The sequence below is a fragment of the Tachypleus tridentatus genome, unplaced genomic scaffold (assembly GCF_004210375.1).
Source record: "Tachypleus tridentatus isolate NWPU-2018 unplaced genomic scaffold, ASM421037v1 Hic_cluster_2, whole genome shotgun sequence".
Lineage (NCBI taxonomy): Eukaryota > Metazoa > Arthropoda > Merostomata > Xiphosura > Limulidae > Tachypleus > Tachypleus tridentatus.
In genome coordinates this window covers 66,191,510-66,256,509 of record NW_027467782.1, presented here as the reverse complement: position 1 = coordinate 66,256,509, position 65,000 = coordinate 66,191,510, and the positions used below count along the sequence as shown (strand labels likewise).

The window sequence follows — 65,000 nt, the reverse complement described above, 5'->3', positions numbered from 1 at the left end:
TGTATAATCAATGCTAAAATGTTTACCACATTTATATTTATATGTCTGGAACATTTTCTAATGTTGGGTGACACACAATTAAAGGGCAATGATAATGCAGTAGAGTTTACAAGAATAAGCAATATTTTGGTCAACTAGTCAGTTTAGTTAAAATAACAATTTTAGGTAGGACTAATTTAGACTGAGTATTTATGTTATAATTATATTAGTTAACAATGTGGTCACAAGGATGAAACTAGAATTGAATGCTGTAAGTCAGTCAACTTAGCTTGAAATTTTGGACATGTTCACACTGAACAATTTGTCTTCGTTCCACTTGTTTAGTACGTCGGTTTAATCAACTCTGGTTTCCACGATTCTATGGTTAGTACAGTACACTTTGAACTTTTCCAGTAAAATTATGTTCTGTTGATGTTTTGTTCGAAATTCTTGACCCAACTTTTGTTCTACGAAACATGCTCACCCTTTATGATACGTGACTGGGCGGTTCATTGTTACAAGCAATCCCACAGTTCCTCTGTGAAACAGTGGTTGGTGAGTGGTGATCACTTGGTACCTATCCTCTTTTCTTTCACTGCTAAATTATCGACGGCTATAGCAGATAGCCCTCGTGCAGTATAGAGCCAAATTCAAACACACCGATACTCTCTTCAGACAAATATGATAAGATAATGAATTTTTCAAAGTTTTGCTCACTAAAATGGAGAAACTTTGGAATGATGTATCGAAGTTTGCATTCTGAAAGGAAGCACATTTCAAGATTTTCCTTTTTAACTTTAATTTTCAGAGTCACAGCATACAGACAACAGTTCGTTCACATATGGTCATATCAATATATTAGCAATCATTGTATCGAACGAAAATGATGTTTGACGATTAATTGTATAACTGTATTGAAGATGAAGAAATACTTTGATACAATAGAAGGGGACAGAGGTAAAGTTTTCAATATTTTACATATTCCATCTTCAGTATACAGAGCAAAATAGAAAGACGTAATTTCTAACTAACTAAATAAAATATATTGCTGAAATTACGATAATGTGAAACTAAAATACACGGAAAGTAAATTACTGACAATAAAACATGCTGTAAATATTTTAAAATGTGCTATTTGAATGAAGACTACATGATATTCGGTGTAGATTAAAGTTGTTTAATGTGGATGGTTTCTTTAAGTGCTAATTCCAGATCAGTGTTATCCATACAAACGATACTTATATTTTAATGTTCGTGTCCTGTTTCTTCACAGTTTTGCTTTATAAATGAAACCCATGACACGGGTCGTACGTCTAGGCGCAGCCGTTGCGAAAAGTGCACGAAAGGTTGGCGGCGGGACCTTCGATTCGTCGTCCCTAGAGGATACGGTCGGCATTTCGAACACCTGCTCCCGCCGAGTACACGCATTGGCCTCGGTACAAGTCGAACAGAGTCTCAGAGCATGTGCCAGCGATTGGGAAATTTAAACACCCGCGCCCGCCGCCTACCGACGGGGGAACCGATTTTCTCGATCTGTTTCGCGCGTGCGTGGTCCAACAGCAGCTTGCTCCAACGGGTCGGACGTCTAGACGCAGCCGTTGCGAAAAGTGCCCGAAAGGTTGGCGGCGGGACCTTCGATTCTTCGTCCCTAGAGGATACGGTCGGCATTTCGAACACCTGCTCCCGCCGAGTACACGCATTGGCCTCGGTACAAGTCGAACAGAGTCTCAGAGCATGTGCCAGCGATTGGGAAATTTAAACACCCGCGCCCGCCGCCTACCGACGGGGGAACCGATTTTCTCGGTCTGTTTCGCGCGTGCGTGTTCTAACAGCCGCTTGCTCCAACGGGTCGGACGTCTAGACGCAGCCGTTGCGAAAAGTGCCCGAAAGGTTGGCGGCGGGACCTTCGATTCGTCGTCCCTAGAGGATACGGTCGGCATTTCGAACACCTGCTCCCGCCGAGTACACGCATTGGCCTCGGTACAAGTCGAACAGAGTCTCAGAGCATGTGCCAGTTGAGCGGGAAATTTAAACACCCGCACCCGCCGCCTACCGACGGGGGAACCCATTTTCTCGGCCTCTTTCGCGCGTGCGTGGTCGAACAGCAGCTTGCTCCAACGGGTCGGACGTCTAGACGCAGCCGTTGCAAAAAGTGCCCGAAAGGTTGGCGGCGGGTCCTTCGATTCGTCGTCCCTAGAGGATGTGGACGGCATTTCGATCACCTGCTCCCGCCGAGTACACGCATTGGCCTCGGTACAAGTCGAACAGAGTCTCAGAGCATGTGCCAGCGATTGGGAAATTTAAACACCCGCGCCCGCCGCCTACCGACGGGGGAACCGATTTTCTCGGTCTGTTTCGCGCGTGCGTGGTCCAACAGCAGCTTGCTCCAACGGGTCGGACGTCTAGACGCAGCCGTTGCGAAAAGTGCCCGAAAGGTTGGCGGCGGGTCCTTCGATTCGTCGTCCCTAGAGGATACGGTCGGCAATTCGAACACCTGCTCCCGCCGAGTACACGCATTGGCCTCGGTACAAGTCGAACAGAGTCTCAGAGCATGTGACAGCGATTGGGAAATTTAAACACCCGCGCCCGCCGCCTACCGACGGGGGAACCGATTTTCTCGGTCTGTTTCGCGCGTGCGTGGTCCAACAGCAGCTTGCTCCAACGGGTCGGACGTCTAGACGCAGCCGTTGCGAAAAGTGCCCGAAAGGTTGGCGGCGGGTCCTTCGATTCGTTGTCCCTAGAGGATACGGTCGGCATTTCGAACACCTGCTCCCGCCGAGTACACGCATTGGCCTCGGTACAAGTCGAACAGAGTCTCAGAGCATGTGCCAGCGAGCGGGAAATTTAAACACCCGCGCCCGCCGCCTACCGACGGGGGAACCGATTTTCTCGGCCTGTTTCGCGCGTGCGTGGTCGAACAGCAGCTTGCTCCAACGGGTCGGACGTCTAGACGCAGCCGTTGCAAAAAGTGCCCGAAAGGTTGGCGGCGGGTCCTTCGATTCGTCGTCCCTAGAGGATGTGGGCGGCATTTCGAACACCTGCTCCCGCCGAGTACACGCATTGGCCTCGGTACAAGTCGAACAGAGTCTCAGAGCATGTGCCAGCGATTGGGAAATTTAAACATCCGCGCCCGCCGCCTACCGACGGGGGAACCGATTTTCTCGGTCTGTTTCGCGCGTGCGTGGTCCAACAGCAGCTTGCTCCAACGGGTCGGACGTCTAGACGCAGCCGTTGCGAAAAGTGCCCGAAAGGTTGGCGGCGGGACCTTCGATTCGTCGTCCCTAGAGGATACGGTCGGCATTTCGAACACCTGCTCCCGCCGAGTACACGCATTGGCCTCGGTACAAGTCGAACAGAGTCTCAGAGCATGTGCCAGCGATTGGGAAATTTAAACACCCGCGCCCGCCGCCTACCGACGGGGGAACCGATTTTCTCGGTCTGTTTCGCGCGTGCGTGGTCTAACAGCCGCTTGCTCCAACGGGTCGGACGTCTAGACGCAGCCGTTGCGAAAAGTGCCCGAAAGGTTGGCGGCGGGACCTTCGATTCGTCGTCCCTAGAGGATACGGTCGGCATTTCGAACACCTGCTCCCGCCGAGTACACGCATTGGCCTCGGTACAAGTCGAACAGAGTCTCAGAGCATGTGCCAGCGAGCGGGAAATTTAAACACCCGCGCCCGCCGCCTACCGACGGGGGAACCCATTTTCTCGGCCTCTATCGCGCGTGCGTGGTCGAACAGCAGCTTGCTCCAACGGGTCGGACGTCTAGACGCAGCCGTTGCAAAAAGTGCCCGAAAGGTTGGCGGCGGGTCCTTCGATTCGTCGTCCCTAGAGGATGTGGACGGCATTTCGATCACCTGCTCCCGCCGAGTACACGCATTGGCCTCGGTACAAGTCGAACAGAGTCTCAGAGCATGTGCCAGCGATTGGGAAATTTAAACACCCGCGCCCGCCGCCTACCGACGGGGGAATCCATTTTCTCGGGCTGTTTCGCGCGTGCGTGGTCAAACAGCAGCTTTCTCCAACGGGACGCGTCGTCTAGGCTCAGCCGTTGCGAAAAGTGCCCAAAAGGTTGGCGGCGGTTCCTTCGATTCGTCGTCCCTAGAGGATATCGCCGGTATTTCGATCACCTGCTCCCGCCGAGTGCCCGCAGTTTCTTTGTGCCCTTCGGACAGATACCCGGTGGAACACGCTACGACGAGATCGACGGTACTTAGGGTAGCCACGCGGAACTCTCCCGCATAAGCTCTCGCCTTTACCGCACATAGAAAGGCCGTACTATTGAGTAGTGATGGCATTAAATGTAGTTTCCTTCTATATATATAGGGGACTGGTGAGGCTTGACTGTCATCGACGATGGACGTAGCGTAAGCGTTATCGGCATGTCACCGAACAGAGGGTAGCCACGCGGAACTCTCCCGCATAAGCTTTCGCCTTTTACCGCACATAGAAAAGCCGTACTTTTGAGTAGTGATGGCATTAAATGTAGTTTCCTTCTATATATAGGGGACTGGTGAGGCTTGACTGGAATCGACGATGGACGTAGCGTAAGCGTTATCGGCATGTCAGCAGGCTGTTGGCGGCAGGACTGTCGATTCGACTACCGGCACCCGCCGCCTACCGAGGTTATCGTCGGCATTTCGATTACCGGCTCCCGCCGAGTTCCCGCAGTTTCTTTCTGCCCTTCGGACAGATTGGCCGTGGAACACGCTACGACGAGTTCGACGGTACTTCGGGTACCCACGCGGAACTCTCCCGCATAAGCTCTCGCCTTTTGCCGCACATAGAAAAGCCGTACTTTTGAGTAGTGATGGCATTAAATGTAGTTTCCTTCTATATATAGGGGACTGGTGAGCTTGACTGGAATCGACGATGGACGTAGCGTAAGCGTTATCGGCATGTCAGCAGGCTGTTGGCGGCAGGACTGTCGATTCGACTACCGGCACCCGCCGCCTACCGAGGTTATCGTCGGCATTTCGATTACCGGCTCCCGCCGAGTTCCCGCAGTTTCTTTCTGCCCTTCGGACAGATTGGCCGTGGAACACGCTACGACGAGTTCGACGGTACTTAGGGTAGCCACGCGGAACTCTCCCGCATAAGCTCTCGCCTTTACCGCACATAGAAAAGCCGTACTTTTGAGTAGTGATGGCATTAAATGTAGTTTCCTTCTATATATATAGGGACTGGTGAGCTTGACTGGAATCGACGATGGACGTGGCGTAAGCGTTATCGGCATGTCAGCAGGCTGTTGGCGGCAGGACTGGCGATTCGACTACCGGCACCCGCCGCCTACCGAGGTTATCGTCGGCATTTCGATTACCTGCTCCCGCCGAGTTCCCGCAGTTTCTTTCTGCCCTTCGGACAGATAGGCGGTGGAACACGCTACGACGAGTTCGACGGTACTTCGGGTACCCACGCGGAACTCTCCCGCATAAGCTCTCGCCTTTACCGCACATAGAAAAGCCGTACTTTTGAGTAGTGATGGCATTAAATGTAGTTTCCTTCTATATATAGGGGACTGGTGAGGCTTGACTGGAATCGACGATGGACGTGGCGTAAGCGTTATCGGCATGTCAGCAGGCTGTTGGCGGCAGGACTGGCGATTCGACTACCGGCACCCGCCGCCTACCGAGGTTATCGTCGGCATTTCGATTACCTGCTCCCGCCGAGTTCCCGCAGTTTCTTTCTGCCCTTCGGACAGATAGGCGGTGGAACACGCTACGACGAGTTCGACGGCACTTAGGGTAGCCACGCGGAACTCTCCCGCATAAGCTCTCGCCTTTACCGCACATAGAAAAGCCGTACTTTTGAGTAGTGATGGCATTAAATGTAGTTTCCTTCTATATATAGGGGACTGGTGAGGCTTGACTGGAATCGACGATGGACGTGGCGTAAGCGTTATCGGCATGTCAGCAGGCTGTTGGCGGCAGGACTGTCGATTCGACTACCGGCACCCGCCGCCTACCGAGGTTATCGTCGGCATTTCGATTACCGGCTCCCGCCGAGTTCCCGCAGTTTCTTTCTGCCCTTCGGACAGATAGGCGGTGGAACACGCTACGACGAGTTCGACGGTACTTCGGGTACCCACGCGGAACTCTCCCGCATAAGCTCTCGCCTTTACCGCACATAGAAAAGCCGTACTTTTGAGTAGTGATGGCATTAAATGTAGTTTCCTTCTATATATAGGGGACTGGTGAGGCTTGACTGGAATCGACGATGGACGTGGCGTAAGCGTTATCGGCATGTCAGCAGGCTGTTGGCGGCAGGACTGTCGATTCGACTACCGGCACCCGCCGCCTACCGAGGTTATCGTCGGCATTTCGATTACCGGCTCCCGCCGAGTTCCCGCAGTTTCTTTCTGCCCTTCGGACAGATTGGCGGTGGAACACGCTACGACGAGTTCGACGGTACTTCGGGTACCCACGCGGAACTCTCCCGCATAAGCTCTCGCCTTTACCGCACATAGAAAAGCCGTACTTTTGAGTAGTGATGGCATTAAATGTAGTTTCCTTCTATATATAGGGGACTGGTGAGCTTGACTGGAATCGACGATGGACGTGGCGTAAGCGTTATCGGCATGTCAGCAGGCTGTTGGCGGCAGGACTGTCGATTCGACTACCGGCACCCGCCGCCTACCGAGGTTATCGTCGGCATTTCGATTACCGGCTCCCGCCGAGTTCCCGCAGTTTCTTTCTGCCCTTCGGACAGATTGGCCGTGGAACACGCTACGACGAGTTCGACGGCACTTAGGGTAGCCACGCGGAACTCTCCCGCATAAGCTCTCGCCTTTACCGCACATAGAAAAGCCGTACTTTTGAGTAGTGATGGCATTAAATGTAGTTTCCTTCTATATATATAGGGGACTGGTGAGGCTTGACTGGAATCGACGATGGACGTGGCGTAAGCGTTATCGGCATGACACCAGTCTGTTGGCGGCAGGACTGTCGATTCGACTACCGGCACCCGCCGCCTACCGAGGTTATCGTCGGCATTTCGATTACCGGCTCCCGCCGAGTTCCCGCAGTTTCTTTCTGCCCTTCGGACAGATAGGCGGTGGAACACGCTACGACGAGTTCGACGGCACTTAGGGTAGCCACGCGGAACTCTCCCGCATAAGCTCTCGCCTTTACCGCACATAGAAAAGCCGTACTTTTGAGTAGTGATGGCATTAAATGTAGTTTCCTTCTATATATATAGGGGACTGGTGAGGCTTGACTGGAATCGACGATGGACGTGGCGTAAGCGTTATCGGCATGTCAGCAGGCTGTTGGCGGCAGGACTGTCGATTCGACTACCGGCACCCGCCGCCTACCGAGGTTATCGTCGGCATTTCGATTACCGGCTCCCGCCGAGTTCCCGCAGTTTCTTTCTGCCCTTCGGACAGATAGGCGGTGGAACACGCTACGACGAGTTCGACGGCACTTAGGGTAGCCACGCGGAACTCTCCCGCATAAGCTCTCGCCTTTACCGCACATAGAAAAGCCGTACTTTTGAGTAGTGATGGCATTAAATGTAGTTTCCTTCTATATATATAGGGACTGGTGAGGCTTGACTGGAATCGACGATGGACGTGGCGTAAGCGTTATCGGCATGTCAGCAGGCTGTTGGCGGCAGGACTGTCGATTCGACTACCGGCACCCGCCGCCTACCGAGGTTATCGTCGGCATTTCGATTACCGGCTCCCGCCGAGTTCCCGCAGTTTCTTTCTGCCCTTCGGACAGATTGGCCGTGGAACACGCTACGACGAGTTCGACGGTACTTCGGGTACCCACGCGGAACTCTCCCGCATAAGCTCTCGCCTTTACCGCACATAGAAAAGCCGTACTTTTGAGTAGTGATGGCATTAAATGTAGTTTCCTTCTATATATATAGGGGACTGGTGAGCTTGACTGGAATCGACGATGGACGTGGCGTAAGCGTTATCGGCATGTCAGCAGGCTGTTGGCGGCAGGACTGTCGATTCGACTACCGGCACCCGCCGCCTACCGAGGTTATCGTCGGCATTTCGATTACCGGCTCCCGCCGAGTTCCCGCAGTTTCTTTCTGCCCTTCGGACAGATTGGCGGTGGAACACGCTACGACGAGTTCGACGGTACTTCGGGTACCCACGCGGAACTCTCCCGCATAAGCTCTCGCCTTTACCGCACATAGAAAAGCCGTACTTTTGAGTAGTGATGGCATTAAATGTAGTTTCCTTCTATATATAGGGGACTGGTGAGCTTGACTGGAATCGACGATGGACGTGGCGTAAGCGTTATCGGCATGTCAGCAGGCTGTTGGCGGCAGGACTGTCGATTCGACTACCGGCACCCGCCGCCTACCGAGGTTATCGTCGGCATTTCGATTACCGGCTCCCGCCGAGTTCCCGCAGTTTCTTTCTGCCCTTCGGACAGATTGGCGGTGGAACACGCTACGACGAGTTCGACGGTACTTCGGGTACCCACGCGGAACTCTCCCGCATAAGCTCTCGCCTTTACCGCACATAGAAAAGCCGTACTTTTGAGTAGTGATGGCATTAAATGTAGTTTCCTTCTATATATAGGGGACTGGTGGTGAGCTTGACTGGAATCGACGATGGACGTGGCGTAAGCGTTATCGGCATGTCAGCAGGCTGTTGGCGGCAGGACTGTCGATTCGACTACCGGCACCCGCCGCCTACCGAGGTTATCGTCGGCATTTCGATTACCGGCTCCCGCCGAGTTCCCGCAGTTTCTTTCTGCCCTTCGGACAGATAGGCGGTGGAACACGCTACGACGAGTTCGACGGTACTTCGGGTACCCACGCGGAACTCTCCCGCATAAGCTCTCGCCTTTACCGCACATAGAAAAGCCGTACTTTTGAGTAGTGATGGCATTAAATGTAGTTTCCTTCTATATATAGGGGACTGGTGAGGCTTGACTGGAATCGACGATGGACGTAGCGTAAGCGTTATCGGCATGTCAGCAGGCTGTTGGCGGCAGGACTGTCGATTCGACTACCGGCACCCGCCGCCTACCGAGGTTATCGTCGGCATTTCGATTACCGGCTCCCGCCGAGTTCCCGCAGTTTCTTTCTGCCCTTCGGACAGATTGGCTGTGGAACACGCTACGACGAGTTCGACGGTACTTCGGGTACCCACGCGGAACTCTCCCGCATAAGCTCTCGCCTTTTACCGCACATAGAAAAGCCGTACTTTTGAGTAGTGATGGCATTAAATGTAGTTTCCTTCTATATATAGGGGACTGGTGAGGCTTGACTGGAATCGACGATGGACGTGGCGTAAGCGTTATCGGCATGTCAGCAGGCTGTTGGCGGCAGGACTGTCGATTCGACTACCGGCACCCGCCGCCTACCGAGGTTATCGTCGGCATTTCGATTACCGGCTCCCGCCGAGTTCCCGCAGTTTCTTTCTGCCCTTCGGACAGATTGGCGGTGGAACACGCTACGACGAGTTCGACGGTACTTCGGGTACCCACGCGGAACTCTCCCGCATAAGCTCTCGCCTTTACCGCACATAGAAAAGCCGTACTTTTGAGTAGTGATGGCATTAAATGTAGTTTCCTTCTATATATATAGGGGACTGGTGAGGCTTGACTGGAATCGACGATGGACGTGGCGTAAGCGTTATCGGCATGTCAGCAGGCTGTTGGCGGCAGGACTGTCGATTCGACTACCGGCACCCGCCGCCTACCGAGGTTATCGTCGGCATTTCGATTACCGGCTCCCGCCGAGTTCCCGCAGTTTCTTTCTGCCCTTCGGACAGATAGGCGTGGAACACGCTACGACGAGTTCGACGGTACTTCGGGTACCCACGCGGAACTCTCCCGCATAAGCTCTCGCCTTTACCGCACATAGAAAAGCCGTACTTTTGAGTAGTGATGGCATTAAATGTAGTTTCCTTCTATATATAGGGGACTGGTGAGGCTTGACTGGAATCGACGATGGACGTGGCGTAAGCGTTATCGGCATGTCAGCAGGCTGTTGGCGGCAGGACTGTCGATTCGACTACCGGCACCCGCCGCCTACCGAGGTTATCGTCGGCATTTCGATTACCGGCTCCCGCCGAGTTCCCGCAGTTTCTTTCTGCCCTTCGGACAGATAGGCGGTGGAACACGCTACGACGAGTTCGACGGTACTTCGGGTACCCACGCGGAACTCTCCCGCATAAGCTCTCGCCTTTACCGCACATAGAAAAGCCGTACTTTTGAGTAGTGATGGCATTAAATGTAGTTTCCTTCTATATATAGGGGACTGGTGAGGCTTGACTGGAATCGACGATGGACGTGGCGTAAGCGTTATCGGCATGACAGCAGTCTGTTGGCGGCAGGACTGTCGATTCGACTACCGGCACCCGCCGCCTACCGAGGTTATCGTCGGCATTTCGATTACCGGCTCCCGCCGAGTTCCCGCAGTTTCTTTCTGCCCTTCGGACAGATAGGCGGTGGAACACGCTACGACGAGTTCGACGGCACTTAGGGTAGCCACGCGGAACTCTCCCGCATAAGCTCTCGCCTTTACCGCACATAGAAAAGCCGTACTTTTGAGTAGTGATGGCATTAAATGTAGTTTCCTTCTATATATAGGGGACTGGTGAGGCTTGACTGGAATCGACGATGGACGTGGCGTAAGCGTTATCGGCATGACACCAGTCTGTTGGCGGCAGGACTGTCGATTCGACTACCGGCACCCGCCGCCTACCGAGGTTATCGTCGGCATTTCGATTACCGGCTCCCGCCGAGTTCCCGCAGTTTCTTTCTGCCCTTCGGACAGATAGGCGGTGGAACACGCTACGACGAGTTCGACGGCACTTAGGGTAGCCACGCGGAACTCTCCCGCATAAGCTCTCGCCTTTACCGCACATAGAAAAGCCGTACTTTTGAGTAGTGATGGCATTAAATGTAGTTTCCTTCTATATATATAGGGGACTGGTGAGGCTTGACTGGAATCGACGATGGACGTGGCGTAAGCGTTATCGGCATGTCAGCAGGCTGTTGGCGGCAGGACTGTCGATTCGACTACCGGCACCCGCCGCCTACCGAGGTTATCGTCGGCATTTCGATTACCGGCTCCCGCCGAGTTCCCGCAGTTTCTTTCTGCCCTTCGGACAGATTGGCCGTGGAACACGCTACGACGAGTTCGACGGTACTTCGGGTACCCACGCGGAACTCTCCCGCATAAGCTCTCGCCTTTACCGCACATAGAAAAGCCGTACTTTTGAGTAGTGATGGCATTAAATGTAGTTTCCTTCTATATATAGGGGACTGGTGAGCTTGACTGGAATCGACGATGGACGTAGCGTAAGCGTTATCGGCATGTCAGCAGGCTGTTGGCGGCAGGACTGTCGATTCGACTACCGGCACCCGCCGCCTACCGAGGTTATCGTCGGCATTTCGATTACCGGCTCCCGCCGAGTTCCCGCAGTTTCTTTCTGCCCTTCGGACAGATTGGCCGTGGAACACGCTACGACGAGTTCGACGGCACTTAGGGTACCCACGCGGAACTCTCCCGCATAAGCTCTCGCCTTTACCGCACATAGAAAAGCCGTACTTTTGAGTAGTGATGGCATTAAATGTAGTTTCCTTCTATATATATAGGGGACTGGTGAGGCTTGACTGGAATCGACGATGGACGTAGCGTAAGCGTTATCGGCATGTCAGCAGGCTGTTGGCGGCAGGACTGTCGATTCGACTACCGGCACCCGCCGCCTACCGAGGTTATCGTCGGCATTTCGATTACCGGCTCCCGCCGAGTTCCCGCAGTTTCTTTCTGCCCTTCGGACAGATAGGCGGTGGAACACGCTACGACGAGTTCGACGGTACTTCGGGTACCCACGCGGAACTCTCCCGCATAAGCTCTCGCCTTTACCGCACATAGAAAAGCCGTACTTTTGAGTAGTGATGGCATTAAATGTAGTTTCCTTCTATATATATAGGGGACTGGTGAGGCTTGACTGGAATCGACGATGGACGTGGCGTAAGCGTTATCGGCATGACAGCAGTCTGTTGGCGGCAGGACTGTCGATTCGACTACCGGCACCCGCCGCCTACCGAGGTTATCGTCGGCATTTCGATTACCGGCTCCCGCCGAGTTCCCGCAGTTTCTTTCTGCCCTTCGGACAGATAGGCGGTGGAACACGCTACGACGAGTTCGACGGCACTTAGGGTAGCCACGCGGAACTCTCCCGCATAAGCTCTCGCCTTTACCGCACATAGAAAAGCCGTACTTTTGAGTAGTGATGGCATTAAATGTAGTTTCCTTCTATATATAGGGGACTGGTGAGGCTTGACTGGAATCGACGATGGACGTGGCGTAAGCGTTATCGGCATGACACCAGTCTGTTGGCGGCAGGACTGTCGATTCGACTACCGGCACCCGCCGCCTACCGAGGTTATCGTCGGCATTTCGATTACCGGCTCCCGCCGAGTTCCCGCAGTTTCTTTCTGCCCTTCGGACAGATAGGCGGTGGAACACGCTACGACGAGTTCGACGGCACTTAGGGTAGCCACGCGGAACTCTCCCGCATAAGCTCTCGCCTTTACCGCACATAGAAAAGCCGTACTTTTGAGTAGTGATGGCATTAAATGTAGTTTCCTTCTATATATAGGGGACTGGTGAGGCTTGACTGGAATCGACGATGGACGTGGCGTAAGCGTTATCGGCATGTCAGCAGGCTGTTGGCGGCAGGACTGTCGATTCGACTACCGGCACCCGCCGCCTACCGAGGTTATCGTCGGCATTTCGATTACCGGCTCCCGCCGAGTTCCCGCAGTTTCTTTCTGCCCTTCGGACAGATTGGCGGTGGAACACGCTACGACGAGTTCGACGGCACTTCGGGTAGCCACGCGGAACTCTCCCGCATAAGCTCTCGCCTTTACCGCACATAGAAAAGCCGTACTTTTGAGTAGTGATGGCATTAAATGTAGTTTCCTTCTATATATATAGGGGACTGGTGAGGCTTGACTGGAATCGACGATGGACGTGGCGTAAGCGTTATCGGCATGTCAGCAGGCTGTTGGCGGCAGGACTGTCGATTCGACTACCGGCACCCGCCGCCTACCGAGGTTATCGTCGGCATTTCGATTACCGGCTCCCGCCGAGTTCCCGCAGTTTCTTTCTGCCCTTCGGACAGATTGGCCGTGGAACACGCTACGACGAGTTCGACGGTACTTCGGGTACCCACGCGGAACTCTCCCGCATAAGCTCTCGCCTTTACCGCACATAGAAAAGCCGTACTTTTGAGTAGTGATGGCATTAAATGTAGTTTCCTTCTATATATAGGGGACTGGTGAGCTTGACTGGAATCGACGATGGACGTAGCGTAAGCGTTATCGGCATGTCAGCAGGCTGTTGGCGGCAGGACTGTCGATTCGACTACCGGCACCCGCCGCCTACCGAGGTTATCGTCGGCATTTCGATTACCGGCTCCCGCCGAGTTCCCGCAGTTTCTTTCTGCCCTTCGGACAGATTGGCCGTGGAACACGCTACGACGAGTTCGACGGCACTTAGGGTAGCCACGCGGAACTCTCCCGCATAAGCTCTCGCCTTTACCGCACATAGAAAAGCCGTACTTTTGAGTAGTGATGGCATTAAATGTAGTTTCCTTCTATATATAGGGGACTGGTGAGGCTTGACTGGAATCGACGATGGACGTAGCGTAAGCGTTATCGGCATGTCAGCAGGCTGTTGGCGGCAGGACTGTCGATTCGACTACCGGCACCCGCCGCCTACCGAGGTTATCGTCGGCATTTCGATTACCGGCTCCCGCCGAGTTCCCGCAGTTTCTTTCTGCCCTTCGGACAGATAGGCGGTGGAACACGCTACGACGAGTTCGACGGTACTTCGGGTACCCACGCGGAACTCTCCCGCATAAGCTCTCGCCTTTTACCGCACATAGAAAAGCCGTACTTTTGAGTAGTGATGGCATTAAATGTAGTTTCCTTCTATATATAGGGGACTGGTGAGGCTTGACTGGAATCGACGATGGACGTGGCGTAAGCGTTATCGGCATGACACCAGTCTGTTGGCGGCAGGACTGTCGATTCGACTACCGGCACCCGCCGCCTACCGAGGTTATCGTCGGCATTTCGATTACCGGCTCCCGCCGAGTTCCCGCAGTTTCTTTCTGCCCTTCGGACAGATAGGCGGTGGAACACGCTACGACGAGTTCGACGGCACTTAGGGTAGCCACGCGGAACTCTCCCGCATAAGCTCTCGCCTTTACCGCACATAGAAAAGCCGTACTTTTGAGTAGTGATGGCATTAAATGTAGTTTCCTTCTATATATAGGGGACTGGTGAGGCTTGACTGGAATCGACGATGGACGTGGCGTAAGCGTTATCGGCATGACACCAGTCTGTTGGCGGCAGGACTGTCGATTCGACTACCGGCACCCGCCGCCTACCGAGGTTATCGTCGGCATTTCGATTACCGGCTCCCGCCGAGTTCCCGCAGTTTCTTTCTGCCCTTCGGACAGATAGGCGGTGGAACACGCTACGACGAGTTCGACGGCACTTAGGGTAGCCACGCGGAACTCTCCCGCATAAGCTCTCGCCTTTACCGCACATAGAAAAGCCGTACTTTTGAGTAGTGATGGCATTAAATGTAGTTTCCTTCTATATATAGGGGACTGGTGAGGCTTGACTGGAATCGACGATGGACGTGGCGTAAGCGTTATCGGCATGTCAGCAGGCTGTTGGCGGCAGGACTGTCGATTCGACTACCGGCACCCGCCGCCTACCGAGGTTATCGTCGGCATTTCGATTACCGGCTCCCGCCGAGTTCCCGCAGTTTCTTTCTGCCCTTCGGACAGATGGCGGTGGAACACGCTACGACGAGTTCGACGGCACTTAGGGTAGCCACGCGGAACTCTCCCGCATAAGCTCTCGCCTTTACCGCACATAGAAAAGCCGTACTTTTGAGTAGTGATGGCATTAAATGTAGTTTCCTTCTATATATAGGGGACTGGTGAGGCTTGACTGGAATCGACGATGGACGTGGCGTAAGCGTTATCGGCATGTCAGCAGGCTGTTGGCGGCAGGACTGTCGATTCGACTACCGGCACCCGCCGCCTACCGAGGTTATCGTCGGCATTTCGATTACCGGCTCCCGCCGAGTTCCCGCAGTTTCTTTCTGCCCTTCGGACAGATTGGCCGTGGAACACGCTACGACGAGTTCGACGGTACTTCGGGTACCCACGCGGAACTCTCCCGCATAAGCTCTCGCCTTTACCGCACATAGAAAAGCCGTACTTTTGAGTAGTGATGGCATTAAATGTAGTTTCCTTCTATATATAGGGGACTGGTGAGCTTGACTGGAATCGACGATGGACGTAGCGTAAGCGTTATCGGCATGTCAGCAGGCTGTTGGCGGCAGGACTGTCGATTCGACTACCGGCACCCGCCGCCTACCGAGGTTATCGTCGGCATTTCGATTACCGGCTCCCGCCGAGTTCCCGCAGTTTCTTTCTGCCCTTCGGACAGATTGGCCGTGGAACACGCTACGACGAGTTCGACGGCACTTAGGGTAGCCACGCGGAACTCTCCCGCATAAGCTCTCGCCTTTACCGCACATAGAAAAGCCGTACTTTTGAGTAGTGATGGCATTAAATGTAGTTTCCTTCTATATATATAGGGGACTGGTGAGGCTTGACTGGAATCGACGATGGACGTGGCGTAAGCGTTATCGGCATGACACCAGTCTGTTGGCGGCAGGACTGTCGATTCGACTACCGGCACCCGCCGCCTATCGAGGTTATCGTCGGCATTTCGATTACCGGCTCCCGCCGAGTTCCCGCAGTTTCTTTCTGCCCTTCGGACAGATAGGCGGTGGAACACGCTACGACGAGTTCGACGGCACTTAGGGTAGCCACGCGGAACTCTCCCGCATAAGCTCTCGCCTTTACCGCACATAGAAAAGCCGTACTTTTGAGTAGTGATGGCATTAAATGTAGTTTCCTTCTATATATAGGGGACTGGTGAGGCTTGACTGGAATCGACGATGGACGTGGCGTAAGCGTTATCGGCATGACACCAGTCTGTTGGCGGCAGGACTGTCGATTCGACTACCGGCACCCGCCGCCTACCGAGGTTATCGTCGGCATTTCGATTACCGGCTCCCGCCGTGTTCCCGCAGTTTCTTTCTGCCCTTCGGACAGATAGGCGGTGGAACACGCTACGACGAGTTCGACGGCACTTAGGGTAGCCACGCGGAACTCTCCCGCATAAGCTCTCGCCTTTACCGCACATAGAAAAGCCGTACTTTTGAGTAGTGATGGCATTAAATGTAGTTTCCTTCTATATATAGGGGACTGGTGAGGCTTGACTGGAATCGACGATGGACGTGGCGTAAGCGTTATCGGCATGTCAGCAGGCTGTTGGCGGCAGGACTGTCGATTCGACTACCGGCACCCGCCGCCTACCGAGGTTATCGTCGGCATTTCGATTACCGGCTCCCGCCGAGTTCCCGCAGTTTCTTTCTGCCCTTCGGACAGATTGGCTGTGGAACACGCTACGACGAGTTCGACGGTACTTCGGGTACCCACGCGGAACTCTCCCGCATAAGCTCTCGCCTTTTACCGCACATAGAAAAGCCGTACTTTTGAGTAGTGATGGCATTAAATGTACTTTCCTTCTATATATAGGGGACTGGTGAGCTTGACTGGAATCGACGATGGACGTAGCGTAAGCGTTATCGGCATGTCAGCAGGCTGTTGGCGGCAGGACTGTCGATTCGACTACCGGCACCCGCCGCCTACCGAGGTTATCGTCGGCATTTCGATTACCGGCTCCCGCCGAGTTCCCGCAGTTTCTTTCTGCCCTTCGGACAGATTGGCCGTGGAACACGCTACGACGAGTTCGACGGTACTTCGGGTACCCACGCGGAACTCTCCCGCATAAGCTCTCGCCTTTACCGCACATAGAAAAGCCGTACTTTTGAGTAGTGATGGCATTAAATGTAGTTTCCTTCTATATATAGGGGACTGGTGAGCTTGACTGGAATCGACGATGGACGTAGCGTAAGCGTTATCGGCATGTCAGCAGGCTGTTGGCGGCAGGACTGTCGATTGACTACCGGCACCCGCCGCCTACCGAGGTTATCGTCGGCATTTCGATTACCTGCTCCCGCCGAGTTCCCGCAGTTTCTTTCTGCCCTTCGGACAGATAGGCGGTGGAACACGCTACGACGAGTTCGACGGCACTTAGGGTAGCCACGCGGAACTCTCCCGCATAAGCTCTCGCCTTTTACCGCACGTAGAAAAGCCGTACTTTTGAGTAGTGATGGCATTAAATGTAGTTTCCTTCTATATATAGGGGACTGGTGAGGCTTGACTGGAATCGACGATGGACGTGGCGTAAGCGTTATCGGCATGACACCAGTCTGTTGGCGGCAGGACTGTCGATTCGACTACCGGCACCCGCCGCCTATCGAGGTTATCGTCGGCATTTCGATTACCGGCTCCCGCCGTGTTCCCGCAGTTTCTTTCTGCCCTTCGGACAGATAGGCGGTGGAACACGCTACGACGAGTTCGACGGCACTTAGGGTAGCCACGCGGAACTCTCCCGCATAAGCTCTCGCCTTTTACCGCACATAGAAAAGCCGTACTTTTGAGTAGTGATGGCATTAAATGTAGTTTCCTTCTATATATAGGGGACTGGTGAGGCTTGACTGGAATCGACGATGGACGTAGCGTAAGCGTTATCGGCATGTTAAAACGTTGCCGCCGACTAACCCCAATGGCCTCATTGCCTCTAGGAGAGATTCGCGATCGATCACGCGACGCGTCCGTTGGCGGGGTTGTGGAGGACGATGCGGACACTACCCGGTAGTTTTTAGGACGTTACGTGTACCTTTTCGCTCAAAACTGAGGACCAATTTGACGCAACTCAGGGTTGCGATGCGGAACTTGCCCGCATAGGCTCTCGCCTTTTACCGCACTTTCAAAAGCCGTACTAATGGGTTCTGATGGCATTAAATGTAGTTTCCTTCTATATATAGGGAGCATAGTCTGTCTGAGACGGACTTCAAAGGGAGGACGGCTTTAAGAAATTTTCTCCCATATAGAGTGATGCCAAAGACGGCATGGATGTGAGGCGAGTTCGGTGAAATTTGGAAAGTGGGAGGAAATGGCAAAATCAGTTTGATAGTTAGAAACGTTGTTTTCAGCGTTCATTTTCACCACTTTTCACTCAAAACTGAGGACCAATTTGACGCAACTCAGGGTTGCGATGCGGAACTTGCCCGCATAGGCTCTCGCCGTTTACCGCACTTTCAAATGCCGTACTAATGGGTTCTGATGGCATTAAATGTAGTTTCCTTCTCTATATAGGGGGCATAGTCTGTCTGAGACGGACCTGAAAGGGAGTACGACTTTAAGAAATTTTCTCCCGTATAGAGTGATGCCAAAGACGGCATGGATGTGAGGAGAGTTCGGTGAAATTTGGAAAGTGGTAGGAAATGGCAAAATCAGTTTGATAGTTAGAAACGTTGTTTTTCAGCGTTCATTTTCACCACTTTTTCACTCAAAACTGAGGACCAATTTGACGCAACTCAGGGTTGCGATGCGGAACTTGCCGCATAGGCTCTCGCCTTTTACCGCACTTTCAAAAGCCGTACTAATGGGTTCTGATGGCATTAAATGTAGTTTCCTTCTATATATAGGGAGCATAGTCTGTCTGAGACGGACTTCAAAGGGAGGACGGCTTTAAGAAATTTTCTCCCGTATAGTGTGATGCCAAAGACGGCATGGATGTGAGGCGAGTTCGGTGAAATTTGGAAAGTGGGAGGAAATGGCAAAATCAGTTTGATAGTTAGAAACGTTGTTTTCAGCGTTCATTTTCACCACTTTTCACTCAAAACTGAGGACCAATTTGACGCAACTCAGGGTTGCGATGCGGAACTTGCCCGCATAGGCTCTCGCCGTTTACCGCACTTTCAAATGCCGTACTAATGGGTTCTGATGGCATTAAATGTAGTTTCCTTCTCTATATAGGGGGCATAGTCTGTCTGAGACGGACCTGAAAGGGAGTACGACTTTAAGAAATTTTCTCCCGTATAGAGTGATGCCAAAGACGGCATGGATGTGAGGAGAGTTCGGTGAAATTTGGAAAGTGGGAGGAAATGGCAAAATCAGTTTGATAGTTAGAAACGTTGTTTTCAGCGTTCATTTTCACCACTTTTCACTCAAAACTGAGGACCAATTTGACGCAACTCAGGGTTGCGATGCGGAACTTGCCCGCATAGGTTCTCGCCTTTTACCGCACTTTGAAACGCCGTACTAATGGGTTCTGATGGCATTAAATGTAGTTTCCTTCTCTATATAGGGGCATAGTCTGTCTGAGACGGACCTGAAAGGGAGTACGACTTTAAGAAATTTTCTCCCGTATAGAGTGATGCCAAAGACGGCATGGATGTGAGGAGAGTTCGGTGAAATTTGGAAAGTGGGAGGAAATGGCAAAATCAGTTTGATAGTTAGAAACGTTGTTTTCAGCGTTCATTTTCACCACTTTTCACTCAAAACTGAGGACCAATTTGACGCAACTCAGGGTAGCGATGCGGAACTATTCCGCTTGGTCCCCTTTACCGCACTTTGAAATGCCGTACTAATGGGTTCTGATGGCATTAAATTTAGTTTCCTTCTCTATATAGGGGCATAGTCTGTCTGAGACAGGATTGTAACATTGTGTTAAGCCTCCTCTCACCTTTTAACCCGGCGTGCCCGGGACCTGTGGGCTGGTCACGGCCCGTTTCCACACAGGTGGTGAGTACTAGCGAAAACGACTGCCGATAGTGTTAAGAAATGGCCGAACAAAGAATGTAAGAGGCCGAGAGATATTGAATGAACGAACGTAATGGTGGATTGAAACAATATATTGGAGCGAAAAGAATGTTGCGAGAAGTGATGGTTTTAAGAACACTGTGCGGCGTTTTCCTAGTAAGTTTGTCGTTCTACCCGTCTCGGTGGATTCGGCACCACCTGTAACGGTGGTTTTTGACGTGCCTCGGTGGAAGAGGTTACTGTCGTAAAATATATGGGTAGCTGTTTCCCGTTCCCTCTCGGTCCGTGCGGGGATAAAAGCAGTACGTGCGTTCGACCGCACGCCTACGAGTTAATCCGAGCGATTAGCCGGTCTCAGTCAGAGACACACGGGATGCTGGACCCGCAGCGTGCTCTGCACGAGTCGTTGAATTTCAGCTTGTCAAACCAAGGGTCCGAGCGGCCCTTCCCTTTCACGGGGCATGTTATTTACGGTGACTGTTTCCCTTTCTCTCTCGTTCCGAGCGGGGATAAAAGCAGTACGTGCGTTCGACCGCACCCCTACGAGTTAATCCGAGCGATTAGCCGGTCTCAGTCAGAGACACACGGGATGCTGGACCCGCAGCGTGCTCTGCACGAGCCGTTGAATTTCAGCATGTCAAACCAAGGGTCCGAGCGGCTCTTCCCTTTCACGGGGCAAGTCAATAACGGTGACTGTTTCCCTTTCCCTCTCGGTCCGAGCGGGGATAAAAGCAGTACGTGCGTTCGACCGCACCCCTACGTGTTAATCCGAGCGATTAGCCGGTCTCAGTCAGAGACACACGGGATGCTGGACCCGCAGCGTGCTCTGCACGAGCCGTTGAATTTCAGCATGTCAAACCAAGGGTCCGAGCGGCTCTTCCCTTTCACGGGGCAAGTCAATAACGGTGACTGTTTCCCTTTCCCTCTCGGTCCGAGCGGGGATAAAAGCAGTACGTGCGTTCGACCGCACCCCTACGTGTTAATCCGAGCGATTAGCCGGTCTCAGTCAGAGACACACGGGATGCTGGACCCGCAGCGTGCTCTGCACGAGCCGTTGAATTTCAGCATGTCAAACCAAGGGTCCGAGCGGCTCTTCCCTTTCACGGGGCAAGTCAATAACGGTGACTGTTTCCCTTTCCCTCTCGGTCCGAGCGGGGATAAAAGCAGTACGTGCGTTCGACCGCACGCCTACGAGTTAATCCGAGCGATTAGCCGGTCTCAGTCAGAGACACACGGGATGCTGGACCCGCAGCGTGCTCTGCACGAGTCGTTGAATTTCAGCTTGTCAAACCAAGGGTCCGAGCGGCCCTTCCCTTTCACGGGGCATGTTATTTACGGTGACTGTTTCCCTTTCCCTCTCGGTCCGAGCGGGGATAAAAGCAGTACGTGCGTTCGACCGCACGCCTACGAGTTAATCCGAGCGATTAGCCGGTCTCAGTCAGAGACACACGGGATGCTGGACCCGCAGCGTGCTCTGCACGAGCCGTTGAATTTCAGCATGTCAAACCAAGGGTCCGAGCGGCTCTTCCCTTTCACGGGGCACGTCAATATCGGTGACTGTTTCCCTTTCCCTCTCGGTCCGAGCGGGGATAAAAGCAGTACGTGCGTTCGACCGCACGCCTACGAGTTAATCCGAGCGATTAGCCGGTCTCAGTCAGAGACACACGGGATGCTGGACCCGCAGCGTGCTCTGCACGAGTCGTTGAATTTCAGCTTGTCAAACCAAGGGTCCGAGCGGCCCTTCCCTTTCACGGGGCATGTTATTTACGGTGACTGTTTCCCTTTCCCTCTCGGTCCGAGCGGGGATAAAAGCAGTACGTGCGTTCGACCGCACGGCTACGAGTTAATCCGAGCGATTAGCCAGTCTCATTAAGAGACACACGGGATGCTGGACCCGCAGCGTGCTCTGCACGAGCCGTTGAATTTCAGCATGTCAAACCAAGGGTCCGAGCGGCTCTTCCCTTTCACGGGGCACGTGAACAACGGTGACTGTTTCCCTTTCCCTCTCTGTCCGAGCGGGGATAAAAGCAGTACGTGCGTTCGACCGCACGCCTACGAGTTAATCCGAGCGATTAGCCGGTCTCAGTCAGAGACACACGGGATGCTGGACCCGCAGCGTGCTCTGCACGAGCCGTTGAATTTCAGCATGTCAAACCAAGGGTCCGAGCGGCTCTTCCCTTTCACGGGGCACGTGAACAACGGTGACTGTTTCCCTTTCCCTCTCGGTCCGAGCGGGGATAAAAGCAGTACGTGCGTTCGACCGCACGCCTACGAGTTAATCCGAGCGATTAGCCGGTCTCAGTCAGAGACACACGGGATGCTGGACCCGCAGCGTGCTCTGCACGAGTCGTTGAATTTCAGCTTGTCAAACCAAGGGTCCGAGCGGCCCTTCCCTTTCACGGGGCATGTTATTTACGGTGACTGTTTCCCTTTCCCTCTCGGTCCGAGCGGGGATAAAAGCAGTACGTGCGTTCGACCGCACGCCTACGAGTTAATCCGAGCGATTAGCCGGTCTCAGTCAGAGACACACGGGATGCTGGACCCGCAGCGTGCTCTGCACGAGCCGTTGAATTTCAGCATGTCAAACCAAGGGTCCGAGCGGCTCTTCCCTTTCACGGGGCACGTGAACAACGGTGACTGTTTCCCTTTCCCTCTCGGTCCGAGCGGGGATAAAAGCAGTACGTGCGTTCGACCGCACGCCTACGAGTTAATCCGAGCGATTAGCCGGTCTCAGTCAGAGACACACGGGATGCTGGACCCGCAGCGTGCTCTGCACGAGCCGTTGAATTTCAGCATGTCAAACCAAGGGTCCGAGCGGCTCTTCCCTTTCACGGGGCACGTGAACAACGGTGACTGTTTCCCTTTCCCTCTCGGTCCGAGCGGGGATAAAAGCAGTACGTGCGTTCGACCGCACGCCTACGAGTTAATCCGAGCGATTAGCCGGTCTCAGTCAGAGACACACGGGATGCTGGACCCGCAGCGTGCTCTGCACGAGTCGTTGAATTTCAGCTTGTCAAACCAAGGGTCCGAGCGGCCCTTCCCTTTCACGGGGCATGTTATTTACGGTGACTGTTTCCCTTTCCCTCTCGGTCCGAGCGGGGATAAAAGCAGTACGTGCGTTCGACCGCACGCCTACGAGTTAATCCGAGCGATTAGCCGGTCTCAGTCAGAGACACACGGGATGCTGGACCCGCAGCGTGCTCTGCACGAGCCGTTGAATTTCAGCATGTCAAACCAAGGGTCCGAGCGGCTCTTCCCTTTCACGGGGCACGTGAACAACGGTGACTGTTTCCCTTTCCCTCTCGGTCCGAGCGGGGATAAAAGCAGTACGTGCGTTCGACCGCACGCCTACGAGTTAATCCGAGCGATTAGCCGGTCTCAGTCAGAGACACACGGGATGCTGGACCCGCAGCGTGCTCTGCACGAGCCGTTGAATTTCAGCATGTCAAACCAAGGGTCCGAGCGGCTCTTCCCTTTCACGGGGCACGTGAACAACGGTGACTGTTTCCCTTTCCCTCTCGGTCCGAGCGGGGATAAAAGCAGTACGTGCGTTCGACCGCACGCCTACGAGTTAATCCGAGCGATTAGCCGGTCTCAGTCAGAGACACACGGGATGCTGGACCCGCAGCGTGCTCTGCACGAGCCGTTGAATTTCAGCATGTCAAACCAAGGGTCCGAGCGGCTCTTCCCTTTCACGGGGCACGTGAACAACGGTGACTGTTTCCCTTTCCCTCTCGGTCCGAGCGGGGATAAAAGCAGTACGTGCGTTCGACCGCACGCCTACGAGTTAATCCGAGCGATTAGCCGGTCTCAGTCAGAGACACACGGGATGCTGGACCCGCAGCGTGCTCTGCACGAGTCGTTGAATTTCAGCTTGTCAAACCAAGGGTCCGAGCGGCCCTTCCCTTTCACGGGGCATGTTATTTACGGTGACTGTTTCCCTTTCCCTCTCGGTCCGAGCGGGGATAAAAGCAGTACGTGCGTTCGACCGCACGCCTACGAGTTAATCCGAGCGATTAGCCGGTCTCAGTCAGAGACACACGGGATGCTGGACCCGCAGCGTGCTCTGCACGAGCCGTTGAATTTCAGCATGTCAAACCAAGGGTCCGAGCGGCTCTTCCCTTTCACGGGGCACGTCAATAACGGTGACTGTTTCCCTTTCCCTCTCGGTCCGAGCGGGGATAAAAGCAGTACGTGCGTTCGACCGCACGCCTACGAGTTAATCCGAGCGATTAGCCGGTCTCAGTCAGAGACACACGGGATGCTGGACCCGCAGCGTGCTCTGCACGAGTCGTTGAATTTCAGCTTGTCAAACCAAGGGTCCGAGCGGCCCTTCCCTTTCACGGGGCATGTTATTTACGGTGACTGTTTCCCTTTCCCTCTCGGTCCGAGCGGGGATAAAAGCAGTACGTGCGTTCGACCGCACGCCTACGAGTTAATCCGAGCGATTAGCCGGTCTCAGTCAGAGACACACGGGATGCTGGACCCGCAGCGTGCTCTGCACGAGCCGTTGAATTTCAGCATGTCAAACCAAGGGTCCGAGCGGCTCTTCCCTTTCACGGGGCACGTGAACAACGGTGACTGTTTCCCTTTCCCTCTCGGTCCGAGCGGGGATAAAAGCAGTACGTGCGTTCGACCGCACGCCTACGAGTTAATCCGAGCGATTAGCCGGTCTCAGTCAGAGACACACGGGATGCTGGACCCGCAGCGTGCTCTGCACGAGTCGTTGAATTTCAGCTTGTCAAACCAAGGGTCCGAGCGGCCCTTCCCTTTCACGGGGCATGTTAACAACGGACTGTTTCCCTTTCCCTCTCGGTCCGAGCGGGGATAAAAGCAGTACGTGCGTTCGACCGCACGCCTACGAGTTAATCCGAGCGATTAGCCGGTCTCAGTCAGAGACACACGGGATGCTGGACCCGCAGCGTGCTCTGCACGAGTCGTTGAATTTCAGCTTGTCAAACCAAGGGTCCGAGCGGCCCTTCCCTTTCACGGGGCATGTTATTTACGGTGACTGTTTCCCTTTCCCTCTCGGTCCGAGCGGGGATAAAGCAGTACGTGCGTTCGACCGCACGCCTACGAGTTAATCCGAGCGATTAGCCGGTCTCAGTCAGAGACACACGGGATGCTGGACCCGCAGCGTGCTCTGCACGAGCCGTTGAATTTCAGCTTGTCAAACCAAGGGTCCGAGCGGCCCTTCCCTTTCACGGGGCACGTCAATAACGGTGACTGTTTCCCTTTCCCTCTCGGTCCGAGCGGGGATAAGTACAGATGCTTGTCTCAAAGATTAAGCCATGCATGTCTAAGTACATGCCGAAATAAGGTGAAACCGCGAATGGCTCATTATCCAGCCGTTGTTCCTTAGATCGTACTTTCCTACTTGGATAACTGTGGTAATTCTAGAGCTAATACATGCAACAAAGCTCCGACCTCACGGGACGAGCGCATTTATTAGACCAAGACCATCGGACCTCGGTCCGCAAATGATGGTGACTCTGGATAACTTTTGGCTGATCGCACGGTCTAGCACCGGCGACGCATCTTTCAAGTGTCTGCCTTATCAACTGTCGATGGTAGGTTATGCGCCTACCATGGTCGTAACGGGTAACGGGGAATCAGGGTTCGATTCCGGAGAGGGAGCCTGAGAAACGGCTACCACATCCAAGGAAGGCAGCAGGCGCGCAAATTACCCACTCCCAGAACGGGGAGGTAGTGACGAAAAATAACGATACGGGACTCTATCGAGGCCCCGTAATTGGAATGAGTACACTCTAAATCCTTTAACGAGGATCTATTGGAGGGCAAGTCTGGTGCCAGCAGCCGCGGTAATTCCAGCTCCAATAGCGTATATTAAAGTTGTTGCGGTTAAAAAGCTCGTAGTTGGATCTCAGTTCTAGACAGGGGGTCCGCTTTGGCGGTTACTTCCTGGCCTAAACATCCTGCCGGTTTTCCCTCGGTGCCCTTGATTGAGTGTCTTGGGTGGCCGGCAAGTTTACTTTGAAAAATTAGAGTGCTCAAAGCAGGCGAAACGCCTGAATAATGGTGCATGGAATAATGGAATAGGACCTCGGTTCTATTTTGTTGGTTTTCGGAACACGAGGTAATGATTAAGAGGGACAGACGGGGGTATCTGTATTGCGACGCTAGAGGTGAAATTCTTGGACCGTCGCAAGACGAACCACTGCGAAAGCATTTGCCAAGAATGTTTTCATTAATCAAGAACGAAAGTTAGAGGTTCGAAGGCGATCAGATACCGCCCTAGTTCTAACCATAGGTGAACGAGGCTCCTGTCTTTGGTTGTTAATAGGTCTTCATCTTTAAAGGGGCCCTCCTGCTTCATGCAATAAATCTGAAAATCATTCGGGATTGACGATTTATTAGCTTTCAGGAATTGCATTCTCCTTTCCTCCAGTTCGAGAATGTGGTAATTGCAGGAATTGACGGAAAGATTCACGATAAAGGTTCACGTGTCGGAAGAACGCATGGCTGAGACTTGGTGAAGAAGCACACATTGCACTTATTTTCGAACACATTAGGCTCATTCACGCCTGGCCTGTCTGAGGGTCGGAATCCAGTCTCTAGGAGTAGGATGAATAAGAGCGAGTCTCTTCACGGCCACATTGGTCTCGTCGGGGAGGCGGTAGTCGCAATCCCTAGACCGAAAGTAAGTTTGAAAAGTGCCTGAATAGAACAACAGCTTCGGCCGGGAAGCATCGGCAGGTTGTCTGATTCTCTCCTTCTATCCACGTCAGTCGCTTTGGGTTTTATTTGAATCACAGGTGAGGTCAAGACAGTGGTCGATTAAGTTCAGAGAGGTACCCGCAGAATTTTTATAAATAACTAGAGAAACGCCTGGGATTCCCTTAGAACGGCGAGCGAACGGGGAACTTCCACCGCCGAATCCCGTTCCATCGGGCGTATGGAAATGTGGCGTTTGGGAGGTCCTCTCTGGATGGTTTTGACCGTGAAGTCCCCTGATATTTATACCGTCCATGAATCCCAAGTCTACGTTAGAGTTTCTAAGCTTCAGAGAGACCAGAGCTGAAGATGCTAATTCCGCCTGGCTTGAAACGATCCACTTTTCATAAACAGTACTTATACGGTTACTTATTTCAAAGCTGAAAGAGGTTTTTTGAATGTCTGTTTTGCTGTTTTCACTACACCTGAAGTATTAATACATGTAGTCACACTTTCAGTGAATCAGTGGAGGTTTGCAGGAATACTCTGAAAAGTTGCCGTTGTCTGGTTTCATTTTCGGACGCAACACCACAGACTGAGTTACCATCTACTGGCAGTATCTTCCCGGACAAACAATGTGTGATTAGATCGTCCCCAACGCGCTTCATACTGAAAAACAGCGTGTTACTCTGGCGTGCATTTTAACTACGTTGAATCTGCGGTTTATCAATGATTTGAACATCACAAGAACGAAGAGATTGTAGAGTCACACCTTTACTTACATGCAAGTTCATTGCACTCTACTCCTTTGTTTCTAGATGCACTGGCTGCTGGAGGTTGGTGATATATATCTGGTATGTCATGATCATTTGTTGGTTTTGTAATTTCTTCGTGGTGTATGCGCAAATGGTTACTTGACTGTGAGATGTTCCACATTCCTGGACAAGCCGGCAATTCTTTAAGGTAATTTTACTCTGAAGATAACCTTTTAAGACGGACTTCCGTCTACCTTTTCCTCTGAACTTGATTTAAAGTGCTCTTAGTCTCACCGGTGAAGCGAACAATTGCTTTGGGGCCGAACCTTAGTTCTACTATCTCGAATCACAAAGTAGCTGTGTCAAGCGGACTGTTGATGTGGTTGGTTTGGTCATTTGGTAAGGATGGAAGCTGAAAGGATTACAAAAGCCAGCTTAACCGGGGTTTACGCCCATCTTGTCTCATAAATGATATCCAAACGTACATTCCAGGAGTTGCTCCATGATTGTCTGAAAGAATACAGGTTTATTGGATGGTAAATTAACATCATTAAAGTCCTTCCATGGGTTGCTCCAGTGCTCAAAGTTGGCACTCTTGACAAGTTTGTTGAACCTTTTGAGTTACTTTTGATTGAGTAACTTTATCACTATCTGTAACCTGTTTACTGATTTGAAATGATTTAGAATTCTTTTCTTCACATTTGCTTTTTTCTTAAAATTGTCATCCTGAAAAGACATCACTGTAAAATCTCTCTGGTGTTGATGATACAGATCTTCTAAATGAACTAGTTTTACTTTACATTCATGCAACATTTTTCTCTTATGTCAAAGTCAGTTATTGATGTCACATCGCTTCTCTCTTTTCAGATTCTTCTAATGTGGCAGAAACTTCTACCAAATTTTCAGTCCTCTTTTTTGTTTTGTGCTAACAAAACTTTATGGTAAGTTCTGAATGGCTACTTTCCCCACTTGCTTTTAATTCCATGAAGTCATTGTCATTCATATTGTTGGATTTAGTTTCAGACATCCTACATTTCACTGAAATGGAAACACAGTTAATCACTCCAAATCAAACATCTTAATCTACTACAGCAACTAAAATTAAAAGTTATATTAATCTGTAATAAGTTTATATGTGTCAATTATAATTAATAATTTTTTTTTACTCTCAGTCTTTATAAGATTTAATAACAATAAGTTGCTACATCACTATTTTGTGCAAGTTCCTTTGCTATTTTCTTATTACAAGTTTAAAAGTAAAATGCTAGTTTGAGAGACAGGAGAAGGGAGAAAAAAAACTTTACTACACAGTTTTCTTTTTGATGTAGGTTTGAAAACAAAAAAAGAACAGTCAAATGTAGGAGTTACCAGTATCTTAAACATTTCTTATAATTTTATTAATAGCATAACCTCTAATAAGTAATCCTGTAGATAATATGGACAACTTAATAATGCATATATGTGGGCAAAGTAAAGATTATTACATTCAACACCTGGTTTGAAATCTCTTTTTTCATGGCACCTTAAAATTTTCACTTTTCAAGGTGTCACATCTTAGCAATTAAAGTTACACAATCATTACAAACCACAAAATGCTATGCTGTATTGCTTGACTTAAAACACAAGAAGTAATTTAAATTTATATAGCTACATACCATACAGCAGTGAGATTAGAGATAAAGTGAGCATTACAGCTACTATGAGTAACTTCTCTTACATTTCTCAGTTATATCTACACATCTAGGGCATTCCCAGAAAGGTTTTGGACAGTCAGGATCCCTACAGAGAAGGTGACAGCCTTGAGATCCACAAGCCTTACAGACTAAAATCTGAAAACAAAACAAACATTTATATATATATATATATTTATGTACTAATAACTAAGTAAAAAACAAAAAGTCCTCAAAAAAAAAATCTGTATAAAATCTGAAATTTCTAATTCATCAAGTCATTTTCCTTTAATTTCACCAGATAACAAACAATATTCTTCAAGAACATATTAACTGTGCTACAAAAATTTAGTATTTGAAAACTGGGTACATTTGAAGGAGAGATAGCTTTTGGAGAAGACACATTACTTTGTGTGTGTGTTTGTATGTTTTTCTTATAGCAAAGCCATATCAGGCTATCTGCTGAGTCCACCGAGGGGAATCAAACCCCTGATTTTAGTGTTGTAAATCTGCAGACTTACTTGTACCAGCAGAAAACATAATACCTTATATTTATACATTTTAAAAACAATAGTGCATGTTGTTATACCCACCACAGAATTTGTCTGACTAGTTTTTAGTCTTATTGAAAAGTAAAACTTTATTGTTCATTATTTAAATGTTCTTTCAAATCTATTTATGTTGAATTAACCTACTTTAGTTTAGAAAACAAATTCAAGTTATTTTTTTTGCTTGGTTTTCACATCTTATTTCGATGAATTTAGCTGTTTATTTTCTGTAATGTTTTTTTCTCCTATGGTCAGTTTTATAACACTTTTAGATCCTGAAAGTGATCAGTTGTTAAAATTTTCCTTGAAATTATAGAACAGTCACTCTTTAAGACTGAAGAATAATTATATGGCATTAAAATGATTCTATTTTCAATATCTGAATATGCACTTTTACCTTTCTTTTGAGCTAAACTTTCTTCCTTTTGGACAAATACAGTATGTCGCATCACACTGGCAATACTTTGTTCTCAAGGCATTTTCTTCTTGTTTGAAAAAGGTATTCCTGTTAATAGAAAAACAATATTTGATACGAGTCTGTTTTTTCTCTTCCTAGGTAACTGAAAGTTGTGAAAATTAATAATTCAATAAAATAACAAATTCAAATTCAAAATATCAAATGCCCTTCCTTCATACAAGTCATGGAAAATCAAGCAAAAACTCAAAGTTTAGAACTTGTGGAAGGAATCCTAAAGTGATGTTAAAACTGGAATGAGCAAAATACTGAATAAAAACATCTGAGAAAAAAGTGGTTTACTTTTCAGGTTTTCAAATATTAACAAGATAAAATTGCCATTAGTTCAGTCAAGTCAGTCAAGAATGTCCATTTCACAAGTCCACAACTATGTGTGATCATTTTTTTTAATTCACAAGTAAAATTTACAGACATGTTTCAATATGCTAAACAAAAGTACAGGATGGTATTCAGTAGCTGCAAGAGTGAATATTAATGTAGATGAGAGGTAAAGTTCTAAATAAAATAAAGGTTCCCAGCTAGATGAAAGTGGACTTGTTTTAGAAAAAGAAAAACATACATGTAATCATAAAAACAACAATTTCAGTGTCAATGAATAAATGCTTTCTGACAGAACAATAAAATGGACGTGCATCTAAAAAAGCAGAACAAGTACTGCCTCAAAGAAAATAAGTTATGGTACTCAGTATGGATGAGTACTGAGAAAATTATGTAGGTGAAAAATACATAATACTACAAGCAACAAATCATAAGTTGAAATACCCTTATTAATTTTGTAGAAACAACACAAAACAGTTGTAAATTTATCACCTACCGTTCTTGTGTGTGAATGCCATGTTTCCACATCTGTGTTAAACAGATCTTTGTTGTTACATACAGGACACTTGAAGAAGTGCCCTGCATGCAGGGCTAGCCTCTGAAACACAGAAATATAGGTATTCATCAGGAAATACAGTAGAGGAACAATTTGGTTATGAGGGTTCAGACTGACAAGAAAATCTAGTAAACTTGAGAAGGACTGCATTAAACTTTTAAATTAGGAATGACTACAGATTAAAAATTTAACAAATTCATTATCTCTTATAAAGCTGTCAACTCAGTACATAAGGTAGCATAAAAGGCATTAATAATTAACAATGTAAATATTTTGTTCATGATATTTCACTTAAAACAGGTTTCTGTACATTTTTCAGTACTATACGAACCATGTGCATGCGAGAAGCTCATAAATCTGATTAGTTGTGAAGTTTTCTGACAAATCTATGCACAGTATTTATAAACAATGGCCTTAGTCTTGTTGAAAATGGTTTGTTTGTACCTATATACACAAAAAAACACAAGTAGATAAAACAAATGCTGTCTATGGTTATCTAAACAGCTAAAATATAAATGTAACACAAATTATGTGTGACAAAAACACCAAATGTTCAACAGTCAGGAAAGTACAGTGGAGAACACATAAAACATGTTGTTTAGGGGCTAACTCAATGATGAACATAACTGTTATGAAAATTCAATTAATAATAAATGTACTGCAATACACAACCTCATGAAACTATTTAATAGATCTTAAGTTTGACAAAATCTAGCAATACTCTACTAATCAAACTATTTGGGAATGACATATCTATACATGTAAAAGCATCTGAATGTACATCTTATAACCAAATTTTTATTTTTAAGTTTTTCTTAAGTTGTAGCGATAAAAGTGGTTTTACCTGCTGACTGCCCAGACCTGAGAAGAAATGAAACAAACTTGGCAGGGATTTAGTTTAGAGAAAGAGAAATCTGATGAATTCTCTCCCCAACAGGGTGGCCAGTAGTTTCTTTGTCCCTGCTCATGGAAGATTATTTACTTTACGTGGGAGTTTTCCTATTTTTATTTGACTCGACTTAAGCGATGAAGTGAGGTGGGGTGGGGATATGAAGATGGGTGAGGAAGGAGAGCGAGACAAAGGCAGTACAAGGGAAGTAGGCCAGGCTGGAGTCCATAGAACAGCAGAACAAACGAGGACAGCAAACATCAACTCAGGCATGGATTGGCTGGGATCTAAAGAACCAATGCCTAAGATTTGGACATGTGGGAAGCGGGGGTGCCCCAAGAAAACTCACTTTCACAGGGCAGGTACCAAATGAGCTTTTAACTGCAACAACTTTAATATACACTATTGGAGCTGAAATCACCAAGGTTACTAAGACACACCTGCTTTCAGTTTTACCTACTGATCATCCAGACCCAAGAAGACACATGGTTCTAGTTTTAGCATTCTTTATAAATGATGGTGTTACTTTCTTTTTTCCTCATACATAAATTTTTTTTTTCTTTGGTACTCATATCATATTCAGATGGATCCCAAGTAAGTAATAATAGCTTTAAATTTAAATATTAAGTCTGCATTAGATTTTCCTCTTGTAACTTGATTTGGAGATGAAAGAAGAATTAAAGGTTTCTTTGAAAATTCCATATTTGTAATGGAAACGTGTTTGTACAGGTGGTTAAGGATGAAGTATGCTTGATGGTTATGTGCTTCAAATGGATACAGATCCCATCAAAGTCACAATTATTTAAAATTTACAATGATTTCTTTTTCCAATCAGTGTATTTAACTAAGCACACTTCTTTCAGTAATTACCACTTGTAGTAATATAGATCACACCAAAGTATATTGATGTATTATGTTGATGGTGATACGATACAGAGTATGTAAATAAATGTTACTTCTTAATGGTGATACAGAATTCATTAGAGTATGTCAAAATGAGTAGCTTATTGACAGTGAAACGTGATACATCAAAGCATGCTAACATGTGTGTTTGTATTTTATTATACCAGGATACATCAGAATATTCCAACATGCGTTAATTCGTGGCCATACAGAATAGATCAGACCACGTAAGCATGTGTTATTTCTTGATGGTAATAAATCAGAATAATGCAACATATTTAACTTCCCAGTGGTGAGACAGGATACATCAAAATAAGCCAATTTATTTCAAAGATTTAACTTTTCATGGTAAAACTGAACAAAAATAAAATTCCATTTCATACAGCTGTTCAAAATTTCATGCAACTTTGGATGATTTCTGTATAATTTTAAAAATTAAGTTTTGTTATCTGCAGATAAACAGAATGGCTATAGCTTTTAACAAAGTGGAGAAACAAAATTTTATTAATATTTAAAAGGAAAGAAGTTAGTCATTTCACCTGTACAGAACATTTCAAATGAAACAACAATCCAATGTCAACTTCCTTGTGTTCACTCAAATTGAGGAACCAAGTTGCAATCAATATTAATCGATGTTTTTCAGGTTTTATCTCCAACTTGTATGAAGACTAAACTGTCACACATATATTGAAACGTTTAAGTAAACTTATACCAAAATACATTTGACTGTGCATGTTTGTACCAATTCAATGAAATACTCTTACACTCACTGTTATACTGGTTACTACAGGAATTGTGTCACACTCTATTGGTGGAGAGTTGCTGCATGATCATTTGCAGAAGCTGGGTGTAAGAAAGGACAGTAGTGTGCATTAAAAATTTGTGCTAACAGAGGCAGTGATGGCCAAAAATGCTACTCAAGGAAACTTAAGATGAAGAAAATTCCTATTTCTTCTAAACTAGTAGTACTTTATAAAATTAGTAACTGTAATTATATGACAAGTATGGGAACTCAGAGGATAACTGCTCATAATTTTGTTATTAATATCACATACTGGTGCTACAAGTGTTACTTATAACCTACCTCTGATTCTTACGAATTAATGTTTATAACAATTCTAATGCAGGTTTTATGAAGATGTGTTCTTTTCATGACAATGGACCACATTTAAAACAATTTATGCCATAATTTTGTATGTTATTCTGCATCAGTTGTATTACGTTAAGTTTATTCAGTATTCATTATTCTGTTGTTTTTGAGAAGAGATATGTGGAGAAATTTAGAGTTGATAACAGTCTGGTTAGTCAATATTATATTACACAAGGATTAAAAAAGCACACTTTATAGATGGCAGTGTGCACGTACTAGTGCAATGCAGTGACATACTGCAAAAGATCCGAGCTGTAAATCCAGACAGCACACGTGCCACATACGTATTAGGTTCAAGGCTTATTCTTGACCATTGTGCACTACCATAAAAACACAGATAGGCCTTTGTATGAGGAGAAATAATAATGAATTTTTTTAAAATAAATATTCCAATAAGATTACTAAGCAATACAGAACCAAAAAAAAACAAGATTAAAAACAAATGATGAAGTTTCAGAGTTATAAATAAAAATTGGACAAGAGAGTGTTTACCTTATAAACTTCTCAAACACTAAGCAGCAAATTGAAGGATACTATTGTAAAAGAACCACAGATCAGAAACATCACTGCAATAATTTGGTCCTATTTACTGAGTTATTACCAAATTAAGGACCAAAGAAATGAATTTGGCATAGGCTATCATTTCAAATGTTCACAAACTTACAGCCATGCCTTAAAGTTATGGTTGGTTTAGTAAAATACTTGAAAAACAAACTATACTTATTCCATTCAATCACAAACTGTTCAAGTCCCTCAATGTTATTCTAATGAAATTTTGTCTTTGACATTCAAGGTCAAGCCTAAAAAAAGTCAGTGAATTGTTTGTCAAAAGTGTAGTCCAAGACTAAAGAGTACACCTTACACCATGAAATACTTACAACTGAAATTACTGTATTAGGCAAGTAAGGAAACACAGTACCCAGAATGGAAACAATCAACAATGGAGGAAGTAACTGATAGATGTGATGGCCAGGAATTCCATTCCTATTAACTACAATTAACCCTCCATACAATATATTTCTATCATTATATATACAGTTAAATAAATGCCACCATATTTTAACAACATTGTTTTAATTTCAAATGAATGCACTTGCTGGTCTCAAATTAAAAGTGACAATTTTGTAACTAATACATTATTTTAAAAAGTTATTATAAATATACTTGAAAATGTTATAAGCATGCTAAACTGACAGAATTGTCACACGTAAATGACAGCTAGATGCTGTTTATTTCAAAGATGTTACCTAATTAAATATGATTTGAAATTACAAGCATGACCAGTATAGTCACTTGTTACTCATTTCAGAATAGCTCTTATAGAATGTAACAGATTATTTACATTCCTCTTTCCAAAAGAGGCACAGTACCAAAGTCAATCACTTGACTATAATCTTGGTAAAGAAGTCATCATCACCTATGTTCATCTTTTTTCTTAAATATAAAGTACATATACTTCACCACTGACAAAATATTACAGATCTTGTTTTATCTGTCTACTTAGACCTTAAAACCATTTCAACACCACCATTCTTTTCACAAAAACAAATATTTACTCAAATCTGTCTTTTCATGCTATTAAATTGAAGTTACAAAAACAAACACACTAAGAATTCAGAGATATCACACCATGTGCATCAGAATCTAACATGTGACAACATTATTCAAAAAAGATGTCAGTATAATAGCAAATGTACTAGAAATAGTAATTACATACTTAAGCATTTCATTATTAGATGCTCAAATGACTCTTGGTACATGTTCATCTAACACAATAACTTTCCAAAGTCAAATTTAAATGACATTTTATTGGTTTTGCAAATTAAAAGTTACATCCATGTATGTGTATCAAAATGCTGATTCAATTTGCTTCAAAATAAATTTAATTTACAGTTACTGTTGTCAAATATTCCATGATTTACAAACCTATGTTTCTGAAAAGTTTTTACTTGATTTTTAAATTGTTATTGTTACTTTGTTATTGCATTGTTACTTACAGAAGTTTTGTCAAGTCTTGTTATTTTTCTCATACACAAAAGCACATAAGATGAAAAATCTGAGCACTACATCACCAATTACTTTTGACTGGTCCAGTGCTTATTTCTAACATGCAAATTATATGTAACCAACATAACTGTGTTGCAGCAATTATAAGTGTATTGTTTTGTTTGTACAAAAAACAACAATATACTGACAAACGTTTATCTAACTTTTGTGGTTAGATACAGATCAAAGTGCAACAAAACAACAATATCCCCTCATTTTACAAAATTCCATGACTTTCCATGGTCTGTACCAACCCTTTAAGTATCAACACTAAACACATACAAGTTTGTTCAGTTGATGGTCCTCTTCCTACCTGAACACAAGTTCTGTGAAAAGATGTATACATGCAACAAGGTGCTCTAAGCACATCATGAGATTCTTTGTTCTCTATATGGTATAGGCAGATAGAACATGTCAAATCAGATACTCCTGAGCCTCTTCCATCCTTTTCTCGAACTTCTTGCCTCGGTCTATGATTTATACAGTAACAACTAAAATAGAACAAGAACATATTTTTAAATGGAACTATAATAAATTATTATCACTGCTGAAAATAAAAAAATGATATATTGATATGATTACACCTGTAATGGTAACTATTTTTTCATTTTGCACCACTAACACATAACAATAAAAAGTTTTGTAAATCCTCTTGTAATATTTTATGTTGTAGTGGGTAGAGTTGGATGATTAACTCAACTAACACTCTCAATTGGGTCTAAGTCTATATGACTGACCATGTAACCTCTCTATACTTGTTTAGAGACTATAGATTTACTTCTAACTTTCAATATAGTATGTATATTTTCACAAAATTTGGCAGTCTTTTAGTTAATATACAAAAAAATCACGTTTAATGAAGCATTTTGAATAAACTATAATAAAGATTTATTCATGAATATATAGAGTACTTGCTTTGTAATCCATGTGAAAAGTAAATTCCATATTAAAGGTACTTTTCCTCATGTCATAAATCTGGTGGCTAGTTAGTAGTTACAACAGTATCACATTGTCCAATCTTGTATGGAAGATTTAATATTTTTATAGCTTTGTCAAAACAATATTTTCAAAGTAACAAAAGGTAATTCATAACACTAAAATGAAACATATGTTGACATTCAACTTCTTACTTTGAAATTCATATTTACTGGAATATTTATTTATAGTGCCATACATATCACTAAAATATTTAGGCAGTACATACTTATTTTGATCATAACAAAGAAAGTACTTACTCAGGCTTTCCAATGAATTCATCTAGTGTATAATTTTTGAGACCACAATGAGGAAAATGAAATACTTTTTTGCATCTGATATAACAACACCGTACATTTGCTCTAGGTTTCAGGCAATAGCAGCATCTCTTTTGGAAAAAAAAGAAAAGAGGAACATAATTTAATTCACTCAACAAAAAAGAACACCAGTAAAATCAATGCTGTTTTGGAATCTCATATTTAATCCATTTGTGACATGTCACGCGTGTCAAAGACCATGTCATCGTGTTTGTTGACTTGTATTCAAAATTTTATCAAACTACTATTTTATGAATTTATGTCAATAAGTCTGGAATCAAATTGTAGATTATAATTTCTAAATTTAAAAGTACATATTAAAAGAACACATCTAAATATAGATTTTGGTGAGTCAAGTCATATACTGAATGCAGAATTGTTTAAATTTAGATGTTTGTGATCTCAAACATTGAATCTATAGCTTCAGAGAAATTAGGAACTCAAATCACTAACATGATCAAGCTAGAATGTAAAATAAGAACCTCATATCTTTTTATTTTCCTGAAATATGGCTTATGTACTGAATCAAACACAGTGGAACCATTCACCTCTTTCCCATTTTGGAAATTGTCCCTTATATACACTTACTTCAATATATGACATGTAAATAACCAATCAATAGCTTACAATGTCCCCAGAGTGGCTTTCTCAGCCATTTTAATCTGTGTAAAGGCTACCACATTCTTTTTATCCAAGATTTCAAGGAGGTAGGTTGTGTCTTTAATCTGCTGAAAGTTCCATATTTTTTAAAATCTAAATGCATCTTAATTACTAAGCTTAATAAATTACAGTGGAATTACAGTGGTATCAGTATAGTTATGATTTTTGGTTATTCAACTGCTCATATATAAAACCTGAAAACAATTTTGTTTGATATCCTCCAAGTGCAAAATTTTAAAAGCGAAGCAACTTATGTCCTGCAACAACTGAATACAAAGATGGTAGCGACAAGGGTATAATTGTTTTACTTGATTTATTGTTCTATATTTTAAGAACAATAAGTTTACTAATTTATTTCTAATTAGTAATAATCTATATACATAATGTATAATAATTAAAATGTGACTGTATATTACAAAATACTAGTCCATTAAGATCAGTTTTATATTACTGGATACTGAACATAAGGGCACGTGCATCATGTCAATGCACATTATGTAATACTAGCGAGGCATGATTGGAAGGGTCAATATAAAACAATAATAAATATATATGTAAATTTATAGTGTTATGAGACTTGAGTGACTTGGACTGAACATTTGTATTTTTGTGTTTTAATATGTAATAATTCTAGCATGAAAAAAAGCATAATTAATATTTATTTCCTAACTTTTTTATGTTTATGAAGTTGGTCAAGTAATAGACCTCACACAGTTTGAGAATAGAAAATAAAATAGTCTTATTGAAAACAAACATCTGACATGCATTTAGTAGATTATGCAAATAATATTTGAGATTTTTGGGACAAAGAATAGTGTCTTTAATCATAACATGAAATCACTTTGCATTCAAAATGCCAAGAAATAGACTATTTTCATAAACAAATTTATTGCAAAAATATTTTGTTAAAAAATCTTATTTTTTGTATACAAAATACTTTTAATCTTTACTATAAGTCTATCAAGCTTTGTGAAGATTCACATGCTGTATCAAAAGTTATAATGCAAATACTTAACATATGCAAATGTGTAGAACAAACTAGTGTATATTATGCTGAGCCTGTAACAAAAGGATTAAAGGTGCAACATGATCAGTAAGTCACTATATTTATCAAATGAATATTTCAAGGAGAATTTCAGTTATATTTGACCAATGTATGTATATATATACAGGGTGGACCGTAAGTCCCTACCCATCCATATATCTATGTATCCAGTGTATCTGTGTGCTGTCCCTTATTCTCACTGCATATTATACACAATATGCTCTTCAAGTGTAAATGGGCTTACATCGGCCATATGTCTCTGAAAAAAAAAGAAACAAATTTACAATACATGCATAATTGAATATAACATAATAACATATGGATGGGTAGGGACTTATGGGCCACCCTGTAGTTATATAAAACTGACACTATTCATCTTCAGCATTTTTTTCAATAAGGCCTAATAATCAGTCCTGTTAGATAATCCACTGGATGCTAGAATTAAAATTTATATTTGGTGTAGGTGGTCAACATCTAGAGATATAGTAATTGGCAAATTTTCTGCTCATATGGTTATTGTTTTAACAAATAAATTAAGAGTTATTCCATACAAAATAGACAGGCAGATAAAAAGAATGATGAATATTTGGGTTTACTATCCAGAGATGCTAACCACTTAACTGATGCTCAGTATATGATTTCAGGTGTCCATCTAATTACTGAGTCCTCAAATGCAACCACCATACATGCAGTGGTAACAAATATGACATTTTATTTAAATATAAAATACATACAAACTTCCTCTTGAACACATACTTTTTTTTTGATACAAATCAACTAAGACATTTAAAGGAATATCACTTTAAAGACAAACCAAAACATAAAATATGTACATGTATGTTTGTGTATTCAATTTTGTCACATTTACTGCCTCTGCAACAGACTTAGTTGGTTATAATACAAAAAATATAGCAAAGACTATACTTTAAACAATAGTTGTTGAATGAATTTTCAATTTCAAACAATGCTATGAAAGAAATGTTTTTTAGCTATTCTGAAGACAAAACTATAATTTTTAATGATGGAATAAATAAGTATGATTTATTCTTTATGCTGCTAGAACAGCAGCAACATTGTCTGTAAGGTAATTTTCAGTTACTGACAAGTTTCATCATAAAGACTAATGATACATAAAACAACCTATGAAGTGTCTTTCAAAACATTCCAAGTAGTAATCTACATCCTGAACAGTTCATAAAATATACAAAATTAAGAATAACAAATAATATATGCAAGTAATTTTCTAATATTACTTCTGCATTATTACATAAAACAAGTAACATCAGTATTCAAAAGTTACATACTCATATACTCATATATTCACTATATATTTTATATATATTCACTATATAATTTACTGCTCTGTATCCACCATGTAGTTTCATATGACCATTTAATCCAAATCTGTTCTTGAACTTTTGTGGCACAATGTGCATTTAACTGCTCTCGATTCAACGCTGAAAATGTGTATATAAAACTATGTACTTATAATCTGTATAAGAATAATTGCACCTGAACAGCACAACACACACACACAAATTTTAAATAAACTGCCATCACACTTTTTTTTTTTGCATATTTAAAAAGCCTAAAATTATTCAGTTTAATACTAAAATGGAAAATGCTATATTCCTACAATTTTAATGAAATCTGTGAATGTGATGCATGTATCTTTTCATTGTTATCATGGTTGTATAAAAATGTTTTAGATAAGCAAAAGAATTTGTAACACAAGTAAAATTCACACTAGGTCTTTCACAGAGAATAAAAAATCTATGAGAGTGTTGATATTCAAAGCATTATAACAAAAAAATGTGATAAAACATAATTGCTCATTCACTAAAGTGTATAGTAAAACAATGTTTTGGGACAACATGGAACCTACTGGTCCATTTCAATTATTCAAATAAAAAGACAAGTAAAAAAATTTATTCAGCCCTTATTACTCATATACTTATCAAGCATTTGCTTAAACTCATTTAAACTTACTGACTCTACAACATTTGAAGACAGCCCAATTCCTAAGGCCAATCACCCTGCTAGAAAGAGCTTTTTAAATGAAGATGACTCCTACCCTGTCAAAATTTATAGTTGTGTCTCCTAGTCTTACTATTCTCACTGTTAAAATATAAAAACAATGATGATACATCAACAATATCAATTCCCTTTACAATCTTACACATCTCTATCTGATCCTTCCCTGATTCTTATTTTTTAAAGAGAAAACAATTTGAGAGATTTCAGCCTCTCCTCACACAACTCCCCTATCCCAAACGCAATTCTAGTAACCCTTTTCCGAACCCTTTCCAACAATTTGACATCTTTTCTGAGGTTAGGAGCCAAAGGCTGAACATAAGAATTTAAATGTGGTCTAAGCAGTGACCTGTACAATAAAATTACAGTCTCTTCAGATTCATATTCAATATTATTATCAATACAACCTACAATCCTATTTGCCCTACCACTAGCAACAACACATTTCTTGAATGGCCTTAGAGAGTGACTGTTATGAAAGAAAGGGATCTTGGTGTAATAGCCCTTGTTTCGATTATTTCAATCCAAATTATACTTAATATGCAAATTATGACAAACTCACCTTTATACTATGGATCAAATTAAAAGGTCTTTCAGCAACAATTTCAGGGTTATAATTATAACAAGTGCAGGATAATGTGTGTAGGTTATCATTACAAGCTTCTTATACCTTTTAACTGATAAACTTTAAACAGACCTTATAACAAGGTACCCTGTTCTTTTACTTCATTTGTTCCACATTTACACCAATGATCATGTGGATGACATGTAAGCAGAGCATTTTATGGAATGTTTGCAAAGTGGCAGCCTTTATAAACATGACATTCATTTTGAACTTAGTCATTAAGCCCAAAAGGTAAACTGTAATTAGCTTACTCTCTTTCCATAAGGATACTTTCATTTACTATAACCAATTTCAATTTCTATTATTATAAAGATTATTTCACATTTTTAGTTTATATATCTAGGAATAAGCTTAATCTAGTAAGCTAACCTAGCAAAATACAACTTTACCACTGTGTGTTAGTTCTTACTTGGCATCATTCTAAAAAGTGATACTTTTACCAGTGTAGACAAATTTTGGCTAAAATGTATAATATATCCATTTTATTGTGCATTATTTCTATTTTATTTTACTCTTATTATTTTATTACAATGATAATTCTGCATTGTTAACCTAAGCTTTCTGGGCTGAATGATCCCTCATGATTTTAAAGCATTTACAGCAAAAATGTCATCAACAGTGAGGGTACCAAACTGATGACACAATGTATTCTAATCATTATAAGTAACATAGTCTAAACATTACCTTTAAATAGCTATCCTTAGTACTAGCTATATAATTTTAGTTTTGATCTATGTAGATAGCTAGCTTTGATCAAAGTTAACAATAATATGGGTAGTAGTTATGCATATTTGATGACAAGTTTAATGAACAAGAATGAGTAATCTTAAATCATTAAATCAATGAGCGATCATCAGAAGATATTAAAAAACAATATTCATGTGTTGCAGACTTGTATTTGACTTAAAATACAGAATTCCAGAGATGTGTTTGCATAGATAAATATATTTACATGCAGATACACACACACACAACTGTGCAAATTACCACAATTTTTTACACAATTTGCAATAAATAAAAATGCTTTGAAAACTCAAAACTCTTCAAAATGTTTTAAAAAAGCACTATAGAAATATTGAGACTCAAAAGTTATTTTGAAATATTGTTTTGCAAATACTTAATACAACTTGAGATGAAAATCAATCCACAGAAGATGTATTTCTACAAACATTTTATAATAATTCTGAAGCAATTCTTGAAAATATTCATTATATAATGAACTGAAAAACAAACTTCTTAAAAAAAGTTACTCTAGCAAAATGAATCCTTCACAAAATGCTCAAGGAAAAGTGGTAGTTTCACAAAATGAATTGTATTTTCATAAAACATCAACAAAGGACTTGCTTTAAAATATGTATTTTATACAAAATATGAATTTAGATAAATTAAAAAAGTGTTCCACAATATACTTTTGAACATACTAAAATAACTTGTGATAAAGTGTAGAACTTTATATGCTTACTCCCACAAAATTATTCAATTTTAATATCATGCACTCTTTACCTAAGAAATAAATAAAAATATTAAATATACAGTTTACAAGATTACCTTTTGTTGAGTTTTGAAGTACTTGAGTAATCGTAATAAAATAAATTACACTATATTGTCCATACACCAAGTTTTTTATGGTTTTATTTTCTGAAGACCATCGTATACAAACAGAATGGTGTATTATTTCTTTTGTTGCTTGGGGTTCTCTCCACAGATTCAACCAATGGCTCCAGCCTTCATGACCTCCTAAAGTAGTCCTGACAGAAACTCCAGGATGAGTTTCTGTGGAGAAATTTTCTCTGGAATTACCCAGTTGATCATATTCTCACCAACATATTTCAAAAAACAGTCATCTTTGGTATGGATCATCTATTCTTCTAGATATGGCAAACCACATCCTTAGTTATTTTCAGTACAGCACATGATCCCTCCTAGCACCTGCTTAACTTTGAACTTTATCCATTCTTGTATTCGTGAGATTCATTATTATCTGCATTACCACCATAGAGACTCACTGTGTAAGACTTTTCTGAATGATTATTTTCCAGATGAGGGTAGAGAAAGTCAATGGAACATTCAGTTCTCTCCTGAATATCAGTAATGACAGAGTCCCTGATAGCAGCAGTAACAGCAGAAGATCTTTATCCAACATTTGTTATTAATCCACATGCATGACTGAATGATTTAACAGTGTGTAGTTATATTTCTCCAATATGCTATCAGATGATCAAGAAAAGTCTGTTGTCTTGGACATTTTAAACCAAAAATCTGACACATTTCTGTATATAAGTCTGATTCAGAGTTCTTTCCTGTGTTCTGATTGAAGTTTCATGAGAACAACAAATATTGATACAAGTTTGGTGATGAGTTTCCTCACAGGAGATTCTCCAAGACCATTCCTTGGCTGTGGTGAAACAGCCCATCACAATCATAATATATTTATTTCCACTGTTAACAGCTCTCTCTCAGGTGATGCTCCAATGCAATAGTGCATTAATTGCTCATATTGTTTCTTTCATGGAACTTTCCACTCATAGCCAATACTCTATAGAACCCTGGTACCCAACAACATAGAAGTTTCCTCTTACTCTTTCCAGTGGCTTCTTAAAACCCAAGTGTTTGGCTACTGGCATGTCATGGAGATGACAGAGTACTTCAGAATGTAGAATGGGAAGTTCAAGCAAATAGTTTTTCATGTTTTACAAAATGATAACAGCTGGAATACAATTTAAGAAACTGTCTAGCCACAAGTAGGTTCTTTAGTGATGGTCATTCAGATATAATCAATCTTCCATGGATCTGTAGATGTTTCTTCTGTGCTGATTACACATCCCAGAAAACTGTCATTATCAAAAGGTTTGACATCAGACTTCTTACACAGTTCCTCAAAAGCAACTACTTTCAATGTTTAATAATATGGAAGTACAATCTGTACGGCATCACATCTTGCATTGTTCCTTTGACATGAATTTTACAATTTGTTGTGTTAAGAGCTCCAATAAAATGTTTATCTTTTAGATCCATGACAGTTCCATCAACCTTTACTCCATCAGGACATACTTGAATGCTTGGTTATGTTACGGCTCAGTAGCTATTTTTAACAAGTCTTGGTATTAGTACTACTTATGTCTCACAGTACAATAAATGCTCTCACCGAGATTTGGTGTGGCAATTGCCATGTAGTGCATAGAAATTTCTTTGTCATTGACTGTGAAGCTATTTGAAGCTGGACTAATTTCACATACACTTTTCCCCATGAAGTACATTTTGAATATGAACTCTGATGTGAATTACCCACACATCATGAAGCCTAGAAAAGTTTCCAGTATCAATCAACATACTGCAAGGCTTCCCATCAATTAACCTGTTTATTGTTTTGTTTTAAACAATGGACATTTTATTTCATTTGAGAGGGATTGGGTATTCCAATTTGAATTTCACCTCTTACATCCAGCTAATTCCTGTTTCTCAATGCTTGGATAGTCCTTTATCATTTTCTCTTTACCTAGCCTTGAAGACATATACCTCAGAGTCTTAATAGCTGTTGATTCTCAGTGTTGGCTGTGTTGGCCAGGTTTTCCACACCTGTAGCAATTCACTCTTTCTAGTTTTTATTTCCTACAAACTTTGTTTGCAGTTCCAGGTATACGTATTTTCAAGTTACACTTGAAATACTTATTATCTTGTTCTTTATTTCCTCCATTCTATACAAGCTGTGTAAATAATCCCTTTAGTTTTCTAAACTGTCATCTGAAGGAACTAATGGTTCAACACTATCTGATCTAACAGCCCCATACCTTTAAAGTGGTGTTTCTATTTATGTATCTTCAATTGTTATGAATCATAATTCCACTACCAACTGAAGAGCTTCTTTTGTGTGTGTGTAAGAACTGAAATACCTTTCACATTTTACTTAACTTCAAGAAAATAGAACTTTGTAACAAAATCCAGAATTTATCAGTTTATATCTACAAAAACTTATTTTTATAAATACCAATTATCAGCTTTGTCCAAATTGATATTTTTGTCTTGCATGCCAGTTTACCATACTTGATACATGCACATAAAATAAAGAAAACATGCACTAACCAGATTTTCGTTTTTCTAGATTTGAGTCTTGACACGTTGTCTGGTTTCTTAAAAAATCGAAGAACAGTAACGATATTAAAAAATATATAATTTAGTTAATCAAAAATTTCATTTTGAACAAGTAGCTAAAAAAACTACTTGTAAGTGTGACTTGTTGGGTAAATCTATTATTATAAGCTAGAATTACTTGGTTAAACAGCTTCAATAATAATCCATACCACAATAACTCTATACAATGGACAGATTGTAAAATTTCATTGCAAAATTTAACATTCTAAAACCTATTGGGCTACAAGACTATATGATTAATGAAGTGATAGTCAGTGTTGTGAAAACTAACTTCTAGGTATCAAAACTAACAAATACAATATTTAACAAAATAAAGTTCTAGTTGTCAAAAGTATAGCAGATCCTCCAAACAGATATACCATACAATAGATACAAAGTACAGAACTTTTTTTCAGTATAGCTGTTTCAATTTAGAATTTAAAACATTGTGTATAAGTAATACAATGAGAAACAAATAAATTTGGAAAGCAATAGTCAAAAATAAATATTATTCTACAAAATTTGTTTAAAAATGCTATTTTTAAATAGAATTTCAATAAAATTCTTAAAGCTAACAAAACCAAAATCTGAAGAAGCAGAACAAGAAGGAAAGAAAATTAAAACATTCAATGCCCAACTTAACCCTAATTCATTTCTTAAGTATGAAATACCTAACAATTTAACTTTTCTGTATGTAACTATCAACCCAAACTTTGTTGGACTAATTCATCAGTTTAAATATACACACAAAAGGAAACAAGTTTTACCTGAATCCACAAGTACAATACCTTGTTATATGAATGATCACTTGGATACTAAGGAGGAAGAAAAGCCTTTATGTAAAATGCAATCCTTCTGATTGTCCACGGGAACTAATAAGTAAAGATAATTGGGAAACTTTGGTTGATCCTGTGGTGTCAAAGGGTTGTTTTCTAGAAGAGGATCTCCAGGTGCAATTAGTTTATTTGGGACATAGCTTGTCCTATTACAAGTGGTTAAAGAACCAGTCCTTTCCAAATGATCAACAGTCTGATCTTGTTGCTTGCAAAATGACAAGGAGTTTTCCTCCATTGTAGCGTATATAGTACTATCATCTTGAGTCTTGATCATATGACCGAAAATTGTAGGAGATGGGTTTATCTGAGAAACCTGACAACTAGACACATCAGGAAACAACTGATGAACTTGCTGGCTATTTAATATCTCTGGTTGTTGATATTCATGTTGATTCTGATACTTTGAAAGTTGCATTAAATCTGAGTTGTCAACAGTCTTAATTATATTTGAATTATTTTTGGTAGTCTCTTGTAATATTAATGCCTGTTCTGAATTTACTGTGCCTTCTGAATGACTAGTATTTGGCATAAGCCTTTCATCAGTTAAGTTGGAAGAAATATTTATGATTTGAGGGTTCCATTGTCTTTGTTTCTGCCTATCAGAGTCTGATAAAGCTCCAATGTTTTGAGATACACTCCAAAGGAATGCTAAAAACTGCAACTGTGATGCTGCAGATTGTGTTTCTGAGCTAAGCAACTGTCTAATACTGTTTGGAATCATGGCAACCTGACGATTTTGACTGACAGGAAGTGGTGTATACTGGATTCTGTTGGATCTGGAAGGTTCATTAAAAACTGGAGTTATTTGATGGTACTTGTTTAAATATTTAAACATTTGTATAATACTTTTCAGGTCTGTTTTGTAAATATATGTAAAAACTATATATATACCTTATCCAGTTCTCTTCTTTTTTTTTTAAAGTCTAAAAAGTGTTTACATTTTAGGCTAATATTTAACACTTTTTAAAAATGAAATGCTCAATATTTCCAACATGAACATACTTTAAGCTTTTGAAAACAGAATTTCAAATCAACATACTGGAGAATATTTTAAAACAAGGGGAAATAGAGATGAGGTTGTCTATGTTATATTAAAATGATCTGAAATATGCAGTTTAGTGAGCTATATAACAAACACAGCCAATACAAAGTTGTGGTGAAATGACACGCATCAGAACTATATTAAAATACTGTTTGGTATCTTATAGGTAATGTGATGCCACAGAAAACTAATCTCTTTTGAGAAGTGTGTATTGCAGTCCTAATTAAATGAAAAGCATTCAAGTTCAAGTTGGAGATGTAGAATTTCTAAGACTGGAAATCCCTTAAATTTAATGGCACTGGAAAGCAAAGAAATGTATGTCCAGAAAGAGTCCTACAAGTAGTTTCTGCAGCTAAAATAAGCAAATTGTTCCATCCCATAAAAGGTAAGGATTCAATATAAAAGTCAGTTGCAAAGCCATCCAAGTGCCCATGCAAGGGTCACAATATAATTAATAATAATTTCCCCTCTTGAAAAGCACCACAAGTCACATGTGTATAACTTACTTCCACCCTATTCCCAGGAAAGGAAGAACATCAGCAAAAAATGTATTAACTGAGATGTAGATGGGGAAAAATAGAACCACATAGTAACAATTGAGATGTATGTAATTTTATAACTGACAAAATTTGTACCACTTTCTACCACCACCAAGTGGGAAAAAAACAAAATATGATTTTCAGGAGTTTCTCATCATGGCTACTTTATCCCATTTTTCATTTCCCTTAAACAGAAAAATTCTAATCTGTATTTGAATGGATATTCTGATTTTGGTAAGTAGTGTGATTAAGTGGCTTTGCATTTTGAACTCATAGTACACTGGTTGTGAGTTTGAAGCTGGCCTGCACTGTTCTACTGTGTCACAGAACAAAACACTTTACTAAAAGCATTTCAATTTACCCAGTGTGAGGGATACCAGTCCTTATAAATAAATTCAACATGGGCATCCCACCCAGGAAGAATGGGTCACAATTCTCATTTGCTCAAAATGAGTTTGAAAGCATTGGGTATATATTCTTTCCAAACTTATGACAAGGATTTAGCTTATATTACAAGTCAAATACAACCTTTCATGTCATAGATATATGGGCTCATATATGAGGGCTTCAATACAAGATAAAACTATCAGTTTAGATTTAACATGAAAGTAACTATCTACCCCTCTGCCCAGGCATCATTCGTGCATGTCACAAAGTTTTAGTGACTTACATTTAGAATTTTAACTAACTACTTTTCATGTTATACGAATTAAAATAGCATAAAATCATAGCTAATAATCCATAATTTAATAGTACACAAGCTTTAAATTCTTAATTTTATAAGACAATATATAAAAACTCCTTAGTTTTCTCTGTCATAAATGTGACATTTTTTCTGTGTCCCTTTCTCTATTTTATTCACCATTCCTCAAATAAGTACAAAATTTAGTGTAAATTACCACAAAATCATCATTATTTAGTCAAACCATTCTTTTATAGCCTTCAATTTTGTTTAGTTCCAGAGCTATCAAATAGAAAACTCTTGCCACACCCAGCTGTCACATTTTCTGTTTTGTTGATGGTGCTCATTTATGTTTAATTCTATATTATGTATAACCAACAGAAAGCCAAGATTTTCATCCATGAAATGATGTATTATATAACAATGGCTTCTTAACATAGAATTCTCAATTTCTCTATTAATACAAGTTTCAGATGAAAGACAATGACTAGCTTGGATAAATTTGTAAAAGCACTTATCCCATAATTGAAAAGCCAGAAAAACTGTAATAGTTAGGGGAAATTACACGTATCATTACTTTTTTTTTTCATGTTTATTCATTGTTTATTATTACGAATGCAACTTAGATGTAAATATACAGATCTCTTTAGGTTAGTTAACATTAGATTAGGCACAATAAATAATAAGTCTTCATGGGGCAAGTGCACGAGCAGTTCATATGTAATGTAATTCAAGAGCATGCTCCTCACAGTGACATACAACTTATAGCAGTGCAAGCAATTGTTAGACGTGGTTCAAAATGTAATAAAACAATAAAGTTAAGTATCAATAGATGTTTCATGTTACAAATTGAAGTCATTTAAGAAAGAAAAAAGGGTAATTTAAATTTATTTTGATTTTATTTTCGTGATTACATTCAGTCAAACTGATCAATCTTTTATAGAGTTAAGGCAGAGAAAATAACAGACAAAATATAATTTAACTAAAAACAAACATTTGAAATGTATTTAACAAGTTTTTAGAGAATACTCAAACGAAATTATAAGATTTTGAGATGAAGTATTTTTAATATTCACTTTGCATACAGTTTAGTAAAAAACAATTCAATATACTCAGAGACAAATTGTTTTCTTTTAGTTTACTGAAAATAATTCACTAAAAAAATGTCATCAGTCAAATTGACCAAGTGCATGTTGAAAGAGTTAAAGAAATAAAAAATGTGGTAATTATACACACTACATTTTTCATTGTTAGTGTGTTTTATTTTAAGCCTCATGAAATTTAGTTTGTTCCTATAAAATGACAGAATGAACCTAACTTTATTTTAAATTTAAAAATAGATATTACTGCTAAAAATTTACAAAACACGTGTACATATACTCACAAATATAAAACAGAAATAAAGAAATACGTACATGTTTCCCAAGTCTGTCGTTACATTGTTTGAATGATTGTAGGGCTTGCCCTAAAAGCAAGTATGAAAATTATACTTAAAACTAAAGTTCCTGATTCTTAAACAACTAATAATTTTCTGGCAATGCATAAGCAAACATGTAAAACTAATTATCTAATAAAATTTAAGAAAAGCAGTTTTAAAATTTTACTCAACATACTTTCCATGCTAATAATAAAATGTTCTCATGAGAAAAAAAAAAAACTATTCTTAACAATAAACAATTTCATATATTGAGCATTTTTATTGCTACCATGCTCAAATATTCCAGAAGTCATTTGCTATGAACACATTATTTTATTTAGTTTTGACATTTTTTTATAAATTACATGTCAATTTAAATTCAAGACTATGCCATGAGTTGGATATACAAGACTGTTAAGTGTGAGCATTACTATTTAATTTATTTTGTGACTTAATAATCAATGGTTATTTTCATAATATGAAGGTTAAAAGTAATTATTTTAAACGTGATAGTTATACTTATTAAGAGTCGTACACTGTGTGTTGTAGTGTTGTTGCTGCAAAATTATTTGAACCTTTGGTATTTTTCTCACCAAGTGAGTACTGTTACATTATAATATTGCTTGTGTAGTTAAAAGAAAGTTCAAGGCCTTTGTGAACAAGGTGTGTGTATGTTTATATATACACACACATACTAGGTGACCAAACAAAGCAACGGAAGAGACACTTCAGTCAGAAACAAGTTAGAAAACATGAAGTTAACACAATTCAATAGAGATAAGGAGTATAATTTGTCTTGTCAAAGGTTACTCCAAAGTCACTGAACCCATCTATGTGTACTTTGATCAAAAGGAGATAATTATTTGAAGTTCATGATACAACTGTGGTACTCCACAGGGGTAGCAAAAGCTGGATGGTTGGTTTGGCATTTTATGGCACAAAACAACTAGGCTATCTATGCCAAACATCCAGTAAAGAGTTAAAATTAAAGTAAAATTATTAAAATTCATAAAAGGAAATCAAGGTAAAACAAAACAAAGTTCAATTTTTGAATTAAAAACATAAAAAGCATTAAATCCAATTTTTATATCTAGTCTACAGCAATAAAAGAAAAACCACAGTGATACAAGTTGTGAAAGACTTTCTGTAGCTCGCCAGGATGACTGACGGGTAAGTTCAAAATCAGCGTTAGTCACCTGAAGCTGACCTTTCCAGTCCTGGTTTTGAGTTATTTGATGTTATAGCTGATTTCAGAGAGTAAAGTAATACTAGTTTTAATAGACTTGTAGCAAAATTTTAATTATTATAACTCACCAGGATGACTAAGGGTAGTTCAAACATCAGCATTAGACACCTGAAGATGGCCTTTCCAGTCCTAGTTTCGAAGTTATTTGATGTTACAACCATTTTCTAATTTCAAATTGAACTAGATGTACTTTGATTTTAAAAGGAAATCACATTAAAAAAAATGTCTAATTTATAAATTAAAACTTAAATAGCATTAAAAAACTAAAACATTTCTCAGGTGGACAGTGTCACCATAGCCAATAACACTGTTTATCGCTACGGATAAACCTTGGTACAAAATGTTTAAAATGGTGTGGACCTTCAGAGTCATAATGATGGCAAAATAGTACAATGTGGCTTATTGTAACCTGAGTGTTACACACACAACACATTGGTGCATCAGCCCCAGATAAAAGAAAACATTGAGTTAAAAAACTGTGAGCAATGCGTAATCTAGTTAGAACAAATTCTTCCTTCTTAACCTCATGGAAGCAAGATAGCCAAAGTCCAATAGAGGGTTTTATTTGGAAAAGCTTGTTTTCACGATGCTCACTTCAGGTTGAATGCCAACTGGCACGGAGTCGAGCCTTGTATACAGGACCATAGTCCATGTATGGAACAGGCACAGCAGTGATAGTGCCAGAGTAGACAGATTTAGCTGTGGTGTTGAGCCTGTTCCTGCAAATACCAAGGTAGTCTGGTATCCAGAAGAACAGGATGTTACAGGAAGAACAAGTAGATGTTAAAGAGGAATAGGCCAATCGGTTTTGAATATCTGCGTGAACAGTATGAGAACTAACGGAAGCAATTCCAGGGCCACTAGAGAATTAAGCAAGTCAGTATAAATAGTGCAATTTGAGTACTACTTTGCTTCTAGGTGATCCAGGGCAAGAGAAATGGCATACAGTTAAACAGTGAATACAGAAACTGTAGAGGGGATTGTGTACACAACCACCAACCCAAAACAAACCATGGCAGAGCCCACAGAGTCACAGAGAACCAACTGTATAAGTAGGAATGGAAGGATGGTTCAAAAGATGTTCAGCAAATGACAGTATTTCCAATCAGGAGTATCTGCTTTTCTCAGATGACTTAAAGAAAGGTCACATTTGGGGACTGTAATAAGCCATGGTGGGATGGGCTGACCAGTGGATACAGCAATGCTATCCAAGGACAAACCTAATTCATCCAACTGCACCTGGATACAAAGACCAAAAGGAGCAATGGCAGATTGCCTGTTCTGAAAAAGCATGGCTCACCAAGGAAGGAAAACAACCACAGGTGGGATGCTGTGGTAAGGATTGAGGTTTTGAAGCATAAAGTAAAAACAGTTGCAAATGACAGAGGGTAGAGGAGGTTGATGAGACTATGTATAAGCTCTGAATTGGGGAAGTGTGAAAGCACCAATGCAGAGCCAAAATCCCTCATGATGAATGAGGTCTAGCATCTTCAAGGCTGAAGTCCTGGCACAGCCATAAACCAGTGACCTATAGTCTAGTTTTTATCAAATAAGAGCATAATATATCTTTAGCATGGAACATTGATTCACTCCCAAGGAATGGAAGAGAGGACATGGAGAATGTTCAGTGCTCTTGTGCATTTGGCCATGAGCTGCTTGACATTCAACTTACATTCAAAGAAAAGCCCCAAGAACATTGTCTCAGGGACCACAGGTAGAACCAACTTCACTGATACAGAGTTCAGGATCAGGTTGAATACCCCATTAGTGGCAAAAGTGCATGCAAACGGTTTTAGAGAGAGAGAAGTTAAATCTGTTTGATGTGGTCCACTTAAGTAAACAATTGAAGGCAGTCTGTAACTGCCACTCAATATACCTCATGTTCAATGACTGACATACGATGTGAAAGTTGTCAACATAGAGCCCATTTGCAACAGTAAGAGAGTTGTTCAGTGATGGCATTAATCTTTATAGTAAAAGTGTGACACTCAAAACACAGCCTTGAGGGACTCCAAGTTCCTGTAGAAAAGAATGAGAATGTGTCAAACCCACACAAACTTGGAATCTCCATAAAAAACTTAACAAAATGTACAAATGCCCACATAACCCACATAAATGGAGGTCTCAAGAAAATGCCATACTTTCATGTTGTATCATAAGCCTTCTCAGCATCAGAGTATATTGATACAAGATGTTATAGTTTGAGATAGGCTTTTCTAATTGACGTTTCAAGTTGAATCAGGTGGTCCATGGTGAAGCACTGTTGTTGGAACCCACATTGGGAGAGGAGGTTGTTTGATTTGAGGAACCAAACAAGATGAGCATTAACCATCCTCTCTAAGGTCTTACAGAAACAGCTCATCAAAGCAACTGGACGATAGTTTGAAAGAAACTTTAGGCCGCCAGAAATGTAGGACCATAGCCCAGCACCAGGCATCAGGAAAACATTCTCTTGCCAATCAAAAACAATCAGAAGAAGAGCAAGAGATATATGGCATAGCATTTCTTAGTGTATATTATCAGGTTTGATCGATGAAGGGCCAGTTTGAGTTCCAGTTTGGGATGATTATAATCACAGAGACAATCAGCTTGAAAAGAAAGAGGTGGTAGCTCTGCCCGAGTCTTGATGGCTGAGAAGTAGAGGATGAAGCAGAAGTGCTAGATACCTGGCAAAAGCTTTCACCCAGAGTATCAGTGATGTACCAGATATCAGCTACTTCCTGGCCATCAAGAGCAAGATCAAGAGGGGACAGAATTATATTGCCCACTGACCTTCCAAATCTTGTCCCATATGACTTTTGAACTGGTGATAGAAGATATGATGGTTGTGAACTTAATCCAAAGTTCCTTCTGGCTTTGACATCTTACCCACCGAGCATGTGCACGGAACTGCTGGAAAGCAATGTGGTGCGAGAGTGTGGAATATCTATGTAAGAAGCTCGTTTTGAACCTTCCATGCCATGTGGCAGGCAGGATTCCACCAAGGATGAGGATTCCATGGAAAACATGTTGAGGATTTAGGAATACATTGAGCAGCTGTCTATATAATAGTCAGTTACTGCTGGCACACAGTCCTCTTAAGTTCTGCAAGAGCAGTGAAAGAGGGCCAGTTTGCATCAACCATGGCCAGTCACTCTCAAAATTATAGGAAAATGATCACTGCATCATGTGTTATTGTCAACTCTCTATGAAAAGTGGGAGAACAGTGAAGGGAGCCAACTGAGAGATCAATAACATTAAAGGACTGACTAGGTGCATGAAAATAAGTAAAATAAGAACCAGTATTGAAAAGAGGAAGGTTGTGATCAGAGAGCATACGCTCTACAGAATGACCCCTCCCATCAATATCAGCACTTTCCCAGAGGAGATAATGTCCATTAAAGTATCCCAGGATTAAAAGGGAGGTGACAACTGTTCAATGAGAGTATCAAGGTTTGATTGATCATATGTCTCTCTAGGCAACAGGTAGAGAAAACAAACAGTGATGGTACAACCCAAGGAAACACAGATGGCTACAGCCCAAGGGTGTGTCGAGTGGCAAAGACAGAGTGGGCACATGCTGATCAACCAACTGTGTCACCTGTCCATGCACTCATCCATCAGACAGCCTGTCATTTCTGTAAAAAAACTGCCAAAAGGTGACTGTATTGGCAGGTTTCATAAATGTTTCCTATAAGAAAAGACATACAGGATGGTAGGAAGCAATTAGTGCTTTGATGTTGTCCAGATTAGAATATAAACCTCAAAATTTCCACTGTATCAAGGTGGCCAATTTTATTAACGTGTAGGTGAATTGGGTGGAGAGTCTTTTGTTTACTGACCATGTCTTTTTTTTTTCTTTATTGTCATTATTCGAGGGAAATCTGTTGACCTCCATGGATCCTGACCTGGGTTGAAGGGTTAGGTCTTTGTTATTCCAGCAACTGAAGACGTGAACAAATGATCATTTTGCATTTTGGGGTGAGAGAAAAAGTACCTGAGGAAATGCCTGTACCCCAAACCAAAGGAAGTGGATCTTTGAGTTTGCTAATGAATGTTAGAGACAGAGATGGGTGTTGACATTGATTCATCAACTTTTAACCATGGAGGTCAAAAGGCTTTTCATTTGGTTTGAGAATGATTCTTTTGAAGGCACACAGTGATCCATCTGCAGTCCCACTGTAGTAGTAGAATGAAGTGCAGCAGCACACGTCTGATATGAAGTGGTGAACAGCAACTTCGAGCCTGATAAGCTCGATAAGTAAGCAATGTTTTGAATCATCTTCAAACACTGCACCTTTTTTACTTCTAACCATTTAGGCAGGAGCAAAAGTAGCATGGGTGAGAGCCATTGCAATTGACGCAATGAGAGTCCTTGCCACTGCAACGAGACGCTTGGGATACCAACCAATGACACTGGAAACATCTAAGAGGGTTTGGAATGTATGGCTGTAGTGTGTAATTAAAATCACCTGCCTTAATAGTGGCAGGTGGACATGGTGATGTAAATGTTAAAATGAGTGGAGATATGCCTCACTGCAGAAACTCCTTGGGTGGAGAAACCAGCCAGAATCTCTGACTCGGGATGTTATTCAAATCCCTCTCAACAATAACCCCTCATGACAAATTCAAAGTAGCATGAGGCATAACTTCAATAGGTATATATTATGTAAGAAGTTCACTGCCTGAGATGTGGATGTTCCACCAATTTGTCACTGAGAGCAAAGCTTTCTGACTGAGTTTAGAGTCAGCAAGTCCCTCTGACCAGGGGTGTGCCCACGCACCTATAACCAACTTCCTGCCCCAAAAAAACAAGCTTATTCGTATGCATTAATAAATTAAAAAAAAATTTCAAAATGCAAGCAATAATATTTTATATTTTGCATGAGTGATCATTTTAGTGCGACACTTGAAATTTAGAGTCCTTGCAGAGCTTGTCAATATCAGCTTTGACAGAAGTGGTTGCCACTTAACTGACTGGTCAAATGTTCATCAGTCAGCTGACTTCTACATTTGGTTTTGATGAGCTTCATTTTGGAGAAAATTGCTCACAGCAGTAGGTGCTACCAAAAAGGGAGGCAATTCTTTGTGCATGACGGACAAATTGGGAAACTTTTCACGCACACAGAGTTTGTAAAAGTCTAGCAAACTGTTTTCAGAGATTTCCTTTAGTGTCCATGTCAGCCTGCAGTTCAATGAGTTCCATTTGGCAATCATCAGGACTGTCTTCCACTGCCAAATCAAAGGTTGAGCAAACAATTTCAATCTAATTTCAGTTTGTCTGAAATCTGGAAATCTGTTTGCAAACTCATCATGCAGCTTTTGTACACTGGTTCCATATTTGGTGCAATCCAGATTAAGAAATTCCAGTTTCCTGGTTGCAAGACATGTAAAATGGGTCAATATGGCTCTTCTCAACTGAACCTGGAAAGTTCCAATTTCTTCTCAAAAGCACAAATATGCTCAAACAACTTATTCACAAGTTGACTTTTCCTTGTAGTTAAGTTTAAATCAGACAGATGCTGTGTAATGTCTGTGAGGAATGCTAAGTCATTCAGCCAGTTCTCATTGCTCAAGAAGTCCACATTCTGACGTTTGCTCCATGAAGAACTTAATCTCCTCTAGATTCCAGAATCTCTTCAAAGTAGCAGCTCTACTAAGCCAACGTACAGCAGAGAAGTACAAAACATCTGAATACTCACTGTCCAGCTCATCTAAAAAAGTTTTAAATTGTCGATGATTTAATCCTCGTGTTCAATATAATTTACGCATTGACGACATTTTTCATGACTTCTGCAAAATCCAGAACTTTGGTGCACAAGCTCTCTTGGTGAATAATGCAATGGCTTACAACTACGTCTTGTGCTCCAATTGCAGTTAGAAATTTCTTGGTGAATCCATTTGTCCTACCTGTCATGGAAGGAGCACCATCTGTTGTAACACCACATAATTTATAAGGATTCAGTTCAAACTTTTCTACAACCTTAAGCACTTGTTCACAAATATCCTGTCCTGTGGTTGTGGAGGAAAGGCTTGCCATATCTAAAAACTCTTCGAAAACATCAAAGCCTGCAGTAACAGCTCTGATGAAAATGACAAGTTGGGATGTGTCATTGATATCAGTGCTTTCATCCAAAGCCAGACTGAAAGCTTCACACGAATTCAATCTCTTTCAAAGTTTCTTTGATGTCCTCTGAAAGATCTTTTGTCCCATGAGACAGTAAAGCGGAAAGGCTAGTTTGCTCCACCAAATATTTTTTCTCTGGACATGCATATTCTGTGAATATTGTTAAACAATTTTAATAAATTCTCCATCACTGAAAGGCTTTCCCTTTTCTGCCATACATTCACAAAGCTTAAAACTCAGTTTTGTCACCAGTTCTGAATTTTTCTTGAAAGTGGTAAAACACCTTGTTGCTTTTCAATGGATGTTTTAAATGTTCAATTTTGTCCTTTCGTGCCTGACCAACAATTTCATCAAACTGGGAGGAGTGCTTAGTTGCGTAATGTCGCTTAATATTGTACTCTTTCATGACTGCAATTGTAGTTTGACAGACGAGGCAGACAACACCTTGATTATGTGGGACAACAAGATATTTTGTGCACCATTCACTGTTGAATAACCTTCCTCATCATCAATTTTTCGTTTCTTAACTGCTGACATTTTACTAGCCCTGAAATCAAAACAAAAATTATTCTCACGAAAATAGCAAAGTAGAAAAAACAGAATTTATTTACACATGGAACCTCTTATGGACAGAAACACATGTTTCTAAATTGGCATCCCGATCATAGCCTTCCGGTACTTAAATTAATTGAGAATAGCAAAATACAGTGTGACCTCGCCTATTCGCGGTTCGCCTTCGCGGCCCCGCATATTCACGGGTTATGCGCGAACTGCGTTTTGTAGGTCACAGAGACTGAAAGGGCTTTTCGAGGAGATTTCTGTTGTATTTACTCAATCAAGCCGTTTTATCAATTGTCGTCTTCACCAAACAAGATTGACTGCTATTGGCTGACTGCCTCAGCCCCCAACAACGCAAACGGCAAAGCACAGCCCGGTAACGCACGGTACAATTTAGTGAAATACATAACAGTATGCAATATTGCTACATTATTACTGCATCAATGAGTATAAGTATCATTAGTGTTTGGGAAGCATTTCATATAGTATATAATCGCATACATATACGTTTTAAAACTGCATCCAATATTGTTTTCGCTATTCGCGGGAGGGTAAAGAACGTAACCCCGCGAATAACGAGGTCACACTGTACATAGAATCAGATGCATCTGAAAGCAAAAATTTTAATAAATTCAGTAAAGTCACAACAATATGCTAAATAATAATCAATTTACCTTCAATCTCTTGTAGTAACTGTAAAGGTAATAAAATTTTCACCAATAATGAATGACGGACAGCAGAGGTTGGAAAATTGTCGCCAGCGGGCGAAGGCGAAGTTCAGGACATGACATTGAGTCGTAGACAATAGTGCTAGTGCACGTCACCTATTCATGCCCTAAGGAGGACCAATCGAATTCGGCCTGCTCCTCTCTAGCAAAGATAATTTTAGAAGTTTGTCGAGTCGAAGCCTGGGAATCCCGTAGGATCGATGCTTTAAAAATATTCCATTTGCGTTGGATTACAGATCAGGCCACATGATTAGATTACAACAACTATGGCCACACTAAATGGCTTGGCGGGCCGGGTTGTGGCCCGCGGGCCGCCTGTTGCACACCCCTGCTCTAGACTCTTCTCAATGAAAAAGGGGAGACATTTGCCCTAAAAGTTTGTCTGAAAGAGAATGTACTACAAGAAAATGAGATACAAGTGTTACAGATGTTGAAGATTGCCGCTCAGAATCTTCAAGACGTGGTCGTTTACCTATGAACTGTTTTTTCATTATTTATTTAAGATTTTATTTGGAGGATCCATAATAAAAAAATTTGTCTATACCCACTGATTCCACCTATCATGGAGACCTATGAGGAGACTACTGCAATGTCAAATAAGGACACTGCAGCAATGCCAGGATTTTGTGAGCACATTACCCAAACACCAGCATCAGATATAATGTCTACAACACCTAATAAAACATCCAACACAGGTACTTAGTTGAACCTAGCCCAAGTGGACCAGCCGACACTAGGGAGGCCATACCCCAAGGTTGCCCATCTACAGGAATTCAAGGCCAAAGTGGTATGTTAGGATTGGACCCCTCAACCACCAGGATCCTCTCCTCCCCTTTATGGGTCACCACGCATGGCAAACACGTGGGTGGATGTTTAGATCCCAGAGGAGGTAAACTGAAAGAACAGAACCTTCCTGGGAGGTCCCTCACAATGTACAGGAATCCACACTGAGAGGGTAGCAAAAGTGAACTATTCACTGATACTATTGTGATAAGAGTTAGAGAAAAAAAATCATCTTGTCAGTTGGATTATAAAGTAATTATAAAATAATTTAGTTATAGATGCAACTTATGTACATAATTTTACACAATAGGAAACCTATTTTTGTCTTGTTTTGAATAGATTACTTTAAACAAGTTGATTGTGTACTGTCCATTTTCTGTTTGAATCTATCTCCAACAAATCATGAAAACCTACTGTAAAAGAATCCCAGCTACATATACAAAATTCTGACACCATGTGAATATTAAATTTAAGACTTCTCAATGTAATTCAAAAATATAATTAAAATGTCAATAGCTGCTATCTAGATGGTGAATGAAAAGTTTAATATATCACTGTATTAATTTTAATTATAATTTTAAGTAGAAAAAACAGATCTTCAATAATGCTACAAACATTCATACAAAACAAGTAAACAAACAAGAAAATAAAGACTAAAATAAAAAAGTGCCAACGGCTGTTTGTAAGATTCAAGTTGAGAAAGTACAAATCTTTAAATCTATTTGTATATCAGTATACACTTAATGCAATTTAATAGTAACGTTAGATTAGAGTAGAAACCAACATGTAAGGAACAAAAGTTAAGTACTGCACAAATAATGTAAGTTTACCTGAGTAAATAAGTATGTCAGTTGATCAGATGGATGATGACTACGAAATTGAGGATGGAATGATTCGGGGTAATGTTCAATTTTTTCATCCAATTAGTGTAGTTCAAATTAAGAGTCTGGGAGGAATATAACATCTGTTTTACTAGAGGATAGCATGTTTTCTATGTGAAGTTTGAAGTGCAGTTGGTGTGTTTTGAAAACGTTGGTGCCACTATTATTAGATAGTAAATTGGAAATTGCTGAAGAGAAAACAGTCTGTTTTGAAGAAATTGAAATAAACTTCCTCCTGAAGTGATGGGTGTTGTATCAACATCAGTGTTGACTAAGTAGCTGGTTAAAACTGTAGGAGATGCATTTCTAAGAGAAGTCTGAAACTTGGATACAACAAGAGAAAGTTGCTGAGCTTCCTGGCTATTTACTATTCCTGGTTGTTGCTGTTGAGAAAAATTAGAAAAGTTATTCTCTTTGCTTTGATTCTGATAATCTGGAAGCTTTAAAGAAGCTGTTCATGCTTTCTTTCACATCCAAATAATTTTCTACAATCTCTCTTTTCTCCAACATGCTTTGAATTTATGTCCTGTGAGCAAAGAGTATTCTGTCCATAATCTTGTGCTACAAGAGAAACAGCAGTGTTTATGGTTTGAGAGTTGTATTGTTCCTGACTTTGTCTGTTATCATATTTGTTCCCAGTATCTAATAGGACTTCAATTTGTTTAGAAGTGTACTGGTTCTGATTGAATGTGTTCAATTGCAGTTGTGATTCTGAAGACAGTTGTTCTAAACCACTCTGCTCTGAAATCACAATTGAAGTGGTAGAAATATCATCAGGATGAGGTGAAACAGCATCAGAATCTTGGATAACACTTGTAATATTATGGTAACACTCTTTGTGATGCTTTAAAAATGCAAAATTTGTGTTGCTTTTTTCACAACCTTTGCATCACAAGAAAATGGTTTCTTGTTCTGATGACTAAACATGTGCCTGATCCTAATAATTAAAATTTCAAACGTTATTTTTTCAACATTATTTTATAATCTGTATTTGTAATTTTAAAAAAACATTGATATAAAACTTTAATAAGTTTAAATGAAACTGCCGTTAAGTTTTTTTGTCTAAAAAAAACCTACAAATGTGTTTTGCAAAATACCATATATTGTATTCTTAAATTTCTGGAAATAAATATGAATTTCTAAAAAATTGTATGTTATACACATCCACAAAGATGTTTACAGAATCATTCACTATATAAATTTTGAAAAATAGAGTAATAATATATAACAGTACTGTCTGTTGTATAACTACTTCACAGAATGTGAAAGGATCTTCAAAACTGATCTGGAAGTTCATTAGGTCCAAGTGGGAATGAATACAAATTTTCAATTTTCCAAGTGCAGTTTTTATACGTTTAACTACTACCTCATCCCTTGTGGATGGAATTTCACCATATTTGATAGTGATTTATTGGGTTGATAGAGAGATAAATTTTCAGTTTTCCAGTATATAATTTGCATTTTTTTACCATTACTTTACCTTGTAAATGGATCTTCATCAAATCTGGTATGCAGGTTCATTGGGTCTATGTGGAGATACATGCAAGTTTATGATTTCACATTTTATATTTTGCAGTTTTTTATGGGCATATTTTATACTTACATGCAAGGGAAGCAACTTTTAATGTTCTAAGATAACCTTTCATTAATCATGTTTTTGATTTTTTTTGGCATTACAATAAAATTAACCACACAAAAGGTGTGTCAATATAATGTATCTGAACATTTTAAAGAAGTTACCCTATTATCTTAGAAATTTCACAACTTAAAACAAATATCAATAAAACCTCTAAATATTAATTTATTTATTAATTTTAAGATACTTAATGGTTATCATTTTCTGGTCATATTCTTTACATTTTATTACACAGTTTTGGTTATAAACTTGTAACAGAATTAAAGAAATTATTACACAGTTTTAACATTAATTTTTCCCTTTGTGCAAAAGTAGTCAAATGTAATAAAGAAGATTAGCTAAATGTAATTAATATTAAGAGTTTATATGGTGACTGTCAACCTAATTACAAACATGTAACATCTAGAGGAGATAATATTACACAAAATTAGAATGAAGAAGCACTTAAATGAAAACACACTCTAACACATCATTTTTACTGAATCAATTACAGATAGAGTATGATTTAAAGATGGCCTCACATTCTGATGAAAATGGACAAGGTTAAACCTTTTGATAATTTCTATTCATACTCACAAATAGTTATGTTGTATGAAAGCCCTATGGCACACTGGACAGACAAACTTTCTTTCATCAACAGGAACAGGCCTGTACTTGGTGAGTGCACTGGATTTGGCAGACCCTTTCTTATAAACTATATATGGTTTTTTATGAAGACGATTTAGAGATGAACAAGATTTCAGTTTCAGTTTAATTATGTTAGAATATGCTGGTTGGTTGAAACTTCCTGAAAGATAATTATGATCACAATGATGTTTGTCCAAGAAATTATTCAAATATAATTAACAAAATCAATACAGCATGAAATATAAACTTGTTTTGTCAACACGTATTGCAAAATTAAGACCTCTAGACTATTCTCAAATGAACGTCACAAAATTGTGCATCTCCCTTTAATATTTATGATATGCAAATTTATTTAGGCTTAAAACAAAATTACTTTAAACATGTATCTAAATTTGAAATAATGTACTTACTAAATGAATCTCCAGAATCACCAACTCCATCTTCACTGTTATCACAATTTGAAGAGCTAACATTATATCCAGAGGTCTGAGGTGATAGATGCAATTTTTTATTTGTTTTCAGTGTTTCACAATTCATCTTACCAGGTATTAAACTGAAAGCAGCATTAGAAGTAAAATCTGGGACTTGCATAGCTGATACAGGAACAAGGACATCACAACTAGTTAATGAAGTTGTGACTGGAACATTATACTCCTCTTCCTGCAACATACCATTTTCTTTATCATTTATAGAACACAATGTCACAGCCATTCTGCCAAGATCTAGAAATAAAATTTTCTGTCAGGCTTTTAGTTTAAGACTTGGACATCTAGCATTCTGACATGAAGACACAGCCATAACTGAAATATGAAATAATCTAGAATCTATTTGCTCCACTATTATTAATATTTTCCTCCTTATTACCATAACAAACCACTTTAATGATTTTGAACTAATGACTGAGTTTAGTACAAGATGGTATGAAGGGTAATTTGTTCTTTTCCCAGTTCTGTTTTATGTTTCACAACAACTGTGTTATCTGTGTAATGATGATGATTCTCTTTGTGTCTCTTCAAAGAACTTTCAGTGAAACAGGTTTTTTCACAACCTTTAAAATCACAAATTATCTTCTTCCTGATGCCATGGACAAGCATATGTTGATTTCTAAATGTAAAATATTCAGTTATTATTCTTTATTCATAAATTAATTTTATAAATGTTTTCTTTTATTTTATTCTTACACCATGACTGATTACAAAATAAGAGATACAAAGTAAAGATAAGTTATTTTACAACCAGGATATCACAGTCATGACAAGGTAAAATCACTTATAAATAATGCCAATCAATCACTCTCCTCAATTCACAGTTCTGAAAATAAGACATATAGTGAACAACATGTTTTCTTAAATTAAAATCATTTCCACCCAGCCCATACAAATGAACATTTAGAAGTAAATTATAAAAGGATATCAATATAAATATTTTTGATAAAAGAAAATATTTTGATTTTCCAATTTATGATTTACCCTCCTTATATAGTAATGTGCCATACCCACCCTATTAAAAATATTATAACTTTGTAGTTATTCAGATATTGTAAAGTTTGTAATAAATTACAATATTTCATTAATAATGTTGATACACTGAGAAGAAAATTAATAGTTAATGGATTTAATAAAGAAATTTTAGATAAAATTATTATATTATTCTGTAATAAATAAAAGAAAGTAAAATCAGTGAAATTCTATTAAAAATTACTAAAAAAATTGTTTATTAAAAATAAGGTAATCTAAGAACTTGGCACTACTTTATGTGAATGTACACCTTAAGCTGCATATAGCATGACAGTTACAGTAAACTATCACTTTGCTAATATCATGTTAATTAGTGCCTCTACCATATTTGGGACAGGAATGCTAACTTCAAGAGGCAAGTTTAATCTTTTACCCCAAATGGTAGTACCTTACTTTCATTTTTTTATTAATTTATTTATTATCATTTTTCATCTTTTAAATTTATCTTTTCTTATTCTAACTTGGAAGAGCAGTCACCTTACCACAACTGTCTGCAGGCAGTGAAGGGTGATATAGATGTGGGACATTAAGGGCTTGAGCACCCACATCTTGCTCTCCTAATTTCTCTTCTTATGCGACACTAGTAAATTGGAGGTTAAGACTGAGAGACAGTGTATCCCCACAATGTGAGTCCTACTTCCACAGTCACCTCCAAACCTGGGATACATTTTATAATCCCTCATTGTAGCTTGTACCCTAGAATCTGTTTTGAAAATGTGTAGCATATTTTAAAAATTTCATAATGTGTTTTGGTTTGTGGTTTGAAAATTTTATAGTTACAATATAATTAATCAGAGGTTGGGATTTTCTGTTTTTAATACAATCCTTCCTCATGATTTTGTTTATTCATTTAACTTCATTTAGATATAATTTAATATGAATACAATATATATAAAAACACATA

General features: G+C 41.3%; 2 protein-coding genes and 1 long non-coding RNA gene across 5 annotated transcripts; all 3 read right to left on the bottom strand.

Annotated features, from left to right (window-relative positions):
* Window positions 1-30,697: 30,697 nt before the first annotated feature.
* On the bottom strand, window positions 30,698-38,990 carry LOC143242573 (uncharacterized). 3 transcript variants are annotated; one of them, XR_013022956.1, is made up of 4 exons: window positions 38,859-38,990; window positions 36,950-37,077; window positions 36,028-36,205; window positions 30,698-30,768 (listed from the first exon to the last, which is right to left on the bottom strand). It is a non-coding gene; the product is annotated as an uncharacterized LOC143242573 (long non-coding RNA). The 3 variants fall into 3 exon arrangements; XR_013022955.1 differs by lacking the exon at window positions 30,698-30,768 and adding an exon at window positions 31,102-31,170 and having other exon boundaries at window positions 38,859-38,989; XR_013022954.1 differs by lacking the exon at window positions 30,698-30,768 and having other exon boundaries at window positions 35,929-36,205.
* A 7,312-nt stretch (window positions 38,991-46,302) lies between these two features.
* Window positions 46,303-60,328, bottom strand: LOC143242371 (uncharacterized). The gene is made up of 3 exons (XM_076485727.1): window positions 60,266-60,328; window positions 50,013-50,062; window positions 46,303-47,110 (listed from the first exon to the last, which is right to left on the bottom strand). Exon 3 carries the CDS (start codon window positions 47,053-47,055, stop codon window positions 46,303-46,305), a length of 753 nt encoding a protein of 250 aa, XP_076341842.1. The 5' UTR covers window positions 47,056-47,110; window positions 50,013-50,062; window positions 60,266-60,328.
* Window positions 60,329-60,545: 217 nt separating this feature from the next.
* Window positions 60,546-63,324, bottom strand: LOC143242572 (uncharacterized). Its single transcript, XM_076486043.1, has 3 exons — window positions 62,990-63,324; window positions 62,529-62,739; window positions 60,546-60,699 (listed from the first exon to the last, which is right to left on the bottom strand). The coding sequence occupies exons 1-3, from the start codon at window positions 63,288-63,290 to the stop codon at window positions 60,684-60,686; spliced, it is 528 nt and encodes a 175-aa protein (XP_076342158.1). The 5' UTR covers window positions 63,291-63,324; the 3' UTR covers window positions 60,546-60,683.
* Between the last annotated feature and the right edge of the window lie 1,676 nt (window positions 63,325-65,000).

Coding starts and splice junctions, on each gene's coding strand:
- LOC143242371 (XM_076485727.1), bottom strand. CDS start 47,055: ATGATTCCAAACAGTATTAGACAGTTGCTTAGCTCAGAAACACAATCT.
- LOC143242572 (XM_076486043.1), bottom strand. CDS start 63,290: ATGGCTGTGACATTGTGTTCTATAAATGATAAAGAAAATGGTATGTTG. Junction 62,740..62,989: donor TGATTCTGGAGATTCATTTA/GTAAGTACATTA, acceptor ATTATCTTTCAG/GAAGTTTCAACCAACCAGCA.